Genomic DNA, 68,984 nt, shown 5'->3' on the forward strand with positions numbered 1-68,984 from the left:
CTCCCTCTCTCCCTCTCTCCGCTGCCGCTGCTGCCGTTGGCTCTTATTCTCCTCCTCCTCCTCCTCTCTCCTCCTCTCCGCTCCTCTCGGCTCCTCTCTCCTCCTCTCTCCTCCTCCTCCTCCTCCTCCTCCTCCACCTCCTCCTCCTTCTCCCCCTCTCTCTCCCCCTCTTTCTCTCTTCTCTTTCTCCCCCGTCCCCCGCCCCCTCCCCCAGGCCTGATGAGCAGGTCTCGCGCCTCCATCCATCGGGGGAGCATCCCCGCGATGTCCTATGCCCCCTTCAGAGGTACGGAGGTGGGGGAGGGGGAGGGCCTGGGGGGCAGGAGGGGGAGGGGCAGGGGGCGGAGGAGACGGGGCCAGGGCGGGAGAGGGGAGGACCGGGAAGGCCGGAGTGGGAGCCGTGGGGAAGGAGGGATTGGAGGCTGGAGGGATAGGGGTAGGTGAGGGGCGGAGGGGCCGGGGAAACAGGCCTTGCAGGGGGGGCCTGGGGAAATCGATGGAGGGGAAAGAGCGCCAGGAAGGGGTGGGAAGGCCCGAGGATAGGGCTGGCGAAGAGCTGCAGAAATATTTGTCGGTGGGAGCAGAGTGAGGAGGAAAATACCGAGGCCGTAGAGGCACAAGTCTCAGGAGAGAGGGGGATGAAAACACGGGTGAGGATAGAAGCCAGGAGACAGGGGAGAATGTGGTGGGGGGCTCCGAAGACGGCAGGGGTGAGGAAGAGAGGAGGATGGAGGGAGAGAGGGGCCAGATGGAGGGAGAGGGAGGCAGTGGGGGATGGAGGGTCCAGATGGAGGGGAGAGAGGAGAGAGGAAAGGGCTGGGGGAGGGGCGGCCAGGGCAGGGGGAGGACCAAATTACATGTGGGGGGGCAAGTACCAGGAAGAGGAAGCGTGTGAGGAGGGGCCAGGTCAGGGTGCTGCCCCCACCTGCCCTCATCGAGGGCCTCACTGGTGACACACTCCCTTGGGGTCTGTCTGCGCTCTCCACCTCAGCTCTGGACCCTGCCCCCACCCCATCCCGATCTCCATTGCACTCCCCTCCCTCCTCCTGCGTCCATCACCTGCGCCTTCCCCCTCAAATGGTGTCCGTTCCTCATATGAGTCCCCTCTGTCCTTCCCCTATATCAGTCCCCCCTCTCATAGGCATTTTCCCTCCGCCCCTCCCTGGTATCTGGTAGCCCCTTCTAACTACCTCCTCTCTACCACCACTTCTCGCCCCCACCCCCTTGTCTCCGTCTGAGGCCCCCCTCGCTCCCGCTGCCATGTCGGGTGAGCCCCCGCTGTATCCCTCCCACTGTAGCCCCGTGCCATCATCCCTGTGTCCTTTCCTTTGAGATGCATCCAGGTGTTCCTCGGGCCTAGCCTCGACTCCTGCCCCACTCCATCTTGTCACCACAGTCTGTGCCTACTCACTTTCCCTAAAATACCCCAGTCTGTACACTGTTCCTTTTCTCAGCTCCCCTACTTCTTGGGGTGCTGAAGATGCAGGTGCAAAGACACTCAGGTTTGGACCAGGGTCTAGAAGGGCCCCCATCTGAGCCCCTGTGGGGTTGCTCACTCACGTTAGTGAATTGCCCCTTCTCTGTCATGTCCCTCGGCCTCCCAGGACCATTACCGTTCTTCCCCGAGTCCAGACTGTGTGTGTGTGTGTGTGTGTGTGTGTGTGTGTGTGTGTGTGTCATTTCCAGAGTTGCTAAGTTCCAGTGTCCCTCCCTGCTCTCAGGAGGAAGGAGCCCCTTGAAGTCTTGCCCCGCCTCCCTCAGTGGCAGCCTGAATCAGGCCCTCCCGTTATGGTGATGTGTATCAACCAGTTCTCGGGGCGCGGGCGCGTCCGAGTGCAGTGGGCACGGTGCCCGCGGTGTCTGCGGCCTCGGTGATCTGTGTGTCTAGAGAGTGTTGAGTAGCGTTTCTGAGCTGGTGTTGGGACCGTTTCAGACTGGTTTCTCACTTTATGTCCTGGGGGTTTCATCTCTCGCTGCTCTGCAGTTTGGGTACAATTGAGGGACCTGTTTGGAGACAGGAGCTGGAGTTTTCAAAGGTGCTGGGGCTTCCTGTTGGAGTGAAGCTCAAAGGCCTGCCCTGCGATATCAGCATGCCCTTAACTATCCCATAAAGGTGACAGAATTTGATTTTTTTTCTTCTTCTAAAGATTCTCTTACTCTGATATATACCTTAAGCCTAATTTCTTTCCTTTTTTTCTTTTGTGGTACCCAGGGACTTTGTACTTTGGGGCTACCTTCCCGGCCGTATTTTATTTTAAAATAGGGTCTTGCTAAGTTACTCATGCTGACCTCGAACCTATGATCCTCCTGTCTCAGCCTCCCAAGTACAGGGATCCTAGGTGTGCGCCACTGCACCCAGCCTTTAAGCCCAGTGTCTATCACTTTGACGTCAGCAGCCTGACTTCTCTCTTCCCTGAGGGCCTGCCCCTGTGATGGCGTGTGGTGATGGGTGTGCAGGGTGGGTGGGATGGCACTGATGGGGGTGCAGGGGGTGGTGGGGCCTATCTGAGCACGGGCGCCCCCTCACCAGGTCTTGTCTTGGGAATGCTCCTGCGTGTCCCCGGATCTCACATTCTTCTCCCCACTCTCACCTTTCAGCTCCTCACGAGCCTTGGCGAGGCTTCTAACTTGTGGACTTGACCTCTGTCCGCAAGGGACAGACTGTGTGGGCAGGGCGGATGTTCTTGAATCAATGATTGCTGGGCATGAAGGGAGGAGAGGCCAGTTTGGTCTGGACTCATCCGAACAAGGGCCTACCTCCCACCTTCTCCCACCCTGGCCCGCCACAGTCAGATGCTGGCAAATGCCAGCTTCCAGCTTCTTCCTCCCACTGGGAGAAGCAGAACCTTCCCCAAAGTGGGACAGGGGAGGACTAGGGGAGGAGGGAGGAGAGGTGGGAGGGGAGGCCCTCTCTGGGCCCTGACTCTGTAAACAGGTAAGCCTCTACTGCCTCTTTTCCAGATGTTTAGCCCTCTGCATCTCCTGACCCAAATGTTCTCACCCGCCATTCTTCCGGCCCCCTGTAGCTTTCCCACACACACTCTCACAGATGGGTGGTCCTGCCTTCCACATTCACGCGAGGCCTCCTCTTCCCGGACACCTGCCACCAACCTCCCCTTTTGCTGCCCCTCCCCCTCATGCTCTTCCCAGCTGGACCTAGGGCTCCTTTCCCTTTCCCAGCCCCCAAGGTGTCCCTCTGTCAGGGTACACTTTCCCTCCCCTGTCACCCAAGTCTACAGAGCCTCCCATGCCTCCCGCCCCTTCCCCCAGGTGCGGGCTTGTCTTCTGTTCCTCTGGAGTGTCAGGGCGGCCCTCCACGGGCATCTCCTAAGGCGGGTGGGCCCCCTCTTCCACCTTGTGGACTTGCCTCTTCCCATTTTAGGCCTGTGTCCTCCGCTCCCTAGAGCCCCCCTCACGGTTTCTGTGTGTCTCTGTCCCCCAGATGTGCGGGGCCCCCCTATGCACCGAACCCAATACGTCCATTCCCCGTATGATCGTCCTGGCTGGAACCCCCGGTTCTGCATCATCTCGGGGAACCAGCTGCTCATGCTGGATGAGGACGAGGTGAGCAGGGTGGGGAGGCTGGGGAGAGACCACTGGCAGCGGGGACTGTGGAGAGCCAGGGGAGCCCCCCTTAGTGAGGGGAGAGAGGCAGAAAGAAGGCCACGGGGGGTGGTGCAGCCATCGAGGCTTGGGTGGGTGTGGTAGAGGGCATCCTCTCACCTTGGCCAGGGCATCTTCCAGGGCCATAGGCAGTGACGGAGAGGAAATGTGGTTCTGAAGATCTGGGGGTGCCTCTTATTTTTCCTCCCCATCCATACTGTGGGGTGAGTTAGAATGGGGAGGGGACGCTGCGGGGAGGGGTAAAGAAATGGGAAGGCCTTCCTTCCAAAGCCATCCAAGGACCCCTGTTCTCTCCCATCTCTGAGCAGGACCATCGCTCACCAGTCCTCCCATTCCTTTCCCCATTGTGGGGGCACAGTGCAGGGAGGGGAAACCGAGGCATCCCGAGAAAAGGCAGGGGCTCGTGGGGTTCGGGTAAGTGGGAGGACGCTGTAGGGTACCAGGAGAGATACGGAAGTCACTGGATCTGGGCGTGGAAGGGGCGAAGACTGCAGGCGCCGAGGTCAGGGCTTCTGCGGGGACTGCTGAGACACAAGGAAGGAGTGTAATGAGGAGCTGCCCGGGGCAGAGGGGACCAGGAGGGTGGGGAGCGGTCTAGAGGGTGCCGCGAGGCCTGGCAGAGTGAGGAGGATGCCATGGCAGAGGTGTCCTATGGGAGGCGGTGGCCCGTGAGGGAGCTGAGAGCCAGGGAGCACGGCTCCCAGTTTGGGAGCAGGGTCAGCTGCAGCAGGTCCCTCAGAAGCAGGAGTGGTGTCCCAGGGGTATGGCAAGCTTTAGGGTGGTAGGGTAGCCTGGAAGACGGGAGACACGCTGAGGTGTGCCCCACGCTACTGGGGAGTAGCGTGGGGGAGTAGGTGGGGGGTTCCGGGGGCAGGTGAGTGTAGAGAGGGCTGGCAGAGCGCCCCAGACCACTGAGTAGAGTAGAGGTGTCTGGGAGAAGCCTGGGCAGTCAGGAGAGGTGGCTCGAGGAGTCTGGGCGCGGGCCCTGAGTGATTTCCTAGTGGTCATCAGCCCTGACCAGGGACTTGGGAGTCCGTGGGATGAGTTGAGGATGTGGAACCAGTGGCGTGGGACTGTTAGGATGCGAGGGAGGACAGGGGGTGGGGCAATGGAGGAAGGAGAGATGGGACCGTGTGAGAGACCAGTGTCCAGCCAGCCGAGGGGCACGGAAATGGCCAGAGGCTGGGGTAGGGAGGCCGGGAAGGAGGGCAGCGCTGGGCTGATGAGCAGCCTGTGGGGCCCTGGAAGCTGGGGCTGGGGGCTGAGCGGGGTCTGGACCCTGTGGCTCCTGGCAGGGAGGAGGTTGGCACCGGGTGGCCCAGGCCACCTGGCGGTGAGGCTTAGGCAGAGGTGACGCGCTGGGGGCCAGGGCACGAGAGTGGGTGGGGGCGAGGCAGGCCCTTTGGGGGAGGGGAGGTTGGGTCCCAGTCTGGCCGCGAGCCTGGCCGTGGGAGGGAGACAAGCTGTGGCTCCTGATTATAAATGCAGTTTCTGCTACCCCCGTGCCAGGCTCGCGGGAGAGAGGGTACGGGAGGTGGGAGGCGAGCCGGGGGAATGGACGACGTGAAGGTCAAGGGGAGACTGGCTAGAGGAGGCAGCTAGCGCCGCACGGACTGCGGGAAGCGCAGAGTAGGGCCTGGGAGAATTCTCTGGAAGGTGATCCGAGAGAAATGGAGGGAAAGCTGAAAGAAAAGGGCGGGAGGGGCGGGGGCCGAGGTCAGGCAAGCCCCTCTCCCGGGACGCCCGCGTGGAGGGGCGGGAGAGGAGGCCGGGCCGGCCCGGAGGTCTGACACCCCCCCGCATCCCCCAGATACACCCCCTCCTGATCCGGGACCGGAGGAGCGAGTCCAGCCGCAGCAAACTGCTGAGACGCACGGTCTCCGTGCCGGTGGAGGGGCGGCCCCACGGCGAGCATGGTACGGCGGCCGCGCAGGCGCGCGAGCCCGGCCGGTGGCGGGCCGGGGCGGCCGGGGGCGGGCCGGGGGGGCGGGGGCGGCGGCGGCGGCGGCGGCCGGGCCGGGCCGCGGGGCGACGGCGCCCTCGTGCGGGCCGCGGAGCGGGGCCGGGGCGGGCCGAGCCCCAGCGCGCCCGCGCTCCGCTCCAGCAGCGAAGTTTCAGTGTTTTCCCGGTGCTTTAAAAATAGTCTCCTTAGATCTTTCGTTTCCCGTCCGAGCGTGCCCGCCCGCCCCCAGCCCTCGGTCTGGGATCTTGGGGAGGATGACCTAGTTCCTGCCCTCCCCGCAGACCGCGGGCCCGCCCCAGGCTCCCGGATCTTCTGGACCTTCGGGCCGTGGCCCATCCCCCTCTTCTTGCCCCCTTTCCCCCTCTTCGCGTTGACTGCTATTTTCTGCCACTGTGCCGCCCCCTTTCTTTCCCCTCCCCGACCGACTTCGCTTTTCTGTACCCTTCTCGACCCCCCTGTCCCTCTGCGCTGCTCCCGTGCAACTCCGCCAGACCCCCATCTCCGCGCTTTCTGTCTGTCTGTAGAGCTATCTGTTCAGTCTGTCTTCCAACTCTCTCCCTCTCTCCATCTGTCTCTTCCCCTCCCTCCCCCTTTCTGCCCCCCACCCCCCTCTTTAGTCATTTAAAAAAAGATTTTTGTCTTCCTGAGAAGTTCGCTTAAAAGGTTTCCATGGGAACAGAGAGGGGCGATGAAGGCAGGGAACAGAGTGAGTCTCAGCCAAGGTGCAGAGAGCCGCCCTCGGCCCCGGAAGCCCCCTCGCCACTGCCCCCTTCCTCCCGCTCCCCCAGCTCTGCGGTCCAGGCCCCCGGCCTCCACCCCAGGTGACCCCTTGCCCGTCAGCTCCCCTCCCAGGGATCCGCGCTGCCAGCTTCTCCCTTAGCCAGGGACCTGTCCGCATCCCTCGGGCTCCCCCCAGCCACCTGCCCAGAGGTCCAGGCCTCAGCGCCCCCAGGGGCCAGTTCTTGGGACCCCCGGTGTGTGTCGGGGTGTGTGTGGTTGTCTTGGAGACCCCTGGCGTGGGGTCTGTGGGCAGCATCTCTCTGTGCGGCAGACCCAGGTGGTGAGGGTGGAGTGTGTGCGGTGTGCGATGTCCGTCACATCTGTATCCGTATGCCGCGGCCGTTCCTGGTGCTCGTGTGTGTGCATGTGTGTGCACCTGTGTGCAGGCCGGCGCGCACATGCCCGCAGAGCGTGTTTCTCGTGTGTCCTGTGGTTAGCTGCTCTGCTACACAGTCTCCATCTTCCTCCTAGCCCGAGCCCTCCGCCCGGGGGTCTCTGCCAGGGTCCGGTGTGGCTCGAGTGGGGGCCCTGCGTGTTGGGATCAGGGCGGTGTGCGGTGGTTGCTGGGGTCTGGGAGGGGCTCCAGGGCCGTATGTTTTTGGGGAGAGGGCTGAGTGAAAGTTGGTAGCTGGTGGGCGCGTGGGGTCTTCAGACTCGGACTGTGCGGAGGGCCGAGGACGCGCAGGGCCCGCGGGGGTCCTTGGGGCCGCGGGGGCTCAGGGCCGCGGACGCCCGCCCGGGAGAGGTCGCCGGACCTCCGAGGGGCGTCGAATCGGGCTCCTCCTCTGCGGGGTGGAGTCGCGAGCCCGCGGGGCCTCCGCGGTTCTTCCTGGGGGGAGGTCCAGCTCGCGAGGGGACGCTGGGAGGCCCGCGGCTCGGGGGTCCGCGCCCCCTCCCCCGTCGCGCTCGCGCGGTCTCCGGGCGACGGGGCTCGTGACAGAGGCGGCCACGGCAGCAGCGGTCGCCTAGCAACGGCGGCGGGGCCCGGCAACGGCGGCGGCGGCGGAGGAGCCGTCCCCGCGGCCGTCCCCGCGCGGCCGTGCGGCCGTCCGGGCCCCGCCGCCGCCCCCGCGCCCCCCCGCGGCGCCCTCCCCCGCAGGGGCGGGCCCTCCCCCGGGACACCCCGGCCCGGGGCGGCGCGAGGTAAGGGCGGGGCGGCGGCAGGAGCGCGCGTGGGGCGGGGGCGCGCCGTGCGGGGGCGCGGGCGGGGGTGGGGCGGCGGCGGCGGCGGCGGCGGCGGCGGCAGCTGCTCCCTCCGCATGTTCTCGCTGCATCTTCCGAGTGGGGGGAGTTATGGTAACCGGAGGGGGGCGGTGGAGGTCGGGTGGTCGCGGCGGCCTCGCGGGCGGGGGCGCGGGGGCGGCCGGTGGGACGTGTGTATTCGTGTCCGTGCTTCCGTGCCGTGTGTGTGTCGGTGCCATGTGCACGCGGGGCCCAGTTGCTCGTGCACACATGTGCGGCCGGCCGTGCGCAAGGCTGCCCGGTCCCATCCTGCCCCTGCCCGTTTCCTGCCCGCGGGCCTGTGCGTGGGGCCGGGATGGGCCGCAGTCACCTCTGACCCCGAGCCCGCGCCTCGGCCGGTGTGGAGGAATGTGTGGCCGGCCGCAGGAGCGGGGCGGCTGCGTCCCTGGCGGCAGGTGTGTGTCTCTGCATGTGCTGTAGCTCTGGCCTGGTATCTGTGTCAGTCCCAGCACTGGGGTCCAGGGCGTGTCTGAAGGTGGGTGGTGTGCGTGGGGGGATGAGTGTGAGTGGGCGCCCTGCACCCCTACTGTGTGTGAAACACCTTTGGGCCAGGCAGGCGGAAGCCCCTGCCCCTCTGGAGTGGAAACCGAAAAGCCCAAGAGGGAGAGAGTGGGGTGAAGGGGACCCGCGGGGCGGGGGTGGGGGGGGGTCGGAGAGGCCTCCAAAGGAGAGCAGGGAGAGAGGAGCAGGCGAAAGAATGGCTGGAGGATGGGAGTGTGGGAGAGAGCTGAGCTAGACTTCAAAGAGAAGAGGAAGAGGGGAAGGCCTCAAGATGGGCCTGGGAGCTGGGAGGAGGTGACCGGCCTTTTGGGGAGGTGATCTCTGAGTGGAGGGAGTCCTGGAGGCCCCGGGCTGGCTGGAGCAGGGGAGGCCGCTCCAGCAGAGGGTGCTCTCGGGGTGAGGCCTGCCAGGGCAGCGACAGCTGTGAGAGGTTCTTGGAGGTTCCTGACCCTGGTCCAGCGCTGCCACCCCCCATTCCTCTGCTCCCTCTCCAGCCCCATTCCTCATCCCTCTCTGGCAGCCTTTCTCCCCTGACTCCTTTTGAGAACTGCCAGCGGGGTGCAGAGGGGAAGAAAGGCCCAAGGGAAGGCTTGGGGGCTGGGGTGGAGGGCAGGGGGCCATTCTGTGGGTGATGGCAAGATGAGGGGCCTTGGAGAGGCAGGAGTCTAAGCCCTGACTGTGTGTGTGAGTGCAATTGTGTGTGTACACAGGGTGTGTACATGTGTGGGTGTGTGCACAATGCCTATGTTACGGGTCTGTGTAGGTGGCTGTTATGTGTGTGCATGTATACGCCGTGCAGTGATGGGACACAGAGACCCAGCGCTGCGCCGGGCGCTCCCAGGTTTGCTCTGGATGTACAAGGCTGTGTGTGGTGCTCTGTGGGAATGTCACCCGGTCGCTGCACCAGCTCTAGTCACAGGGTGTCCTGCCTTCTGCCATCCCTCCCCTTACCCGCTTCTGCTGCTTTTCTTGCAGCAGTGAGAGAGTCTTTGTAAACTCTGTGTGTGTGTGTGTGTGTGTGTGTGTGTGTCCTCTGTGCACCTGTGACTTGGGTGTGAGTTCTTAGATCTTAGCTCCTGGTTAACATGTGTAAGGTTCTGTTACTTCCAAGAACCAAGCAAACCAATTAGCAATTTCTTTCTCCTTCTGTTACTGCTGTGGTCCCAAGGTGAAATGCTAGTGGAGCCAAAGTTAGTCTTTAGACTTTATGCCTTAATCGAGGAGCTGGTGTGTGGACAGTACTGGCTGGGCCAGGCTCCCTGGATGGGAACGAGGCAGCCAAGCCCGAGGAAGCAGAGGGTGGGTGGAGGGCCTCCTGGACGCAGGGTGCAGTGTTCGGCTGTGGCGGGGCGCCTGGTGCATTTGCTTTCTGGTAGCAGTCGCGGTGCTGCCGTTGGGTGCAGGGAAGGCGTTTCTCCTGAGAGCGGATGTGGCTGTAGTTTTCGGTGAATGAAGGATGTCTGTGCTTCGGAGTTTGGGAGACCTTGGTGTGGCTGGGATCATGGCGTGTACACGGTGCAGGGATGGAACATGGGGTCATGGTGTACTCCAGCATGGCCCCGGGTTAGCCTGGCATTCCCCTGCGTGGGGGACATGTGTGTCTTGCGGTGCACGTCCACGTATGTAGTGTGTTGCACGCGGTTGCCCGGAGACCCAGCAGGAACAGGGTTCCCAGCAGCAGCTCTTCTGTGGGTGTCTGTTTCAAGTTTAGTCCCTGTCGTAGTGCTCAGGGACGTCTAAGGAAGTGGGTGTTGGGGCCTCGAGGTCTGAGAACGTGGCTCCCGGTTGGTTCCCCATGTCCACAGTTGTCTGTATGTCTCATAAGCACACAGACCCCCATCTATTTTTTGTACTGTGCTTCTGACACACGTTCACCCCACAGCCCAGCATGTGCCCGTGCTCCACATGCGTTCCTGAGGGACTGGTGGTTCTTGTGTCATGGATTCCAGGCTTTGGAGTGCAGACTTTGTAATGCTTGGGTTTCACAGCCTAAGGGAGCCTGGGGACTCCCCTCAGACGGCCTGTGGTTCTCAGCAGACAGTGGCATGTAGAATGGCCCTCTTGCCTTTGGTTCTGGGTTCCAGAGGGTTAACAGGCAGCTCTTCCGGCCCACCCCCCCCCCAGCCTGTAGCTTCTGGTTGCCGTGGAGATGGTGGCCCCGCCCCTGATGCAGCACCTGCCCCCCCATTGGCTGCAGTGGTGACTGTGGGGCTGAGGGGGGAGCCCAGGCCTGGGCAGCCATTCTGGAGCCGGCGCCGGAGCTTGGCAGCCCCCCACTTTCATTCTCCCCCAGCCCCTCAGCCCCTCCAAATTCCCTGGCAGCAGAGCCTCAGCTTGCCTCTGCGGAGCTGCCATCGCTCCGGCTCAGGAGGGGCAGGCTGCGTTTCATCCGCATTCACCTGCCTCCTCTCCTCCCCGGCTAGGGGGGCCCCAAAGCCCACTGCCCCCCTCCCCGCTTCCTGCCCACTCCCCTGGATCCTTTTCTTCTCCTTGCCTTCCCTCCGGAGTCCGCGCCACTGCGGAGCACGTGGACCGGGCTCCTCCTCCCCTCCCCCACCGGCCCTTGCTTGGCTTTTCTGTCCCAGGCTTCTCCCTTCCCCTCCACACAGGCCCCTTCCAAGGCCTCCCCCTCCAGGACAGGGAGGGGGCCATGGGGGGCAGCCCTGGCCCTCCAGACAGACAGGGGTTTAGGGAGGCGCGGGCAGGTGGACGATGTCCCCAGCCGAGAGAAGAGGGAAGGCGGCCTCTGGACGATGACCTTTAACCCTCCTCTCCCCCCAGCTAGTCCCTTGGGGGGGGCACCAGGGACCTAGCTTCCCAGGCTCTTCTGTGGCCTCATTGCCCTCGGGCCAGGCCCCTGCTGCCAGCGCCGGGCATGGGGTTAAGGCCTCCTACCCCGTCCCCCTCGGGGGGCTCCGGCTCGGGTTCCTTGCCCCCTCCCTCCCGCCGCCAGCCTCTCCGCCGCCGCTGCTCTTCCTGCTGTTTTCCGGGGGGTAGGTGAGGCCGGAGTGGAGGGCCGGGGAGGTGGGGGAGTGCGCTGGGCCAGGGTGCACACCTGGGGCGACAGCCCCCGCCCCAACTTCCCCCGGGCCCTTTCCTCCCCTCCAGAATACCACTTGGGTCGCTCGAGGAGGAAGAGTGTCCCAGGGGGGAAGCAGTTCAGCATGGAGGCCGCCCCCGCCGCGCCCTTCCGGCCCTCGGTGAGTGAATGGGGGCTGGACGCTGCCAGAGCGCTCCGCTGGCCGTCCCCTGCAGCCCAGCTGGAGCCCAGGACGCCGAGCAGGGGGCGGGGGAGGGCGCGGCGCGGCGAGTGTGCCCCCACCTCTCCGCTCCCCCGTGGGTTCCCCCCCTCGGACCAGCCCTCCCACCTTCTCCTAGCTGGTGTGTGTGCTCGGGTATTGGCACCGCACCGTGGGAGCCGATGGGAGGACCAGTGGCATCCCCTTCCCTCACCTCCACAGACATCCTTTCCCAGTCCCAGGGGCCCTGGCCAGCCCAGGGTGAGTGGGCAGCTCTGACCCAGCCCCAAACCACCCCGTCCACCCCCAGCAAGGCTTCCTGAGCCGGCGGCTGAAGAGCTCGATCAAACGCACCAAGTCGCAGCCCAAACTTGACCGGACCAGCAGCTTCCGCCAGATCCTGCCTCGCTTCCGAAGTGCCGACCATGACCGGTACGACCGATGGGTGCCGCCGGCTCAGGCGGGACGGGGAGGGGGGTGATCTGAGGGCAAGTGTGGAAGGCCCCACTGGGCCGAGGGACGCCCTGGCGCAGGGAGAGGAGAGGCCGCGGGGAGGGTGGGCTGAGAGGGAGGCCGCAGAGGCTCCGGAGGGACCCTTTGGCCCTCGGCGGGTGGACAGCACAGCAGGCAGAGCCCGCCTGGAAGGAATCCTGGGGGTGGGGGGGGCAGGACCTCATCCCGGGGGCGGGAGGTGGCAGGGGAAGGAGGGACAGGTAGGCTGGACGGGCGTGAGCAGATGCTTCAGGAAGCCCAGAGGGCACTGGCCCTGGCGGCCCAAGGGAGACCTCTTACCTCCTCTCTCTGTTGTCTGCTTCCTGGGGGTCCCCTCCCCGGGGTCCCTCCACCCATTCATTCCCGGGGAGAACCTGTCCTCCCTTTCCCCCGTGTCTGGCCGCCCCCATCGATGGGGCAGGTAGGGAGGTCGGGATGAGGTGAGTCACCCCCGTCACCAGAGCTGGATTTGGGGCCGGCAGGGGTGAGGGCATGGTATTCCTGGCCGCGGGGGCGGGGGGCCGGGGGAGCGTGGCGCTGACGGCAGCCAGAGCCCTGATGACGAGGCTGCTATAAATAGCTCCCGGAGGCTCCCACACCGAGCTCCCTCTGCTCCCTCCCGCTCTCTACTCCTGGTCCCCTGCATCTCCACGCCCCGCCGGCACCCCAGCCCCTCGCCTGGCCCCTCTGTCCTGCCCTTGTCCTGGTCGGCTCCTCTCCGCCCACAGCTTTTTCTTATTTCTTGCTCGTTGCCCTCCCTGCTTTCCCCAGTTCGGCTACAGCGTGTTCTCTCTCTCATCCGTTCATTCACTCCACGTCCTGACGTATTGGGCACTAGCTAGCTCCCAGCCTGGTCAGCCCGGACCGGCACCTTCCCTATTGGGGACCTCCATTCTCAGCTCCCAGTCTCTCCTGTATTGAGGCTTCGGTTTCTGGGGTCCCAGGCCCAGTGGGTTGGCTGTGTGTGTGTGTGTGTGTGTGTGTGTGTGTGCGCGCGCACGCGTGCACGCTCGTGTCTGTGCATCTCCAGGCTGGGGTATGGGTGTGCCCCGTCCTCACAGTCTCTTAGGTGTGAACGGGGATGGGGGAGTTTCTTGGAGTCTCCGGTTTCTCTCACACACCCCAAGCCCTCCCGGGGAAGCTGGTGTCTCTGAGTCTGTGTGTCGAGGGGCTGTGGAGGTGGCCGCTCCCTCAGCCTCCATTCTAGGGCCCTGAGAGCCCTTGCCCCCCGCCCCCAGGGCCCGGCTGATGCAGAGCTTTAAGGAGTCGCACTCCCACGAGTCCTTGCTGAGTCCTAGCAGCGCGGCTGAGGCCCTGGAGCTCAACCTGGATGAAGACTCCATCATCAAGCCGGTGCACAGCTCCATCCTGGGCCAGGAGTTCTGCTTTGAGGTATCGGCCTAGTGGGCTGAAGACCGAGGGCAGGTGGGGGCATCCAGGGAGGAAGAGCACAGGAGCCCTGCCCTCAACCCACCACCCTCCCTAGGTAACGACGTCATCAGGAACGAAATGCTTTGCCTGCCGGTCTGCAGCCGAAAGGGACAAATGGATCGAGAACCTGCAGCGGGCGGTGAAACCCAACAAGGTATTGGGGAGTAGGGCAGAGGTGGCAGAGAGCCAGCCACAGGGGAGCGGGGCCTGGGGGCACGGCTGGGGAGCGGGGCCATAGGGAAGACCTCCTTCTGAATACCCATTTCTCTTTCCTTTTTTTCCACACTGCTACTGTAGCTCAAGATCTGTTTCTCTACCATAGAAATCATGGACTTAGCAAGGCGTGGTGGCCCATGCGTGTCCTCCCAGTACTTGAGGCCGAGGCAGGAGCATCACAGGTTCAAAACCAGCCTCAGCAACTTAGGCTCTTAGCAACTTAGCGAGACCTTGTTTTCAAATTAAAAATAAAATAGGTCTGGGGGTAAAGCCTGGAGGTAGAAGGCCCCTGGGTTCCATCCCCAGGATCACACACACACACACAAAAAAAAAAATTCGGGCCTGATGGTGCACCCTCGTAATCCCAGCATTCAGGAGGCTGAGACAGGGAGGATCGTGGTTCGAGGCCAGCCTCAGCTCCTTAGTGAGGCCCAGTGCAACTCAGTGAGACCCATTTCAAAATAAAGAATAAAAAATAGGGCTGGGTGTGTAGCTTGGAGGTAGAATGCCCCAGGGTTCCATCCCCAGTACCACAAAAAAAGAAAGAAAAAAAAAAAAAGGAGAGAAGGAAGGATGGACTTTGAGAGTTAGCAGGCTTCAGAATTGTCTCTTCCAGCTTCCTGGCAGGTGGAACCCCACGCTCACACCCCAGGGGCCCCTACTTACAGCATGTTTGCAGAACATTTAAAACTCATTTATTGAAGTCTCTGGTACTTTGGTTTCCTCTCTATAAAAACTGATGGGAGCTGTGCGTGGTGGCGCACACTTGTCATCCCAGCATTCAGGAGGCTGTGACCCGAGGATCACAGTTTGCAGACAGCCTCAGCTATTTAGTGCCCTCTGTAACTTAGTGAGACCCGGTTTCAAAATAAAGGATAAAAAATAGGGCAGGGGGTGTAGCTCGGAGGTCGAATGCCCCTGGGCTCCATCTCTAGAACTGCAAAAAAAAATTGATGTAAAGCTGGGCGTGGTGGCACACGCTTGTAATCCCAGGACTTGAGAGGCTGAGACAGGAGGATCGCAGGTTCACAGCCAGCCTCAGCTACTTAGGTCCTTCTCAACTTAGTGAGAACCTCTTTCAAAATAAAGATTAAAAAATTGGGCTGGGCGTGTAGCTCAGAGGTAGAATGCTGCTGGGTTCCTTTCCTAGTATCCTAAAAGTAAATAAATAAATAGTTAATAAAATATGGCTGGGGTATGGCAGCTCAGAGGTAGAAATGGCTCTGGGTTCAATCCCCAATAACACACACACACATATACACACACTCTCTTGATAGGAAGCTGGGCATAGTGGGGCTCACCTGTAATTCCAGTACTTGGGAGGCTGAGACAGGGGAATCCCAGATTTTAGACTAATCTCAGCAATTTAGCAAGATCCTGTTTCAAAAAATAAAAAATAAGCCAGGTGTGGTGGCGCATGCTTGTAATCCCCGCGCTTGGGAGGCTGAGACAAGAGGATAGCGCAGGTTCGAAGCCAGCCTCAGCTACTTAGTGAGGCTCTCAGCAACTTAGTGAGACCCTGTTTCCAAATAGTATAAAATAGGTCTGGGAGTGTAGCCCGGAGGTAGAAGGCTCCTGGGTTTCACCCTCACCACACACAAATATGTGTGTGTGTGTGTGTGTGTGTATGTATATATATGTATATATAGCTGGGCGTGGTGATGCATGCTTGTAATCCTAGCATTTGGGAGGTTTAGACATGAAGATCTGAGGTTCGAGGACAGCTTCAGCTACTTAGTGAGGCCCTCTGCAACTCAGTGAGACCCTGTTTCAAAATAAAGAATAAAAAATAGGGCTGGGGCATAGCTCAGAAGTAGAATATCCCTGGCTTCCATCCCCAGTACCGCAAATAAATAAATATTTTAATTAATTAATTAATCATTTATTTATTTATTTTGTGATACTGGGGATGGAACCCAGGGGCCTTCTACCTCTGGGCTACACTCACAGACCTATATTTTATATATTTTTATTTGGAAACAGGGTCTCTTAAGCCAGCTGAGGCTGGCTTTGAACCTGCACAATCCTCCTGTCTCAGCCTCCCAAGTGTGGGGATTACAAGCGTGCACCACCATGCTTGGCTAAAATATAAAAAATAAGCTGGGTGTGGTGCCGCATGCTTGTAATCCCTGCACTTGGGAGGCTGAAACAGGCAGATTGCAGGTTCGAAGCCAGCCTCAGCTACTTAGTGAGGCTCTCAGCAACTTAGTGAGACCCTGTTTCAAAATAAAATATAAATGCCGGGCGTGGTGGCGCATGCTTGTAATCCCTGCGCTTGATAGGCAGAGACAGGAGGATCGTGCAGGTTCGAAGCCAGCCATGTGCGCTGGCTTAGGAGACCCTGTTTCCAAATAAAAATGTAAAAATAGGTCTGGGAGTGTAGCCCGGAGGTAGAAGGGCTTCCAGGAACCCCAGTACCCCCCCACACACACACACACTATAGCTGGGTGTGGTGGTGCATGTTTATAATCCCAGTTTGTGAGGCTTAGACAGGAGGATTTCAGATTCGTGGCCAGTCTCAGCTACTTAGTGAGGCTCTCTCCACCTTAGTGAGACCCTATTTCAAAAATAAAGAATAAGTGGGGCATGGTGGTGCATGATTGTAATCCCAACATTTGGGAGGCTGAGACAGGAGGATCTCGGTTCTCTGATAGCCTCAGCTACTTAGTGAGGCCCTTTGCAAGTGAGGCCCTTTGAGACCCTGTCTTAAAAAAAAAAAAAAAAGATTGAAAAATAGGGCTAGGGGAGTAGTTCAGACGTAGAATGCCCCTGGGTCCATCCCCAGTACTGCAAAATAAATACATAAATAAATAAAATAAAAATAAGGCTGAGGGTGTATCTCTAAGGTAGAATGCCCCTGGGTTCAATCCCCAATACTGCAAAAACAAATAAATAAATGAAAAAGGCGGGGATGTATCCCAGAGGTAGAGTGTCCTTGAGTTCAATCCCCAGTGCCACCAAGAACAAAAAAAGAAAAAAAAACAAAACAAGAATCGGGTGTGGTGGCACACACTTGTAATCCCTGCAATCATCGCGGCCAGCCTCAGCTACTTAGTCCCTTTGCAACTCGGTGAGACCCTGTTTCAAAATAAAGACTAAAAAATAGGGCTGGGGGTGTAGCTCAGAGGTAGAATGCCCCGTTCCATCCCCAGACCCACAAAAACAAAACACGGACGGCGGTGCGGTGGAACTAGGGGTCCTCCGGCTCCCTACAAGTTTGCATTCTCTACTTCCCGGGAGAGACGCCCCGGTTCTGCCAGCGAGGCTGTATCCCAGTTTCTAACAAACTCAGAGGCTGGGCACAGTAGCTTCCACCTGCAGTCTCAGCATTCGGGAGGCTGACACAGCAAGGAGGATCACTGGTTCAAGGCCAGTGTGTGATAACTTAGACCAGATGTGGTGGCGCAGGCTTATAATCCCAGAACTTGGGAGGCTGAGACTGGAGGATCACAGGTTCCAGGACAGCCTCAGTAAATAGACTCTCATCAACCTAGTGAGACCCTGTTTCAAAAATAAAAACAAAATAGGGCTGGGGGCATAGCTCAGAGGTAGAATGCTCCTAGGTGCAATCTCCAGTGCCACAAAAATAAATAAATAAATAATAATAAATAAAACTAGTGTTCAATGTAGAGCGCCGGAGGATCGCAGTTCGCGGCCAGCCTCAGCTCCTTAGTGAGGCCCTCTGCAACTCGGTGAGACCCTGTTTCAAAATAAAGAATGAAGCCGGGCGTGGTGGCGCACGCTTGTCATCCCTGTGCTTGGGAGGCTGAGACAGGAGGATCGCACGGGTTCGAAGCCAGCCTCAGCTACTCAGTGAGGCTCTCAGCAACTTAGTGAGACCCTGTTTCCAAATAAAATATTAAAAAAAAGGTCTGGTAGCATAGCCCGGAAGTAGAAAGCCTCTGGGTTCCACCCCCAGTACCACCAAAAAAAAAAAAAAAAAGAATAAAAAGCAGGGCTGGGGGTGGAGCTCGGAGGTTGAATCCCCCTGGGCTCCATCCCCAGACACCCCCCCACACACAGAAAGTGGGTGGTAAACCAAGTAAGTGTGAGAATCTGGACTCTAGTGGATTAACTACCTTTCTTTTTTTTTTTTTTTTAAATACTACCTTTCTATATTACTTTTCTGGGGCTACTGTAAAAACCTACCACAAACTTTTGTCACCTAAAGCAACAGAAATTTCTTTTCTCACAGTTCTGGAAGCCAGAAGTCTAAAATAAAATTGTCCATGAGGCCATAACCCCGCTGAAGCTCTTGGAGGCCCTTCCCGGCCTCCGTGGCTCCGGACCTTGCCGGGAGCCCTTGGCATTGCTTGCTATGGCTACGTCGGTCTCTGGTTTGTCTTCACTGACTGGCTTCCTTCTGTGTATCTCCACATCCCCTCTTCATGTGATAGACACACCAGTCATTGGACTAAGGGTGTGCCCCTAGGCTGGCATGGTGGCACAGACTTGTAATCCTAGTCCTTGGGAGGCTGACACAGGAGGAGCGCAGGTTCGAGGACAGTCTCAGCAACTTAATGAGGCCCTGTTTCAAAATTTAAAAAATAGGGCTGGAGGTGTGGCTCAGAGTTGGGACACCCTTAAAACGCGAGCATTTGGGAGGCTGAGACAGGCGGATCACGGTTCGCAGATAGCTTTGGCCGCTTAGTGAGGCCCTTGGCAACTCAGTGAGACCCTGTCTCAAAATAAAGAAAAAATCTGACTGAGCTGACGTGGTGGGCACGCTTGTAATCCCTGCGCTTGTGAGGCTGAGACAGGAGGATCGCACAGGTTCGAAGCCAGCCTCAGCTACTTAGTGAGGCTCTCAGCAACTTAGTGAGACCCTGTTTCCAAATAAAATATAAAAAATAGGTCTAGGAGTATAGCCTGGAGGTAGAAAGCCTCTGGGTTCCACCCCCAGTACCGCAAAAAAAAAAAATTTATCTGGAGGTATAGCTCAGAGGTAGACTGCCCCTGGGTTCCACCCCCAGTACCGCAAAAAAAGAGTCCACCCTAATGCAGCATGCCCTCGTTGTAACTTGAATACATCTGCAAGGATCTGACTTCCAAATAAGGTCATCTACTAGTCACAGATAAACATGACTCTGGGGGACCCTGCTCAGTCCAGTACACTTTTTTTTTTTTTTTTTTTAGTACTGGGTATGGAACCCAGGGGCAGTCTACCTCCAAACTTACATCCCTAGCCCTATTTTTTATTCTTCTTTTTTTTGGGGTGGGGGTCTGGGGATGGAACCCAGGGGCATTTGACCTTCAAGCTACAACCCCTGCCCTATTTTTTCTCCTCCTCCTCCTCCTCCTCCTCCTCCTCCTTTCTTCTTCTTCTTCTTCTTCTTCTTCTTCTTCTTCTTCTTCCTCTTTCGGGTCTGGGGATGGAACCCAGGGGCATTTGACCTTTGAGCTATACCCCGTGCCCTGTTTTTTATTCTTTATTTTGAAGCCAGGTCTCACTGAGTTGCAGTGGGCCTCACTAAGTAGCTGAGGCTGTCCGCGAACCGTGATCCTCTGGTCTCAGTCTCCTGAATGCTGGGATTAAAAGCGTGCGCCACCGTGCACCACGCCCGGCTCTATTCTTTATTTTATTTTATTTTTTGCGGGTCTGGGGATGGAACCCAGGGCATTTTATCTCTCACTATACCCCCTGCCCTATTTTTTATTCCTTATTTTGAAACAGGGTCTCACCAAGTTGCGAAGGGCCAAAGTAGCCTAGGCTGGTCGCGAACCGTAATCGTCTGGTCTCAGCCTCCTGCATGCTGAGATTACACGTGTGCACCACCATACCCGACTTATGATTTATTTATATTTTGTGGTACTGGGGTAGAACCCAGGGGCTCTTCTACCTCCGGGCTACACTCCCAGACCTATTTTATACTTTATTTGGAAACAGGGTCTCACTAAGTTGCTGAGAGCCTCAGTAAGTAGCTGAGGCTGGCTCAGAACCTGCACGATCCCTGTCTTAGCCTCCCAAGTGCGGGGATTACAAGCGTGTGCAACCATGCCTGGCTAATTATTTATTTGTTTTTTTTTTGTGGTACTGGGGTTCCTGGAAACCCTTCTACCTCCGGGCTACACTTCCAGTACCTATTTTTATACTTTTTTATTTGGAAACAGGGTCTCCTTAGCCAGCAAGGCCGTCTTCGAACCCGTGCGATCCTCCTGTCTCCGCCCCCCCAAGTGCGGGGATTACAAGCGTCGCCACCCGCCCAGCCTAATTCTTTATTTTGAAACCGTGTCTCACTGAGTTGCAAGGGCCTCGCTAAGTAGCTGAGGCTGTCTGCGAACCGCGATCCTCCGGTCTCGGCCTCCCGAATGCTGGGTTTACAAGTGTGCCCACCAGCCCGGTTCCTCCTTAACCACCTGCTGGCGGTTCCCATCCCGTTTGCTCACTGCCTCTTCCCTTTTGGTGTCTGACTCTCTGTCTGCCCCCTCTGCCCATGCCAGGACAACAGCCGCCGGGTGGACAATGTGCTCAAACTGTGGATCATCGAGGCCCGGGAGCTGCCCCCCAAGAAGCGGTACTACTGCGAACTCTGCCTGGATGACATGCTGTACGCGCGCACCACCTCCAAGCCCCGCTCGGCCTCGGGGGACACCGTCTTCTGGGGCGAGCACTTCGAGTTTAACAACCTGCCGGCCGTCCGCGCCCTGCGGCTGCATCTGTACCGTGACTCAGACAAAAAACGCAAGAAGGACAAGGCCGGCTATGTCGGCCTGGTGACTGTGCCGGTGGCCACCCTGGCTGGGCGCCACTTCACGGAGCAGTGGTACCCCGTGACCCTGCCCACAGGCAGCGGGGGCTCCGGGGGCATGGGCTCAGGAGGGGGCGGGGGCTCCGGGGGCGGCTCCGGGGGCAAGGGCAAAGGAGGCTGCCCGGCCGTCCGGCTGAAGGCGCGCTACCAGACCATGAGCATCCTGCCCATGGAACTGTACAAGGAGTTCGCGGAGTACGTCACCAACCACTATCGGATGCTGTGCGCCGTGCTGGAGCCCGCCCTGAACGTCAAGGGCAAAGAGGAGGTTGCCAGCGCGCTGGTCCACATCCTGCAGAGCACTGGCAAGGCCAAGGTGAGGGCGTGCCCCCGGGCAAGTGCGGGCGGGCAGGCGGGCGGCGGGCCGTGCAGGGCTGACCCTCGGGTTCTCTTGGCCTCAGGACTTCCTTTCAGACATGGCCATGTCGGAGGTAGACCGGTTCATGGAACGGGAGCACCTCATATTCCGCGAGAATACGCTCGCCACTAAAGCCATAGAAGAGTATATGAGACTGATTGGTCAGAAATACCTCAAGGACGCCATCGGTAAGGCCGCCTCAGCCTCTCCCTGGCCGGGCGCCCGCCCCAGCCAGACCCCTCGCCCGCCCTCCTCAGAGCCCCTGGGCCCGGCTCCCAACACCTGACCGTGTGACTCCTCCAGCCACGCGGCCCCATCCCTGCCCTGGGAGACGTGACCACCCCCTCTTGTGCCACCCCAGGGGAGTTCATCCGCGCACTCTACGAGTCGGAGGAGAACTGCGAGGTGGACCCCATCAAGTGCACGGCGTCCAGCCTGGCGGAGCACCAGGCCAACCTGCGGATGTGCTGTGAGTTGGCCCTGTGCAAGGTGGTCAACTCCCACTGGTGAGACTGGGGACGCTGGGCGGGGCCAGGGTCGCCAGTGTGTGTCCATCTGTCCATCCATCCGTCCATCCTCAGAGAAGCCAGCACCAGTTATGGGCAAGGCTTGGTCCCGGGTGCTGTAGAGCAGAAGGAGGCCCATGTGTCTGGTCCCTGCCCTCCGAGGGCCTCCAGCAGCAGGAGTAGGGACAGCCGAGACGCACATGAAGCCGCAGGGCCAGGGGCACGTGTGCCGTGCTGAGCGCGGGTCCCTCCCGTGTGACACTGGGTCAGAGAAGTCAGAGCTCAGAGTGATGGCCAGGAGCCGTGCCCGGGGCTGACGGTTGGCGTAGTGCTGGAGTCTGTAGCGGTGGCAGAGAGAGACTTCAGGAGGCTGTGGGCAGGCGTGTGCAGGGTGAGAGTCTGGGAGCCATCAGAGGATGGCATCTGGAAAGCCTCGATGGTGCCCAGGACTCCTCTAGGAGAGGTGTGGGCAGGGATCAGAGCTGCAATCTGGAGGACCTCGGGGTGAGGAGTTGGAGTCATGAGGGGGCCGGTCGGGGTGGTCTGGAAGGCGCTGGCACCAGGCTGTGTCGCCAGTAGGCAGGCCGAGCCACACAGAGTCAGGCGGGGCCGGGCGAGTGCAGCCCACTGTTGGTCAGGCCGTGTAGAGCGCCCCGGGAGGGCCTTCTGAGGGAAGGGCCAGCAGGGCGTCAGCTGGCTGGAAGGAGGGGCTGTGTGGGAGTCCAGGGTGACTCCAGGGGCCGGAAGGCAGGGGGAGGAGCCAGCCAGTTGGAGGTGTGGGGCGTGGAGAGCGCTGAGTTTAAGGTGTCAGTGGGACACGCAGGTGGGGAGAGGGCTGGGCGCCATCCCAGGGACGGGATCATGCCTGGGCCATGTCCATCCCCATTTCCCTGGAATCCAGAAGAGTTGGGGGGTCCGAGCTCCCTGTACCTCAAGTGACCCTCCATCTCTCCCATCTCTGTCTCTCCCTGGTGTCTGTCTTCTTCTCCTCCTCTCCTTGTCTCTCTCCCCGCCCTCTCTCCCTCCATTTCTCTCTCCCAGATCTGTCTGTCCCCTCTAGCACGGCCCTCTCCCGGCAGCCTCCTGTCTCCCGTCCCGCCCGTCTCTCGCCTGTCCCTGCGCCCGCGCCCCTGCCACCCCTCAGCATGCCCCCTGGAAGCTGAGGGTCTGGGGCTCAGTCCCGGTCTTTCTCTCTCTCTCTCTCTCTCTGTCCCCCGGCCCCTTCCCCCCAGCGTGTTCCCGAGGGAGCTGAAGGAGGTGTTTGCTTCTTGGCGGCTGCGCTGTGCGGAGAGGGGCCGGGAGGACATCGCTGACCGGCTGATCAGCGCCTCCCTCTTCCTGCGCTTCCTCTGCCCGGCCATCATGTCGCCCAGTCTCTTTGGGCTCATGCAAGAATACCCGGACGAGCAGACCTCACGCACCCTCACCCTTATCGCCAAGGTCATCCAGAACCTGGCCAACTTCTCCAAGTGAGGGCAGCGCGGGCGGCGGGCGGCGGGCGGGCTCCGGAGCCCCGGGCAGGGCGTGAGCTCTTCTGTGAGTGACCTTTACCTCCCCAACCCCTTGGCCAGGTTTACCTCAAAAGAAGACTTCCTTGGTTTCATGAATGAGTTTCTGGAGCTGGAGTGGGGCTCCATGCAGCAGTTCTTGTACGAGATCTCCAACCTGGACACGCTGACCAACAGCAGCAGCTTCGAGGGATACATCGACCTGGGCCGGGAGCTCTCCACGCTGCACGCCCTGCTCTGGGAGGTGCTGCCTCAGCTCAGCAAGGTCAGCACGCGCCCCTCTGCCCTGCCGAGCTGGGCCTACACACTCCTCCTGCTGCAGACTTCTCCCCTCCCCTTCCCAAGCCGTGACCACCAGCACCCTAGCTCAGCCATCCTCCGCCCGAGCCCCCGTAACTGCCCTTCCCTTCCAGGAAGCCCTCCTGAAGCTGGGCCCTCTGCCCCGGCTCCTCAACGACATCAGCACCGCCCTGAGGAACCCCAACATCCAGAGGCAGCCGAGCCGCCAGAGCGAGCGGCCCCGGCCCCAGCCCGTGGTGCTGAGGGGCCCCTCGGCTGAGATGCAGGGCTACATGATGCGAGACCTCAACAGGTGAGCAGGCCGCGCTAGGGTTTGCGGGAAGGGGAGCAGCAGTTCTGGGGGACACGGCGGGGAGAGGAGCCTGGTGCAGGCAGCAGCGCCTGCAGAGCCGGAGCCGGTGGCGCAGAGGCCCGGGCTCTGAGTCTCTTTGTCCCTGTGCTCGCCCGCGCTTGTGTTCAGGCCGAGGTTCACCAGCACATGGTGGTTCAGCCACGGGGTGTCTCTGTAAATAAGCACTCCTCCCGCCCCTCCCAGAGCCCCGCAGGCCTCCGAGGCCGGCTCTTAGGGGAGCCACAGGGCAGGCCTCGTTATCTGATGGCCTCCCGCTGCTCCTGTGCCGCCCCTCCTCGTACCCACGCCTCGTACCCACGCCTGCCCCTCTCTCTGTGCCCTCTGCCCGTCTGTCTCCAGCTCCATCGACCTTCAGTCCTTCATGGCGCGAGGCCTCAACAGGTGAGGGCCGCGCTCCCAGCCCGTCCTGGCACCTCAGCTCCTCCGCCTCTGCCCCGCCCTCCAGGCCTCACCCTCCTGCCTGCTGCCTGCGATGCCCGCTTTCTGCCCCTCCCTGCGGGTCCCACTTTCCCCCAAGGTCTGTGGGCTCCTCGGGCAGGTGCCAGCCAGCGGCCTCACCCTCCGCGCCTGTGCCCTCCCTCCCGGCAGCTCTATGGACATGGCACGCCTCCCCTCGCCAACCAAGGAGAAGCCGCCCCCGCCCCCTCCCGGCGGGGGCAAAGACCTGTTCTACGTGAGCCGGCCGCCGCTGGCCCGCTCCTCCCCGGCCTACTGCACGAGCAGCTCGGACATCACGGAGCCGGAGCAGAAGATGCTGACTGTGAACAAGAGCGTGTCCATGCTGGACCTGCAGGGCGACGGGCCCGCCGGCCGCCTCAACAGCAGCAGCGTCTCCAACCTGGCCGCCGTCGGCGACCTGCTGCACTCCAGCCAGGCCTCGCTGACGGCCGCCCTGGGGCTGCGGCCCGCCCCCGCCGGCCGCCTGTCCCAGGGGAGCGGCTCGTCCATCACCGCGGCGGGCATGCGCCTCAGCCAGATGGGTGTCACCACGGACGGGGTCCCTGCTCAGCAACTGCGCATCCCCCTGTCCTTCCAGAACCCTCTCTTCCACATGGCTGCTGACGGGCCGGGGCCCCCAGCGGGCCACGGCGGGGGCGGCAGCCACGGCCCGCCCTCCTCCCATCACCACCACCACCACCATCACCACCACCGAGGTGGAGAGCCCCCAGGGGACACCTTTGCCCCTTTCCACGGCTATAGCAAGAGCGAAGACCTCTCCTCGGGGGTCCCCAAGCCCCCCGCAGCCTCCATCCTTCACAGCCACAGCTACAGCGACGAATTTGGACCCTCTGGCACAGACTTCACCCGCCGCCAGCTCTCACTACAGGACAACCTGCAGCACATGCTGTCCCCGCCGCAGATCACCATCGGCCCGCAGAGGCCTGCGCCCTCAGGGCCCGGAGGAGGCGGCGGCGGGGGTGGGGGCGGGGGTGGCGGGGGCCAGCCGCCCCCCTTGCAGAGGGGCAAGTCTCAGCAGTTGACAGTCAGCGCTGCCCAGAAACCCCGGCCGTCCAGCGGGAACCTATTGCAGTCCCCGGAGCCGAGCTACGGCCCCGCGCGCCCTCGGCAGCAGAGCCTCAGCAAGGAGGGCAGCATTGGGGGCAGCGGGGGCAGCGGTGGCGGAGGGGGTGGGGGGCTCAAGCCCTCCATCACCAAGCAGGTAGGTGAGGGTGGGAAGGAGGCAGGGTGGGGAGGGCGGGAAACGGGGTGGGGGAGCAACCTGAAGTTAGAATTTTCGCCTCTCATTCCTTCAATGACCGTGTAGCCGGCCCTGGTGGGCGCACTTGTAATCCCAGTACTTGGGAGGCTGAGACAGGAGGACTGCAAGTTCCCAGCCAGCTTCAACTACTTAGGCCCTCTGCAGTTTAGTGAGGCACTGCTTCAAAATAAAGAATAAAAGGCCAGGCGTGGCGGCCCATGCTTTGTAATCCCAGCATTTGGGAGGCTGAGACAGGAGGATCGAGGTTCACAGCCAGCCTCAGCTACTTAGTGAGGCCCTTCGCAACTCAGTGAGACTGTTTCAAAATAAAGAATTAAAAAATAGGGCAGGGGGTGTAGCTCGGAGGTCAAATGCCCCTGGGTTCCATCCCCAGACCCGCAAAAAAATAAAAAAATAAATAAATAAATACATAAATAAATAAGACTAGCCAGGCGTGGTGGCACACGCTTGTAATCCCAGCATTCGGGAGGCTGAGACAGGAGGATTACAGTTCATGGACAGCCTCAGCTACTTGGGCCCTTTGCAACTCAGTGAGAACCCTGTTTCAAAATAAAGAATGAAAAATAGGGCTGGGGGTGTAGTTTGGTGGTAGAATGCCCCTGGGTTAAATCCTCAGTACCACAAAAGTAAATAAATAAATAAAAATAAAAAGACTAAAAAATATGCAAGTTAGACCCTGTTTCAAAATAAAGAATAAAAAATAGGGCAAGGGGTATAGCTTGGGGGTCAAATGCCCCTGGGTTCCATCCCCAAACCTGCAAAAAAAAAAAAAAAGACTAAAAAATAGGGTGGGGGGTGTAGCTTGGAGGTAAAATATCCCTGGGTTCCATGCTCCATCCCCAGTACCACAAAAAAAAAAAAAAAAAAAAAAAAAATTAAAAAATAGGGCTAAGCCGGGTGTGGTGGCACACACTTGTAATCCCCGCACTTGGGAGGCTGAGACAGGAGGATCGTGCAGGTTCGAAGCCAGCCTCAGCTACTTAGTGAGGCTCTCAGCAACTTAGTGAGACCCTGTTTCTAAATAAAATATAAATTAGGTCTGGGAATATAGCCCAGAGGTAGAAAGCCTCTGGGTTCCACACCCAGTACCACCAAAAAAAAAAAAAAAAAAATAGGGCTGGGGGTATATCTTGGAGGTAGAATGCCCCTGGGTTCAACCGCCAGTTCCCAAAATAATTTTTTTGTGTGTGTGGGTCTGGGGATGGAACTCAGGGGCATTTGACCTCTGAGCTACACCCCCTGCCCTATTTTTTTTTTTTATTCTTTATTTTGAAACAGGGTCTCACTGAGTTGCGAAGGGCCTCACTAAGTAGCTGAGGCTGTCCACGAACCGCGATCCACCTGTCTCAGCCTCCTGAATGCTGGGATTACAAGCGTGCGCCACCACGCCCGGCTCCCAAAATAAAATTTAAAAAATGAATGTGTCAGGTTGGGCATGGTGGCACACGATTGTAATCCAGCGCTTGGGAGGCTGAGACAGGAGGATCACACAGGTTCGAAGCCAGCCTCAGCTACTTAGTGAGGCTCTCAGCAACTTAGTGAGGCCCTGTTTCCAAATAAAATATGAAATAGGTCTGAGAGTAGAAAAAGGCCCTGGGTTCAGTCCCCAGTACTACTAACACAAGACAAACGCATGTGTCTGGTGGCCCCACACCCCGCCATGTGCTCTTTAGGCACTGGCCAGGTGGTGAACCTCAGATGCCTAGCGGTCACCTCTTGCGCTCAGGCACGAGGGCTGGGTGCGCACGGCACTGCCTCCCTCGCCCGGGCCCACTCTGAATGTGCCTCACCTTCCCCCGCCTCTCTGCTGTTTGCCCAGCACTCTCAGACACCGTCCACGCTGAACCCCACGATGCCAGCCTCCGAGAGGACCGTGGCCTGGGTCTCCAACATGCCTCACCTGTCGGCTGACATCGAGAGCGCCCACATCGAGCGGGAGGAGTACAAGCTGAAGGAGTACTCCAAATCCATGGACGAGAGCCGGCTAGATAGGGTACGCCGGGCCCTGCCGCCCCAGCCCAGTCCTGCTCACGGGGGAGACCTGTAGTCGCTCCAGGGAGTGGTTATGGTAGAAAGAAAAGACAAAGTCCCGGCCCCTCCCCGGAGAGGATCTGAGTCCAGCAGGTGCCACACACAGGTCTGCCGAAGCCAGTTCAACTCTTTGTGGGTTCTGTACACTGTGGACCGTCTGGGGAGAAATGTGCTGTATTCTAGGCTTGCTGCCACGTTCTTCCCCGGGGAGGACCTCAGCCCCACTCCCCCGACTGCTCAGGAGAGGAAAAGTGCCTTCAGCAGCCAGCGGGCGCTCCGCAGCTGGGGACACGGGCGCCTGTGCGCGATGCCTGGGCCAGGCGGCCGCTGTCCTGGGCCTCCGTGGCGGAGGCTCAGTGGGCCAGGCTGCCTACAGGAGAGAATAGTAAAGTGTCTTGGTGGGCTGAGGGCACGCACAGATACTTAGAAAGTTCCCTGGGGAGTGCCCGGCATGGGGGTGCACGCTTGTAATCCCAGCATTAGGGAGGCTGAGACAGAAGGATTGTGGTTGGAGGACAGCCTCAGCCACCTAGTGAGGCCCTTTGCAACTTAGTGAGACCTTGTTTCGTGGCACACGCTTATAATCCCAGCATTCAGGAGGCTGAACCTGGAGGATTGTGGTTCACTGACAGCCTCAGGTACTTAGGCCCTCTGCAACACAGTGAGACCCTGTTTCAAAATAAATAATAAAAAATAGGGCAGGGGGGAAAAAAAATATATATATATATGTGGCAGAGGCTGTAGGTCAGAGGTTGAATGCCCCTGGGTTCCATTCCCAGACCCCCCCACACACACACAAAACAAAAAGACAAAGAATGGAAAGCAGGGTGGGGGTGAAGCTCAGGTCGAACGCCCTGGGTCCCATCCCCAGTACCTCAAAAACTAATCAAAGGGGCCCGAGGAAGAGGTGCCTGCAGGGTTAGGCCACTGTGAAGAACATGTGAGCCCAACCGGGGAAGGAGAGGCAGGTTTCTCGGGGGAAGTGGTCTTCAGCAAAGGAAATGTTGGGACTGATTTCGATGGGCTTGGCTCTGCAGGTTCCATGAAAGAATTAATGCCCCCAGGCAGCCATCATAGGTGACAAACACATCTCTTCTCTGTAACTAGGATGGGGTTGATTATGTGCAAACCCTGTTTAGAGGATAGTAAAAATCAAATTATTTTTTTTCCCCCTGGCACCCAGGGCATCCTACCTCTGAGCTACATCCCAGCCCTTTTTGTTTTATTATTTGTAAACAGGGTCTAAGTTACAGAGGGCCTCACTAAGTTGCTGCATTTGGCTTCGAACCTGCGATCCTCCTGTCTCAGCCTCCCAAGTACTAGGATTACAGGTGTGTGCCACCATGTCCAGCTCAATAGAACTTTCTTTTTTTTTTCTTTCTTTTTCTTTTTTCCTTTTTTCCTTTTTTTCTTTTTCTTTTGCGGGTCTGGGGATGGAACCCAGGGGCATTCAACCTCTGAGCTACACCCCCTGCTCTATTTTTTATTCTTATTTTGAAGCCGGGTCTCACTGAGTTGCAGAGGGCTTCACTAAGTAGCTGAGGCTGTCCCTGAACCGTGATCCTCCGGTCTCAGCCTCCCGAGTGCTGGGATTACAAGCGTGCCCACCACGCCCGGCTGCTTCAATAGAACTTTCTGCAGTGATGAAAATGTTCTGTAATCTGCTTTATTCAGTCTGGCAGCTACACATGACTAAGTGGCTGCTGTATTCGACGTGTGGCTTGCTGTGATTCAGGAATTAGATTTTTGTTGTTATTTAACTTTATTTACTTTTTTTTTTTTGCAGTACTAGGGATGGAACCCAGGAGCATTCTACCTCTGAGAGACACCCCCAACCCCATTTTTTATTCTTTATTTTGAAACAGGGTCTCACTGAGTTGCAAAGGGCCTCACTCACTAAGTAGCTGAGGCTGTCTTCGAACCGCGAAGCCTGAGTGAGGCCCTGGTGTGATAATAATAATAATAATATAAGCTGGGTGCAGCAGTGCATTCCTGTAAGCCCAGCACTTGAGAGGCTAAGACAGGAGTCGCAGGTTTGAGGCCAATCTCAGCAACTTAGTAAGACCATTTCAAAAATAAAAATGGTAGCTGGGCATGGTGGCGCATGTTTGTAATCCTCCTAATGCTTGTAAACGCTTAGGAGGCTGAGACAGGAGGATCACACAGTTTCGAAGCCAGCCTCAGCTACTTAGTGAGGCTCTCAGCAACTTAGTGAGACCCTGTTTCCAAATAAAGTATAAAATAGGTCTGGGAGTATAGCCCAGAGGTAGAAGGCCCTTGGGTTCCATCCCCAGTACAACAACAACAACAACAAAAAGTGGAAAAAAAATGGTACTTGTAATCCAGTAATTGGGAGGCTGAGACAGGAGGATCCAGGTTCTCTGGTAGCCACAGCTACTTAGTGAGGCCCTCCACAACTTAGTGAGATCCTGTTTCCAAAATAACGAATAAAAAATCGGGCTAGGGGTATAGCTTGGTGGTAGAATGTCCCTAGGTTCAATCCCCAGTGCTACAAAAAAAAAAAAAAAAAAAAAAAGGCTAGGGGTAGCTTGGAGGTAGAATGGCCTAAGAATAAGTTAAATAAATAGCTATCCGTGGTAGTGGCTATCGCTTTTGGCACAGCGCTCGACTCTAAAGCCAGCAGGGCAGGTGAAATGGCTCTTCATAGCATCCTTGGCCCCAGAGTCCCAGGTCCTGTTACAGAGGCATCTCTGCACCCTCCGCCCGGGACTCCCCAGGGCAGAGGCGTCTCTGCAGGAGCAGGGATGGCCCCAGCTTGGGACCGACACCCACTTGGTCTTGCATTTCGGGTGCAGGTCACTCAGGGCCCGGGTGTGGGTCTGTGACCTTGCGTCACCTTGGGGGAGCCCAGGCATCCCAGGGTGCCGGGCGGCGGGCAGGGGCAGGGCAGCTGCCCTCACGGTGCGGGGTCGTGTGCCCGGCGGGCAGGTGAAGGAGTACGAGGAGGAGATCCACTCGCTGAAGGAGCGGCTGCACATGTCCAACCGGAAGCTGGAGGAGTACGAGCGGCGGCTGCTGTCCCAGGAGGAGCAGACCAGCAAGATCCTGATGCAGTACCAGGCCCGGCTGGAGCAGAGCGAGAAGCGGCTGCGGCAGCAGCAGGTGGAGAAGGACTCGCAGATCAAGAGCATCATTGGCAGGTGAGGGGCGGCCCGGGGCGCCCGCCAGAGCCCGCCACTGTCCTCCCGGGCCCAGGCCCTGTGCGCAGGCCAGATGGCCCTCTGCTGTACCCTGCCAGCTCTTCTGGTGGAGGAACTCAGGCTCTGGGAAACGCATTGTCCCACCATCACGGTGTCTGGGCACAGCCTCGGCCACCTGGCCTGTGAGGCACACCCCAAAGCTGAGCAGGAATCCCTTGCAGAGAGGCCCCCGGGAACCCCATCCTGCGCAGAGCCTCCCTTTCCCGCCTTGGAGGGGCATTCCACCAGAGGGGCTCCTTTTAGCCTCTGCTCTGTTATCTCAGCAAGGGGGTGGGTCCTACCCCAGGTCCATGGCAGCCCCAGCCAGCTCCGTTCTGATCCATTATCAGTTTTTTGGGTTTTTTTTTTTTTTGGTGTTACTAGGGACCCAGAGGCTTTCTACCTCTGGGCTATACTCCCAGACCTTTTTTATACTTTATTTGGAAACAGGGTCTCACTAAGTTGCTGAGAGCCTCACTCAGTAGCTGAGGCTGGCTTCGAACCTGTGTGATCCTCCTGGCTCAGCCTCCCAAGCGCGGGGATTACAAGCGTGCGCCACCACGCCCGGCTCATTATCAATGTATTTCTGAGTAAGGTTTAACTAGAAGGAAAGGGCTTCTTGACCTGAAACATTTTCTTTTTTTTTTTTTTGGGGTGGTACTGGGGTTCCTGGAAGCCCTTCTACCTCCGGGCTACACTCCCACGGGCTACACTCCCAGACCTATATTTTAACATTTTTATGTGGAAACAGAGTCTCTTAAGCCAGCGAGGCTGGCTCCGAACCAGTGCGATCCTCCTGTCTCCGCCTCCCAAGCGCGGGGATGACAAGCGTGCGCCACCGCCCGGCTGACCTGAAACGTTTTCTAAAACTACTTCTCTAATGGATACAGTTCATGAGAAATGACCTTGAGAGCCTCCACCGGAGAGGCTCGCGTCCACGGCCCCTCCTGGGCCGGGCTGCCCCGAGGCTGTCGCTGGAGGTGGCATGGGCCTCAGAAGCCTGGCGGAGGCACAGGCTGTCACGTGATGGGGGCCTCAGGGCCCTGGAGTCAGGCAGAGAGCAGGCCCTGAGCAACCGGGAGGCTTCCGAGTGGTGGCCGGAGGAGGATGCCCGAGGCTTTTCCAGGGGGCTGAGGGTCGCCCGGGTCGGGGCCAGGAGCGGCGTGCTCGCCACTAACCCCACTGAAGCCCGTCCCTTCAGACTGATGCTGGTGGAGGAGGAGCTGCGCCGGGACCACCCCGCCATGGCTGAGCCGCTGCCGGAGCCCAAGAAGAGGCTGCTCGACGCTCAGGTGGAAATTACAATGTCATTTATCTTCTCCGTGTCCCATCCGCATCCATCCCACTGTCCTTCGTGCTCTCCGCGGCGCCCCAGCCCATGGCCATCCGTCGCCCACTGTCCTCCGTCGTCCCCGCCCCCGTCTCCATCCCATCGTCTGCCTGTGTCACTCGGGCCCTGTGCCTTCCTGCCCGGCCCCCCAGTCCTGTCTGCGTCCCAGGACTCAGGACTCTACCATCCCCAGCTCCAGGGACCCCCCCCACCCGCCATGGTCTTGAACTGGAGTTAAAGGCGCGGGAGTCAGCCTCCCCCAGGCGCTCCCTCCTTGGGCCAGGAGGGCAAGAAGTTGCTCTTAGCTAAAATGGAGCACAGCCGACTGAGCTGTATTCTCCGGAGGCCCTGGAGACTTGGGTCCTCCTCTCCTGTCTCCTGGCTCCCGCATAGCTTCTGGAGGTCTTGAGGGCCTCCCCCGGAGCCCCCTCCCCTCGGGGTTTAAGGCCAGCCTCCCCCTCAGGCCTCCCCGCACCCTCCGCTCACCTGCTTTGCCAGAACTCTGCTCTTTCCTGCCCGCACTCCTCCTTCCTCCTTCCTCGGCTCTGACACAGGCCTCCCCAGCCGCCCGCCGAGGCTCCTGACCCCGCCACCCCACTCTCTCCCCCTGCAGCTCCTCATCAGGTAATTCTCCTGGTTCCGCTTTGACCACGGGCGGAGGACACAGGGGGAGGTGACTCCGGACCACTGCAGGTTGGTCGTGAAGCCTACTCCTCACTCTCACTGCCACCCGCCCCCCCACGCCCAGAGCGCCTCAGGGACCCTCCCCACACCTGCACAGAGCCCTCCCAGGCACCGCCCAGAGGCCTCGGCTGACGCCCCCACTGCCCTGCCCTGCCCTGCCGCCCAGCAGAACTGAGCCTGACCTAGCCAGCCCGCACACCGCAGGCCACACCTCCCGCACCCTGCCTCTCCAGTGTTCGTCTGTCACCCCCCATTTCACCAGCGCGTCCTAGGGGCGGGGCGGGGTGGCTTTGTTCACGGGGGTGGAGGGTCGGCTTGGGGGCCCGGCTGTAGGGGCTGTGCCCCCCCAGCAGGTAGGTTGGGTTTCCTCCCTCCTTCCCTCTTCTCCCCTCTCCGCTGGGTGGGAATTGGGAGTGGGCAGTGACTGGGGACCTTGGGCCCTGGGGAGACGCCTTGAGGCTTCCCCACCGCAGGCCAACTGGCCGCCAGGGAGTCCCAGCAGGCTGAGCCTTTGAGTCCCAGGCAGAGCTGCCAGGGCAGCTTATTAAATAACCCCTGCTCCTGTCAGCGCACCCTGGGCTGCTCACCGGAGCTGCTCCACCACCCAGGGGCCTTGCCAGACAGCCCTACGTAAGAAGCCAGGAAACGGGGACCTGTCAGCCACGGGCGTTATTCTGAGCCGCTTTCTTTCCCCGGGACTGATCTGCAGTGGGCAGCGCTCCTCTGCCTGCCCAGCCTCCCTGTCACTGTGGCTAGCATCTGTAAACAGATGCCAAGAGGCACTGGGGGCCTCGCCATCAGAGGCCTCCTGCGGTGGATTCTTTTGTAAAGAATAATGGTGCCCTCATTTGTCTGCTCTCTAACTTTGGGTCCCCGGGGGTGTGGGCTTGCCCATGCCCTGTCACCAGCAGACAAGCAGAGGTGGGCCCTGAGGGTTCCTTCCCCGCTCTCCTTCCGCACTCGGGTGCCCCAGCGCACAGTGCGGAGCGCCCCACAAACTGGCAGGGCCACTGTGCCGGAAGCCGGGGTCCGGGTGACCCGAGAGGTGAGTCGTCCACTCCCATCTGTAGGCGACACCGGTCAGACCTGGCTCCGTTGCTAGGCCCAGACGCCCGTGGTTCCTTCTAAACCACTTGTAGTGATTGGTCCTAATGCAGCTCAGCCACGCACTGGAAAATTAGTTTTGAGCCCGAAATTTCAAAAGCCCAAGTGAGGGCGCAGAGCGCGGAGGGTTGGGGGGCCTTTCTCTTCTCTCCCTGGGGCAGGTGCCTCCGGAGGACAGGAGGTGTTAGATAAGACAGCAGGGGGAGCAGCCAGTTCCTGTCTGCAGAAGGCGGCCCTCCCCCAGGCCCCTCCCTCATAGCGCTCCCCTAATCTGGGATGTTATATTTGAGAAGATGGCCACCCTGAATAAGTGACCGGACTGAGTGACTATTTAGTGAAACGCATGTCTTCAAATCTCTCCAGCAAGTAGGACTCGGTGCCCCCAGGCCTTGACTCCCGCCCCAGGGAGCATGCGCAGAGCAGACAGGCCTGAAAGGCCGTGCTGGTGGACTTTAAGTACCCCTCCCACAGGCAGACTCCCACCACCACTTTGCTCAGCCCACCCTTTCTTCACAGATAAAGGAAAGCTCAAGCCCAGTTTTTGTTCAAATTATGAGAAAAACCCCAGCCCCACAGGGGTTTGGATTAATGAGGGTTGGCTGTACTGCGCCCCAGTTGCTCAATACCGAGCTCCCACCTGGGGGTGGGGTGCGCCGGAAGGGTCCACGAGGGGCCGGGCAGGGACGCCAGGTGAAGCCGTGGGGCGGGCCGGGCCGGGTGGGGGTGGCTTCCTGGTGCGCCCTGGGTTGAAGGCTCGCAGCCTCCCCCCACTAGGAGTTTGGGGTGAGACTCCCCATCCCAGAGGATCTTGCAGGTGAGAAGCCAAAGTGGAGGTGGGGGCTGCCCAGGACAGGGAGACGCCCGCTGGGGCCGGCGTCCAGGCCCCGCGAAGCGTCTCAATAAGTCCGCGCTCTCCTCTTTGGTGTTTTGCAGGAGAGGCAGCTTCCCCCCTTGGGTCCAACAAACCCGCGTGTGACGCTGGCCCCGCCCTGGAACGGCCTGGCCCCCCCCGCCCCGCCTCCCCCGCCCCGGCTGCAGATCACGGAGAACGGCGAGTTCCGAAACAGCGCAGACCACTAGCCCACCCAGCATCACGACCACCACCCTCCCCCCCGCGCTCCCCACCCGGCACGAGGGCCGCGGGGCGCCGCCGCCCCCGCGCACCATTCCCAGGAGACCAGGGCCCTCGGCTGCCCTGTCTCCCTGTCGGGTGCTGCCCCTCCTGCCCCCGGGACCCTTGCCCAGGACGCCTCCCGCCCCACACAGACCCCTCCACTCCGGGGTGCTATCCCCACCCTCTGCCTCACCGGCCCCGAGCACTGGGGACAGACCCCCCACCCTGGGGTGCAGCACCTCCAAACTTTCAACTTCAGGGTGTTTTTTTAGCAGTAACCAGAGCTGACAATCTAACCCCGCCTCTGCCCCCTTGTTATGGGGAGGGGCCCCGGCGAGGGCCCCTTACCCCTTGATTTCTCAGGAGCGTCTGGGGGCCTCAGCACAAACTCCTCCTCCTCCCACTCTTAGATGTACTCCCTCCCACCCAGGACCCAGATGGGGTGGAGGGGCCACCGGGGCAGGGAGGGGGCGGCAAGGGCGAAGGGGGGCTGTCTCCCCTTCTTCCCACACCTGATCTGCTCTCGGCTGGTCCCAGAGCGGGGTGAGGGGGCTTATGCCCCCCCCTCCCCCAGTGTGTTGGGTGGGTGGAACTGAGGTCAGGGTGAGGGGTCAGGGTCCGGGGTGTGTGTTGGGGAGGCCAGACTGGCTGATCAGCCCTACCTGGCACACGCCGGCCCCTGCCCTCCCCGCTCCCTTGGTCTCTGCTCCCAGGGGGAGGGGGGAACTTACTCTAGGAAAAGCCATGTCTCCCTCCCCCAGGGTGGGGGACCTGTGTTGGAGGAGGGGTGTTGGGGCCCCTTCCGCGACTCTGTCCCCGCCCGGGAGGTAGGACAGGGCTGGGCTCCCTCACCCCTCCCGCCCGCCAGCTCCGCAGTCTTTCGGTGTTTCTCTGTACATAGTTCTCTGGCGGGACAGGGAGGTCGGATGGATGGGGCTTGGGGGGTGGGCCGAGGGGGCCCCGCCCTCGCCGGCGCCCTCTTCCCTGACTGCTGTCCCTGCCCAGCCTCGCCTCCTCACCCCTTCTTGCGTTTGGTATTGAGACTTCCCGACTCCAGCCTTCTTTCTTTTGTATGGACAGCCCTTCAGTCCCGTCCCTAACACATACACCCAGCCGGGGCCAAATTTATACTTCTATAAAAGTTGTAAATATGTGAAATTTTATCCCCGTGCCCTTTCCTCTGCTTTCCCTTTCACCCTACCCCGGTACCCCCTTCCTCCTCTCTTTGGCTGTTGTAATTATCTGGGGTTTGTACTGTACATATGGGGGTGTGTGTGTGTGGGCTGGGGGCGACCCCTCTGTACAGAGCTTCCCGGCCCCTCCCCCACCTAAAGGGCAGGAAGATGTTCTTCCTACCTGTTTTATTTTGTTTTCTCGTTCTCCCTGCCCCCCTCCCAGCCTTCTCTGACCCCCACCGCTGCCCCCCTTTTCTCCACTCCCAGCCCCATTTCCTTTTTTTCTGGAGTGTGTGGTGAAACAGAAAAATCATGTTTAATAAACGGAGATTGTTCTTTTATCGCTGCGTTGACTTTATTAGCCCGACCAGATGGATCTCCAGAATGACCAGCAGGGTGACAGGACGGCCGTGTGTGTGTGTGTGTGTGTGTGTGTGTGTGTGTGTGTGTGTGTGTGTGTGTCCCAGCCAGGGCCCCACCACAGCTTTCTGAGAGGAAGCCAACAGCCTGCGAGCAAAGCCACTGGTCCGTCTCCGGTCCACTGTCACTCCCCCGCCAGCCAAAAGGGGTCAAAGCCACTGGTCCGTCTCCGGTCCACTGTCACCCCCCCGCCAGCCAGAAGGGGTCTTGTGTTTTAAGCAGGGGCCTTGCCCTAGCCAAGGTCCCCCAAGTCCGCGCTCTCCCTCGCCCACTGCTTCACTCAGCGGAAAGCAGCAGAGTCGGGGCCGGTGGCATTATCTAATAGAAGAATCCAAGTATATACTTACCGACAGCTTTTTTAATTGCCTAGAAATAAGATTTAACTTGTTGGTTAAAATGCTTCTGTGCGAAATGGAAGAAAGAACCTGGCTCCTTAGCAAGTCTTGGTCCCGGGCTCTCCACTGGCCAGCCGAGGGGCTCTCCCGGCCTCGACTTCCCCAGCAGGGAAGATGGCAACACCGACCTCAGGGCCGGTGGGAGGACCCGAGGTGATGTGGGCAGGTGCACACAGCAGGTGCCCAATTAACCTCGCCCCTCTCGGCACCTGCGAGGAAGGGCGAGGAGGGCGCTTCGCTCAGTCCCCGGGCCACGCCGCTTCCCGAGCCCGGGCGCCCGGCAGCCGCGCCGCGCCGCCCTCCACCTGCCAGGGCAGCGAGGCCCGGCCAGCCCCGCCCCCGGGCCTGCAGCCAATCACCACGAGGCTTGTAGGCCTCCGCGCGCCGATTGGCTGCGGCTTGGCCCCGCCCCGCGCGGCGGCGGCGTCCGGCGGCGAGAACGCGGCTTCCGGCCCGGGACGGCGAGAGGCTGCGGAGGTGCGCGGCGCGCCGCGTGGGTGCCGCGGGCCGCGATCGGTGTGCAGACGGCGGGCGCCTCCGGGGCCCGCGGGGCCGAGCCGAGCGGCGGGCGGCGGCCGTCCCGGGCCGGCGAGTCCGGGCCGTGGCTGAGGAACTCGGTCGTCCTCTCCCGGGCCTGCACGGTTAAAAGCCGGTGGGTGTTCTGCTTTTGTTTCCTGGGTGGGCGGGACTGCCACCAACCGAAAAGTTTCCAAGTGTTGCTTCGGACGACTGTTTGAAGAGACCTGGTTGGCGCCTGGTGCAGGACTTCCCTGACCCCCATTTCTTCCTTCCGCAGCCTTCGTCGCCCCGAGCCCACCCACCCCCTCCCCGCCCGCTGGGATCTCTTTCGGAGGCGGCCATGGATGCCCCGACGTCTTTGCCCCCCGCAGCCCCGTCCCTGATCTGCAGTCCAGCTCCACGGACTATCCAGATCGAGTTCCCGCAGCACAGCTCCACGCTGCTGGAGTCCCTGAACCGCCACAGGCTCGAGGGAAAGTTCTGCGATGTGTCCCTCATGGTGCAGGGCCGGGAGCTCCGGGCGCACAAAGCAGTGCTGGCGGCCGCCTCTCCTTACTTCCACGACAAACTGCTCCTGGGGGACGCGCCCCGCCTCACCCTGCCCAGTGTCATCGAAGCCGATGCCTTCGAGGGGCTGCTGCAGCTCATTTACTCGGGGCGCCTCCTCCTGCCCCTGGATGCGCTCCCTGCCCATCTCCTCGTGGCCAGTGGCCTTCAGATGTGGCAGGTGGTCGATCAGTGCTCCGAGGTTCTTCGGGAACTAGAAACTTCAGGCGCCGCGATTTCAGCCCGCGGAGCAGCCTCTTACCACACGCTGCTCTCCGCCACGTCCTCCCCGGGTGGCTGGTGCATTCGCTCCGCACCTTTCCAGACCCAGGTGCAGCCCTCCGCCGCTACCGAGAGCCCCACTTCCACTGAGAGCCCGGCTGGAGGAGAGGGGAGCGAACTGGGGGAGGTGCTACAAATTCAGGTAGAGGAAGAAGAGGAGGAGGAGGACGACGAGGAGGAGGAGGAGGACGACCAGGGGTCAGCAGCCACCCTGTCGCAGACCCCTCAGCCTCAGAGAGTACCAGGGGCTTTCACCCGGGCTCGGGCCTCCCAACCTTTGCCGGTACCTGCGACCCCCCGCAGACTTCCAGAGGGTGAGAGTGCATCCCGCGAGCCTCCCGCCCCGCCGACCCCCAAAATCATCTACATTAAGCAGGAACCCTTTGAGCCTAAGGAGGAGCTCCCGGGAGGCGGAACTCAGTCTGGGGGAGCAAAGGAGGAGGTCAGAGCAGTTCCTGGGGGAGGAGACGCGGAAGGAAGCGGGGAGCTGCGGTTCCTGCTGCCCTCAGGAGCGGGGGCAACACCCGAGGGAGGGGGCCCCTCCTGGAAGCCAGTGGACCTTCATGGGAATGAAATCCTGTCCGGGGGTGGAGGGCCTGGGGGGGCCGGGCAGGCGGTGCACGGGCCCGTGAAGCTGGGGGGGGCGCCCCCCGCCGACGGGAAGCGCTTCGGCTGCTTGTGTGGGAAGCGGTTTGCCGTGAAGCCCAAGCGCGACCGCCACATCATGCTGACCTTCAGCCTGCGGCCTTTTGGCTGCGGCGTGTGCAACAAGCGCTTCAAGCTCAAGCACCACCTGACCGAGCACATGAAGACCCACGCCGGGGCGCTGCACGCCTGCCCCCACTGCGGCCGGCGCTTCCGGGTGCACGCCTGCTACCTTCGCCACCGGGACCTGTGCAAGGGCCAGGGCTGGGCCACCGCCCACTGGACTTACAAGTGACTCCGGAGGCCCTGCTGACTTCTAGGACGGGGGCGCCACTGCTGCGGATGGGCGCTCTCCCTCCACGTCGCCCAGTCCGGAGCTTGCAGGCACGATGGACCTCTTGTGCCCGGGTATGCGCCTCAACCTGGCAGATTTGGAAGTTCAGATTTTTGTTAGCCACCTTGCAGAAAAGAGATTGATTAGCCAGGAATGGGGCACCACACTGTAATGCCAGTCCCTGAGAGGCTGAAACAGGAGGATCGCAAATTTGAGGCCAGCCTCAGCAGATTAGTGAGACTTTGAGCAACCTAGCAGATGAGACTCTGTTTTAAAACAAAACATAAGCCGGGTGTCACGGCCCATGCTTGTCATCCCAGCATTTGGGAGGCTGAGACAGAATCGTGGTTCACAGACAGCCTCAGCTGCTTAGTGAGGCCCTTTGCAACTCAGCGAAACCCTGTTTCAAAATAAAAAATTAGGTCTCAGGTGTGGCTCAGAAGTAGGATGCCCCTGGGTTCCACCCCTAGTACGGCAGGTTTTTTTGTTTGTTGTTTTTGCAGGTCTGGAGATGGAACCCAGGGGCATTTGACCTCTGAGCCGCATCCCCTGCTGAATTTTTATTCTTTTTTTTTTTTTTTTTTGGTGGTACTAGGGATGGAACCCAGGGGCCTTATACCTCCAGGCTATACTCCCAGACCTACTTTTTATATATTTGGAAACAGGGTCTCTTAAACCAGCTGAGACTGGCTTCGAACCTGCGCAATCCTCCTGTCTCAGCCTCCCAAGGGCTGGGATTACAAGCGTGCGCCGCCACGCCCGGCTTTTATTCTTTATTTGGAAACAGGGTCTCGCTAAGTTGCGGAGGGCCTCACTAAGTAGCTGAGGCTGTCCATAAACCACAATCCTCCAGTTTCAGCCTCCCAAATGCTGGGATTACAAGCATGCACCACCATGCCCAGCTTAAAAAAATTTTTTTTCTTTTAAATACAAAAACATAAGCCAGGTGTGGTGGTGCACACTTGTAATCCTAATACTTGGGAGGCTGAGACAGGAGGAGCACAGATTTGCAGCCAGCCTCAGCTACTTAGTGAGGCCCTCTGCAACTTAGTGAGACCGTTTCAAAATAAAGGACCAAAAAAAAAAAAAAATAGGTCTGGGAGAATAACTCAGAGGTAGAATGCCCATGGATTCCATCCCCTGTACCGCAAAAAAGAAAAAAGAGATGGGCCCACTAAGTTGGAGAGGGCCTCAGGTTGCTGAGGCTGGTTGAGAACCTGTGTGATCCTCCTGCTTTGGCCTCCCAAGTACTGGGATTATAAACATGCGCCGCCTGGCTTATTTTTTAATTTTGTAACGGTCTCACCAAGTTGCAGAGGGCCTTTTAAGTTACTAACGCTGGCCGAGGGCGTTTGATCCTCTTTTAGCCTCCCAAATACTGGGATTACACACATGCACCGCCACACCTGGCTTCTAAGTGTGTGTGAGATTGGGGATTAAACCCGGGGCGGTCCACCTCTGAGCCGCATCCCCAGCCTTATTATATTTTTGACTTTGAAACAGGGCCTTGCCAAGTAATAGCGGCTGGTCTCCCACCTGCGAGCCTCCTGCCTCGGCCTCCCAAGTGCTGGGATCCCCGGCATGCGCCACCCCGCCTGGCTCCCCTTTCAGCAGAGTCGAGCACTTTAACAAGTCGGGCATTCAGCGTGCCACTTCTAGAACCCGCTGGAGGAGCGCGTGTCCGCTCCCAGCCTGTGCCTCTTCACCTTGGACCCCTCCGGTGACTCGCGTGTCGATGATGGCAAGATGTCTGAGCTCAGGGGACAGCGACTGACTGGCAGGGCGCCGGGGCGAGCTGCAGGAGCTGAAGGCAGAGCGGAGCGCAGGGCGGTGGGAGCCCGCCTCCCGGTCCTCCGTGCCCTCGCAGGCAGGGGTGAGGGGTGGGGACGGGTGGAGAAGCCTTAGCGGTCTCTTGCTCCCAATAAACTGCCCTGGATCTAAAGCGACACTGCACTGGATTGAGTGGTTTGTGTGGAGAAGTGAGAACGGCTTCAGGGAGGACTGGGTTCCTTTTGCAGCTTGGTTATATTGATATTTAAAACAAAACTAAAGGATAGCTACAGTACTTCACAGAGCTTGCTGTCCTGGACTCGGGCCTGATCTGCGCAGAATAACCTTACTAAGGTGAGTTGCCTTGCTTCCGGAGTCTGAACGATGACCATTACTTGGTACGTGTGTGTGTGTTGCTGGGGATTGAACCCAGGGGCAATCTACCTTTGAGCAACACCTCCAGCCCTATATTATTTTTTGTTTCAAAACGGTCTCATTAGGTTGCTGAGTCTGTCCTCAAACTGCAATCCTCCTGTCTCAGCCTCCCAAGTACTGGGTTACAGGTGTTTGCCGCCTCTCTCTTTTTTTTCCCTTTGATGCTGATGGTCCAGCCCGTGACCTTCTGCATGCTAAACATGGGCTCTACCACTGACTTAGACCCGGAGCCCTAGATTTCCTGAGAGTGGGGTGTGTTGACACATGCCTGTAATCCTAGTATTTGGAAGGCTGAGACAGGATCACAGGTTTGAGGAGGCTCAGCAAGCAGTGAGACCCTGTTTCTAAATAAAAATAAAAGAGGGCTGGGGAGTAGCTTGGAGCTAGAATGCCCCTGGGTTTAATTCCCCATGCCACACACACACACACACACACCAAATTTCCCAGGAGAAGTCAGGCACAGTGGTGTATGCCTGTAATCTCAATACTTGGGAGGCTCAGATGGGAGGATTATAAATTCATGGCCAGCACTAACAATTTAGTGAGACCCTGTTTGGAAATAAAATGGGCTGGGGGTGGGCGTGGTGGTGCACGCGTGTAATCCCAGTACTTGGGAGACAGACAGGAGGATCTGGGCTTGAGGTCAGCCTCAGCTACTTAGACCCTGTTTCAAAATAAAGAATAAAAATAGGGCTGGTTGTGGCCGGGCACACTTATAATCCCAGCATTCGGGAGGCTGAGACCAGAGGATCACGGTTCGTAGACCACCTCAGCTACTTAGTGAGGCCCTCTGCAACTTTGTGAGACCCTGTTTCAAAATAATCAAAAATAGGGCAGGGGGTGTAGCTCGGAGGTCGAATGCCCCTGGTTCCATCTCGTGACCTGCGGGGGCGGGCTGGGATGTAGCTCAGGGTTAGGATGCTCAGGTTCCATCCCCAGCACAGAAAGAAAAAAGGCTAGGCATGGTTGGCACACCTGTCATCCTCGTACCTGGGAGGCTGAGACAGGAGGATCACAGGTTTGAGGATGACCTCAGCAATTAGTGAGAAGCTATCTAAAAAATAATAATAATAGCCGGGCGTGGTAGCGCACGCTTGTAATCCCCACGCTTGGGAGGCTGAGACAGGAGGATCGCACGGGCTCGAAGCCAGCCTCAACTACTCAGTGAGGCTTCCAGCAACTTAGTGAGACCCTGTTTCCAATTAAAGTATAAAAAAGGTCTGGGAGTATAGCCTGGAGGTAGAAAGCCTCTGGGTTCCACCCTCAGTACCACAAATAAAATAAAATAAAATAAAATAAAATAAAATAAAAAATAGGATTCAGGATGTAGGTTGGAGGTAAAGGGCCCCAGGGTCTTGGATCCAAAAAAAAAAAAAAAAAAAATTGCTGGGCTTGGTGACATGCCTGTGCCTGTAGTCCTTATACTTGGGAGACTGAGGCTGGAGGTTTGCAGGTTCAAGGACGGCTTCATCAATGTAGCAAGACTCATTAACCTAGTGAAAACACGCTTCAAGACCAAAAAAAAAAAAAAAAAAAAAAAAATAGAGCTGGGGGTAGAGTTCAGAGGTAGAATAACCCTGGTTTCAATCCCTGGTACCACACACACACACACGAAGTTAAAATGGAAGCTGGGCATGGTGGTGCAATTTGTCATCCCAGCATCCCAGAGGCTGAGACAGGAGGATTGAGGTTTGAGGACAACCTCAGCTACTTAGTGAGGCTCTTTGCAACTCAGGGAGACCCTCTTTCAAAATGAATAAAAATACAGGGCTGGGGCCGGGCATGGTGGCCCAGCCAGCCTCAGTTACTTAGTGAGGCTCTCAGCAACTTAATGAAACCATGTTTCCAAATAAAGTATAAAATACATCTGGGAGTATAGCCCCAAGGTAGAAAAGTACCTGGGTCCCACCCCCAGTACCACACACACAAAAAAAAGTTAAAATGGTAAATTTTATATATATTTAACCACAATTTTTAAAAAATCTCTCAATGAAAGAATAGGCCTAGACATTGAACATCAGTAGCTACTTACACCACAAAACAGATAACCAGACATTCTGTTCCAGTTATGGAAAACACCACTATCGCCTATAGATTAGTTTTGCCAGAAATCCCATGCTTGTACCTAATGAAGCCTCAAGATGTACCAGTTTATGGAGGGCAGGGAAGCAGGTTTACCGTACAGTGGTGCTATAGTAAGCCTCACTGGGGCTGCAAAGAACTCTAAAGGACAAATAACCCATATTCCCCAGAAAAAATGCAAGGTGCTCTGGTTAGATACACAGTATCCCTCGAAGATCTCCTGTATTCACACTCAGAGCTCATGTGATGAGTCAGGAGGGTTGCAATCCATTGTGGATTCACTGGGTGGTAGTCTAGGCAGGAGGCCATGGCTGGAGGAGCCAGGCCCTGGGGTGTCTCCTCTCTCTCTCTCTCTCTGTGGTACTGGGGGTGGAACCCAGGGGCCTTGTACCTCCGGGCTATCCTCCCTGACCTATTTTAGACTTTATTTGGAAACAGATTCTCACTAAGTTGCAGAGGGCCTCACTAAGTGGCTGAGGCTGGCTTAGAACCTGCGTGATCCTCCTGTCTCAGCTTCCTAAGTTTATAAATGTGCACCAATATACCTGGCTCAAACTGTGTGTGTTTGTGTGTCTGTGTCTGTGTGACACTGGGGATTTAACCCAGGATGATTCTACCTCTAAGCGACCTCCCCCCAGTTCTATCTTATTTTTTATTTTAAAACAGGGTCTCGGTTGCTGAGTCTCGAGTTGCAGAGCCTGCCCCTGAGCCTCCGAGCCTTGAAGCTGGCTCGCTTGGTCTCTGTGATGAGAGCGGGGCCTTCCTCTCTCCCTGTCTCTCCTTCCTACCACGTGCCCTGAGTTCCACAGACCTGACCTAGCATGGACTGAACCCCAAATCTCCAAAAAGCTGTGAGTAAATAATTCTTTCTTGAAGTTGTGAGGTCAGTTGCTTAGGATTACAGCAGTGAGAAAGTTGACAGACGCACAGGAAGAGAAAGAAAAATGTGGAGTTTAGAGTTTAAAAGATATAAGCTGGGCGTGGAGGCACACACTTGTAATCCCAGCATCTGGGAGGCTAACACAGGAGTATCGTGATTGGAGGCCAGCCTCAGTTACCGAGTGAGGCTCTCCACAACTTAGTGAGATCCTGTTTCAAAGTAAAGAAGAAAAAACAAAGCTTGGAGCCAGGCGTGGTAGCGCAGGCTTGTAATCCCAATATTTGGGAGGCTGAGACCAGAGGATTGTGGTTCGCAGACAGCCTCAGCTACTTAGGCCCTCTGCAACTCAGTGAGACCCTGTTTCAAAATTTAATAAAAAAAAAAAAATAGGGCAGGGGCTGTAGCTCGGAGGTCGAATGCCCCTGGGTTCCATCCCCAGACTGCAAAAAAAAAAAAAAAAAAAAGAAAAAAGAAAGGAAAGAAAGAAAGAAAGAAACCCCTATGCTGGGCATGGTGGCGCACGCTTGTAATCCCTGCGCTTGGGAGGCGGAGACAGGAGGATCACACAGGTTCTAAGCCAGCCTCGCTGGCTTAAGAGACCCTATTTCCAAATAAAAATATAAAAAATAGGTGTGGGAGTGTAGCCTGGAGGTAGAAGGGTTTTCAGGAACCCCAGGACCACCAAAAAAAAAAAAGTGACCCCTTTGCTGGACATGAAGGTTCACACTTGCAATCCCAGTACGCAGAAGGCTAAGACAAGAAGATTGAAGATTTGAAACCAGCCTCAGCAATTTAGTGAGACCCTGTTTCAAAATAAAAAGTATAAATCAAGCTGAGGTGTAACCTGGAGGTAGATCATCCCTGAGTTCAATCCCCAGTCCCACAAAAATAAATAAGGAAAGAAGGAAGCCAGCCTAGCATGGGGGCGCACACCTGTAATCCCAGGAGATTCCAAGGCTCACGGCCAGCCTCAGCAACTTAGCGTGGCCCCGGAGACTTAGTGAGACCCTGTTTCAAAATATAAAATATAAGCCGGGCGTGGTGGGCACACTTGTAATCCCAGCATTCAGGAGGCTGAGATTGGAGGATCGCGGTTCCTGGACAGCCTCAGCTACTTAGTGAGGCCCTCTGCAACTCAGTGAGACCCTGTTTCCAAATAAAATATAAAATGGGTCTGGGAGTATAGCCCGGAGGTAGAAAGCCCCTGGGTTCTACCCCCAGTACCACCAAAAAAAAAGAAAGAAAGAAAAAAAGTAAGCGTGCGAGCTGGGAGGAGAGCACAAAGGTAGAATCTCCCTGGGTTCCCTGAACTTAAAAAAAAAGGTTAAAATGGTCAATTTTAAGTACATTTAACTATAATAAAATAAAGTTAAGATAAAAAATAAACATGAGTAAGCATTTACTTTGCTCTTTGAGGAAAAAGCTATTTTTATTTTGTTTATTTCTTTATTTTTTTTGCGGGTCTGGGGGTGGAACCCAGGGGCATCTGACCTCCAAGCTACACCCCCTGCTCTATTTTTTATTGTTTATTTTGAAACAGGGTCTCACAAAGTTGTGGAGGCCTCACTAAGCAGCTGAGGCTGTCCTTGAACCGCGTATCCTCCGGTCTCAGCCTCCTAATGCTGGGATCACAAGCGTGCGCCACCACGCCCAGCTGAAAAAGCTATTTTTAGATAACCAGTCGACCTAGGCGATGAGCAACATCCTCACAGAATTCTAGTTAATAAATGTGAAGGAAATAGAATTAGAAAAACAATTTCACAAATGCCAAAGAAATTACCGCCTTAAGCCGGGCATGGTGGCGCACGCTTGTAATCCCTGGCTTGGGAGGCAGAGACAGGAGGATCGCGCAGGTTCGAAGCCAGCTGCGTGTCCTGGCTTAAGAGACCCTGTTTCCAAATTAAAAGTATAAAATAGGTCTGGGAGGGTAGCCCGGAAGGTAGAAGGGCTTCCAGGAACCCCAGTACCACCACCAAAAAAAAAGAAGTTACCGACTTAGGAAAGGATTCTCGTTTGATGCTAACCAATCGGGGATTGTCTTGGGGTGCAGCTCGGTGACACGCCATATGCTTGGCATTTGGGTGTCCCTGGACACAGGCGCTGGGCACCTAAATAAGCCCCCATGTAGGCAGCAGTCTTCGCATTCCTGATAGCTGGCCCGAGAGTCTGAGAGTGTTCTAGCAGAAGGGAACGTTGATTACACTCGGTATGCCGACCCCACAACTCCCTCCCTCCTGGTCCATGGTACCCTAGTTCAGGCATCCCTCAGAGAATTCAATTTATTCCTAAAAACCTGTTGGATAGTGAGATTTTAGATAGTGGGAGTCTGTGTGTCATTATCTTAAATGGAAAAAATAATGATATATTCCAAACACATCTAAAAACTCCAACCAATTTCCTTTGTTACTTATAACACTCAACATAAATATATGACAATCAACTAGGTTTTTATACTTAAAACCTTTTTTTAATTTTTTCTTGCAGTACTACTGATTGAACTCAGGGGTGGCCCACTTTTGAGCTACACCCCAACCCTTTTTTTTTTTTTTTTGCAGTACCAGGGATGGAACCCAGGGGTATTGTACCTCTGAGCTACACCCCCAGCCCAATTTTTTAGTCTTTTTTATATTTGAAACAGGGTCTCACTGACTTGGTCAGGGCCTCACTAAGTAGCTGAGGCTGGCCTAGAACCAGGATATCCTCCTGTCTCAGCCTCCTGAATGTTGGGATTACAAGCGTATGCCTCCATGCCTGGCTGCCCAGTTTATTCTTTAAAAATCCAAAGTGAGCCGGGCGTGGTGGCGCACGCTTGTAATCCCAGCATTCGGGAGGCTGAGACCAGAGGATCGCGGTTCGCGGACGGCCTCAACCACTTAGTGAGGCCCTCTGCAACTCAGCAAGACCTGGTTCCAAAATAAAGGAAAATAGGGCAGGGGGTATAGCTCAGAGGTCGAATGCCCCTGGGTTTCATCCCCAGACCTACAAAAAAACAAACAAAATAAAGAATACAAAAATAGGGCAGGGGGTATAGGTCGGAGGTTGAATGCCCCCAAGTTTGATCCCCAGACCCGCAAACAAACAAAAAAAAAATCCAAAGTGTGGGCCGGGCGTGGTGGGCACGCTTGTCATCCCCGTGCTTGGGAGGCAGAGACGGGAGGACCGCGCAGGTTCAAAGCCAGCCTTAAGAGACCCTGTTTCCAAATAAAAAGTATAAAATAGGTCTGGGAGTGTAGCCCAGAGGTAGAAGGGTTTCCAGGAACCCCAGTACCACAAAAAAAAAAAAAAAAAAAAAAAAAAATCCAAAGTGTGTGTGTGTGTGTGTACACATGCCTTACTAGAAATTTAACCTGGGGTCTTGTTTGTCCTAGGCCAGCACTATGACTGAAATACACCCCCAGATCTGTTTGTTTGTTTGTTTGCAGAACTAGGATTAAGTCCCAGAACACTTTACCCTGAGTTACAACCCAGCCCTTTTTTTTTTTTGCGGTACTAGGGATGGAACCTAGAGGCATTCTACCTCCGAGCTACACCACCAGCCCTATTTTTTATTCTTTATTTTGAAACAGGGTCTCACTGAGTTGCAAAGAGCCTCATTAAGTAGCTGAGGCTGTCCGCGAACCCGGATCCTCCTGTCTCAGCCTCCTGAATGCTGGAATTACAAGCGTGGCCACCACGCCCGGCTCCCCAGCCCATTTTGTAAATTTTTTTGTGAGGGGGTGGTATCAGTTATTAAACCCAGAGGCATCTTATCTCTAAGTTAAACCCCCAGCCCTTTTTTATTTTTTATTTTGAAATAGGGTCTCACTAAATTGCTGAGGCTAGCTAGCCAGGAACCTGGAATCCTCCTGTTTTAGCCTCCCAAGTACTGGGATTACAAGCATACGCCATCACGCCTAGCCCCCCCCCAAAAAAATATATATGTATGTGTATGTATATGCATGTATATGTATATGTATGTGTATGCATATATGTATATGTATGTATGTGTATGTGTGTATGTATATGTGTATGTATATGTGTGTATATGTATATTATATGCATGCATGTGCATGTATATGTATGTGTATGCATGTGTGTATGTGTATATGTATGTGTATGCACATGCATGTATATGTATACATTTGTATGTGTGTGTATATGTGTATGTGTGTGTATATGTATGTGTATGTGTATATGTATATGTATATGTATATATGGTCTTCCTAAATTGCTGACACTGGTCTTGAACCTGTGATCCTCCTGACCCAGCCTCCCAAATACTGAGATAATAGGCCTGGGCCATCACTATAGAAGCCTGCCTGCCTTTCTTTCTTTCTTTTTCTTTTTCTTTTTCTTTTTCTTTTTCTTTTTCCTTTTCTTTTTCTGGTAATGGTGAATGAACCCAGGGGCATTCTACCCCTGAGCTCTGAGCTACACTCCCAGCCCTTTTAATGTTTGGAAACAGGTCTCACTAGGTTGCTAATAGTCTCAGTACTTGCTGAGGATGTCCTCAAACCTGCAATCCTCCTGTCTTAGCCTCCCCAGTACTGAGATTACAGGCCAGCGCCGCCATGCCTGGATTATATAAACATTCTCATACAAAGTCCTATTCTAAGACTGTGTCCTTCGTTAGTGGTCTGTTGCAGGTTTCCTCTGTCATACGAGTGTATAATGAGCATATGGGGGGGGGGGGGGCGCTGGCCAGGGGCACGTTTCTACCCTCTAATGAGCATGCTTTGGGGCCTGTTAGGACCTGTCTGCACAGGCAGGAGAATTTTCTTTTCTTTCTTTTTTTTTTTTTTTTTTTTTTTTTTTTGGTGGTACTGGGGTTCCTGGAAGCCCTTCTACCTTCAGGCTACACTCCCAGACCTATTTTTACATTTTTATTTTGGAAACAGGGTCTCCTAAGCCAGGACACGCAGCTGGCTTGGAACCTGCGCGATCCTCCTGTCTCTGCCTCCCCAGCGCGGGGATGACAAGCGTGCGCACCGCGCCCGGCCCAGGCAGGAGAATTTTCTAGGCCATAAACTTGAAGAGTAGAAGTGTGGGTAGGATGATGCTGCGTCTTTACCTCTGCCACTTACAACCAAATTACTCTCCAGTTACCCAATTCCCACCTCCGACAGCAGAATTAAAGTATTTCTTTGCCCCAACACTGGGTATTTTCAGACTTTTGTTGCTTTAGCCAATGATTATATGAAATTATATATGTGTGTGTGTTTGCATGTATACATATTTTTTTCTGTACTATAAATTCAACCCCGGGCTTCAGGTGTGCTAGGCAGACACTGAGCTACATCCCCAGCCCTCTCTCTCTCTCTCTCTCTCTCTCTCTCTCTCTCTCTCTCTCTCTCTCTCACTCTCTCTCTGTCTCTGTCTCTGTCTCTCTGTCTCTGTCTTTCTCTTTTATGGTACCGAGGATGGAACCCAGGGGCCTTCTACCTCTGGGCTACACCTCTGACCTATTTTTTTTTTTTTTGGTGGTACTGGGGTTCCTGGAAGCCCTTCTACCTCCAGGCTACACTCCCAGACCTATTTTATATATTTTTTTATTTGGAAACAGGGTCTCTTAAGCCAGCAAGACTGGCTCCGAACCAGTGCGATCCTCCTGTCTCCGCCTCCCAAGCGCGGGGATTACAAGGGTGCACCACCACGCCCAGCTGACCTATTTTTTCTGTATCTTATTTGGAAAAAGGGTCTCATTAAGTTGCTGAGGGCCTCACTAACCAGCTGAGGCTGGCTTTGAACCTGTGAGACCCTCCTGTCTCCGCCTCCCAAGGACTGGGATTGTGCCACCTTGGCTGGCTGGTCAGCTCCAGTCTTGCCTGGTGACTAGTTGGTTTTCATGGGCTGAGTTGCCAGATATTTCGTCTAAGAACTAGGAAGGGCTGGGGGCAGAGGTCAGTGGTAGAGCACCCGGGTTCAATTCCCAGCACGGCTATCACAACACAAACCTATGCCGACAGGGATCCCGCAGCCTCCTGTTTCTATGGTGACTGTTGAGAATTTTGCCATCTGTCCAGACGCTGTTGCTCCGTCGGCAACACGTGTTTTCTTTCTGGTTTCTTCTCCGAGTTCCGCTTCTCTCTGATGTGTCGGGGTGAGGATTTAGTCTATCTTGGGACTCGTTTCCTGAGGCTGAGAATTCTTGTCCCCAGTCGGTGGTTCTGGAAGACGATCAGCCGTAGTTTCTCCTCATTATCTCATGATGGGTCTTAGGAGGCTCGACTAGTGCCTGGCACACATTAGGTGCTTATAAATAGCCGGTGAATGAATTTGTAAGTGAGCGCTTTCCCGCTCCCGGTTCTCGCTATAAGCCCCAGTTCGAACTTTATCCAGCCTTTCACTGGAACATCTCACGCCGCCGCCCCCCACCTCTGCATCTTCTCTGCCCGTTTCCCATCATCTCTGTATCTTTTAGGGCTGTATTTCAGATAATTTTTTCAGCTTTATCTGCCTGCGTTCAATTCCATTCTAAGATACTTTTAATCCCTTGAGCCCATCCACTGAGTTTAGAATTATCTTTTTTTGTGTGTGTATGTGGTACTGAGGATGGAACCCAGGGGCTTTCTACCTCTGGGCTATCCTCCCAGACCTATTTTATATTTTATTTGGAAACAGGGTCTCTCTAAGTTGCTGAGAGCCTAAGTAGCTGAGGCTGGCTTCGAACCTGTGCGATCCTCCTGTCTCAGCCTCCCAAGCGCGGGGATGACAAGCGAGCGCCACCACGTCTGGCTTTATTATTTTTTATTTTGAAGCAGGGTCTCACTGAGTTGCCGAGGGCCTCACTAAGTAGCTGAGGCTGTCCGCGAACCGCGGTCCTCCTGTCTCAGCCTCCCGAGTGCTGGGATGACAAGCGTGCCCACCACGCCTGGCTTCAGCCCTATTTTATTTGGAAACAGGGTCTCGCTAGGTTGCTGAGAGTCTTGCTAAATTGCTGAGGCTGTCCTCAAACCTGCAATCCTCCTGCTTTGGCCTCCCACGTTCTGGGATTTTAACCTTCTCAACAACCACCAGGGAAGTGATCTCTTTGTTTTACAAAGTTGAAACTGTGAGAAGGCCATTAATTTATAGCTAGTTGGGAAACCCCAGATAAATTTAGGTCTGAATGATTATAAAATTCATGCTTTTTTTTTTTTTTTTTTTTTTTGCCAGGGGCATTCTACCTCCGAGGTACACCCCCAGCCCTAGTTTCTATTCTTTATTTTGAAACGGGGTCTCCCTTAGCTGTGGAGGGCCTCACTAAGTAGCTGAGGCTGGCCACGAACCACAATCGTCCTGTCTCAGCCTCCCAAGGGCTGGGTTACAAGCGTGCGCCACCACAGCCGCTGTTCATGCTCTTTTAAATAAATCCCACTAAGCCGGGTGTGGCGGCGCACGCTTGTAATCCCAGCCCTTGGGAGGCTGAGACAGGAGGATCGCACGGGTTCGAAGCCAGCCTCAGCTACTGAGTGAGGCTCTCAGCAACTCAGTGAGACCCTGTTTCTTTTTGTTTTGTTTTGTTTTGTTTTGTTGGGGTTTTTTTTGGTGGTACTGGGGTTCCTGGAAGCCCTTCTACCTCCGGGCTACACTCCCAGACCTATTTTTACATTTTTATTTGGAAACAGGGTCTCCTAAGCCAGCGCTCGCGGCTGGCTTCGAACCTGCGCGATCCTCCTGTCTCTGCCTCCCAAGCGCGGGGATTACAAGTGTGCGCCACCACGCCCGGCGAGAGACCCTGTTTCTAATAAAATATAAAATAGGTCTGGGAGTATAGCCCGGAGGTAGAAAGCCTCTGGGTTCCACCCCCAGTACCACCAAAAAAATAAAATAAAATAAAAAATAAATCCCACTGTCCCTTGGAACTACTAAAGTGTGTGTGTGTGTGTGTGTGTGTGTGTGTGTGTGCGCGCGCACGTGCGCGCATGTGTATCATTTGGACCATGTATGTATTTTTTTTATAGTTTTAATTTAAATCAGGCCTGTCACCACCATGTATCATAAAAATGTATTATGTAATTAATGGAAAGGGAAAAAGAACACATAAAACTACAGAAAAATTGCATTTTTAAGTAGAGAAATTTTAGTTCTCAATTTTCTTTTATTTTTCCAATTTGGGATTTTGTTTATGTAAAAAAAAAAAAAAAGGGCAATTAACCAGCAGCTTACTTATGAGAAACCCCTAGAGCTTCCAGAATCTAATAAAAATGTATCCGAGCTGAGCCTTCAAAACACAACCAAGCGAACCAGTGTCATTTTAATCCTTAATAAGGAGTTTGCAAACAGAGTCTCAATATAAACATTTTTACATTAATGAACCAGAAAACAAAGTGCTGAGCGGGGCATGGTGGCGCACAGTTGTAATCCCCGCGCTCGGGAGGCTGAGACAGAAGAATGCAGGTTCGAAGCCAGCCTCAGCTACCTAGTGAGGCCCCAAGCAACTTAGTGAGATCCTGTTTCCAAATAAAAAAGTTAAATAGGCGCCGGGCGTGATGGCGCCAAAACAAAAAACAATAGGGCTGGAGATGTAGCCCAGAGGTAGAATGCTCCAGTACCATAAAAAAAAAATAAAAATAAAGCCAGGTGCTGGGTGCAATATTCTTCAACGGGAAGTACAGGGCTCCTTCTCTAAGCTTCTGCAGGTGCCACGCGGCCGGCAGATCTGGGCCGACCCTGCTCAGCTTCCAGGGACAAGACACGCTCAGGAATGAACAGCTCTTCCAGATACTCAGTACAAAGGCATCTGGTATTTGGAGTTAAGATTAAGATCCATTTGTTTTTCTTTTTTTGTGCTGGAGTTTGAACCCAGGGACATTCAACCTCTGGGCTACACTCCCAGCTTATGTATCTGCCTGCTTGTTTGTTTATTTGAGGTACTGGGGCTGGAACCCAGGGGCGTTCTACCTCACAGCTACACCCCCAGCTCTACTATTTATTTATTATTATTATTATTATTATTATTATTATTATTATTATTATTTGGTGGTACTGGGGTTCCTGGAAGCCCTTCTACGTCCGGTCTACACTCCCAGACCTATTTTATATTTTTATTTGGAAACAGGGTCTCTTAAGCCAGCGCGGCTGGCTTCAAACCTGCGTGATCCTCCTGTCTCTGCCTCCCAAGCGCGGGGATGACAAGCGTGCGCCCGGCCCCAGCTCTATTTTTTATTCTTTTATTTTGAAACAGGGTCTCACTGAGTTGCAGAGGGCCTCGCTAAGTATCTGAGGCCGTCTGCGAACCGCGATCCTCCTGTCTCAGCCTCCCAAATGCTGGGATTACAAGTGTGTGCCGCCAGGTCCGGCTGCTTGTTTATTTATTTTTGCAAATAATAAGTTTACAAATTATTGAGCCCAGGGGCATTCTACCTCTGAGCTACACTCCCAGGTTATTTGTTTCTTTATATAAATAATAAGTTTGCAAAATTTATTTAACCCAGAGGCATTCTACCTTTGAGCTACAGGACCCCAGCTAGGTTGATGAGAGTCTCCTGCTGAGGCTGTCCTCAAACCTGGGATCCTTCTGTCTCAGCCTCCCCAGTACTGGGATTACAGGTGTGTACCGCCATGCCTGGCTAACTCAAACATAGAATATTCTGTCAATGTATTATCAAAAATAGATGATACAAGCTGGTGGGTGTGGTGGGGCATGCCTCCAGTACCTTGGAGGCTGAGTTGGGGGGCTGCAGTTTCGAGGCTAGCCTCAGCAGCTTAGAAGGGCTCTTGGCCGACTAGGGAGACACTGTTTAAAATAAAAACAATAAGCTGGGTGTGGTGGCGCACACTTGTAATTCCCAGCATTTGGGAGGCGGAGACCAGAGGATCAAGGTTCATGGACAGCCTCAGCTACTTAGTGAGGCCCTTTGCAACTCAGTGAGACCCCTGCTTCAAAAAGTAAAAAATAAAGAATAGGGCTGGGGGCAGAGCTTGGAGGTAGAATGCCCCTGTGTTCAAGCCCCAGCACCACAAAAAAATAAAATTAAAATGTGTGTGTGTGTGTGTGTGTGTGTGTGTGTGTGTGTGTGTGGTACTGGGGTTCCTGGAAACCCTTCTACCTCCGGGCTACACTCCCAGACCCATTTTATATTTTCATTTGGAAACAGGGTCTCTTAAACCAGCGCAGCTGGCTTCAAACCGTGCGATCCTCCTGTCTCCGCCTCCCAAGCCCGGGGATTACAAGCTGTGCGCCACCACGCCCGGTTTTATTTATTTTTAAATTATTTTGCCGGGCGTGGTGGCGCACGCTTGTCATCCCAGCATTTAGGAGGCTGCGACTAGAGGATCGCTGTTCGTGGACAGCCTCAGCTACTTAGTGAGGCCCTCTGCAACTCAGTGAGACCTGGTTTCAAAATAAAGAAGAAAAATTAGGGCAGGGGTGTAGTTCGGAGGTTGAATGCCCCTGGGTTTTATCCCCAGACCCGCAAATAAATACATAGATAAATAAATAAAATAATTAAAAAGGGCTAGAGGTGTAGCTCACAGGTAGAATGTCTGTGGGTTGGCTCCCTAGCACCAATTAAAAAAAAAAAAAAAGATGGTACAAGTAATTAAGAATTACTGGAAAGTTAGCTTCCTCCAAGAAGTAATTGGTCAAGTGGGGACGGAACCCTGGACCCAGGGACATCATACCTCCAAGCTACACCCCTAGCCCTATTTTTTATTCTTCATTTTGAGACAGGGTCTTACTAAGCTCCTGAAGGCCTCAATAAGTATCTGAGGCTGGCCACGAACTGCGATCCTCCTGTGTCAGCCTCCCCAGCCTGTGCTGGGCTCTATTGTTTTTTATTTTGGATTTGGGGTCTCTCTAAATAGCTTAGGCTAGCTGGGCATGGTGGCACACACCTATAATCCTAATACTTTGGAAGGGGGCTAAAACTGGAGGATCGCAGGTTTGAGGACACCCTAAGCAAGTAGTGAGACTCTCATCAATCTAGCAAGACCCTGTTTCAAAATAAAAATAAAATAGGGCTGGGCGTGTAGCTCAGAGGTCTAATGCCTCTGGGTTCCAGCCCCAGCACCACAAAAAAGTAGAATAAATTGCTGCAGCCAGTCTGGAGCTCAGGTCTCCACGCCTGGCGACCTTGACAGCTGTGCCTGGCGACCTTGACAGCTGTAACTGAGGATGTTCTGCTCAGCTCCATTGGTTGTTTTCACCTGGAGGATTGCTAGAGACAGTGACCCTGCTGTTACCAGAAAGAGGAAGTCCTGGCCTGGGGGGTGCCATTTGCATTTCTCAGGTGAGCACCCACCTCTGCCCTTCTGCTTCCTGTTTTTTCTCTTGCTAATTTTTCCAGGCCTCCTAAAACACAACAGATATTAATTCTGCCTTGATTTTTTATACCACACTATCTTTTTGTGTGACTAGATAGTTAATTGTCTAGTCCAGCACCTTTGCGGTGAGATGGAACCCCAGCTCGATTTTGTGTGTGTGTGTGGTACTGGCATTCTACCTCCGAGCTACCCTTCCAGCCCTATTTTTTATTCTTTATTTTGAAATAGGGTCTCAGTAAGTTGCAGTGGGCCTCACTAAGTAGCTGAGGCTGGCCGCGAACCTGCCATCCTCCTGTCTCAGCCTCCCAAGTACTAGGACTATAAGCATGCACCACCCCGCCTGGCTTAGAAATCCTTAATTTCCAGAAGGTTTGTAATGTGTTGATGTCCTCTTGCTTGTGTGTGGTACTAGGCATCGAGCCCAGGGGCTTCTACCTCCAAGCTACACTCCCAGCCCTGCTTGCTTGTGCGCGCTCTCTCTCTCCCTCTCCCTCTCTCTCTTCCTCCCTCCCTCTTCTTTCTTTCTTCTTTCTTTCTTTCTTTCTTTCTTTCTTTCTTTCTTTCTTTCTTTCTTTCTTTCTTTCTTTCTTCTTTCTTTCTTTGCAGTACTGGGGATTAAACCCTGGGGCATTTTACCTCTGATATCTACTTCCCCTACTTTATTTTTATTTTGAAACAGGGTCTTATTAGGTTAATGAGACTCACTGCTTGGTGAGGTGTCCTTGTATCTGTGATCCTCCTGTCTCAGCCTCCCAAGACCTGGGAGAGGAAGGGTACACCACCACACCCGCCTAATGTTGGCCTTAATAAGGAGGATTCAGACCAAAGACAGTCAGTTCTTCCAGGCATTTTCCTTGCACAAAAGTTGAGGGGTCCCGCCCCCCTCTGTGGTCGCTGGGTCTGAGTCTGCAGCGTTAATGAGCAGGCCTCTTCATTGGCTGGCTCCGGGGAGAAGCCACAGTCCCCCGTGTGTGACCTTGAACCAGGTCCCGCCCTGTGCCTGCCCTGGGGGTGGACTGGCCCAGGGAGGATCGCTAGTATTTTCCGTCTAGTTTCCACCAGCCTGGCAGGAAGGAGGCTTGGTTATTCTTGGACCCTGCTCCTGTTACCCAGTGTGTTTCGACTGTCCCAGTTCCTTTTTTACCACCTGAAACTTTGATAAATATGTTATCTCCACTGTCTCCAGGTCCAAGTGGCTAGCAGGAACAGTGAACGCGAAAGGACCAGGCCGGGAGGATAGCGCAGGGGTGGAATGCCCCGGGGTCAATCCCAGCTACCCCAGCTACACACACACACACACACACACACAGAGGCTCAGGGCGGGCTTGGTTCAGCTAGGCGACTTTAGACCAGCAGTGACTTCCCGTGATGGCAGTCCCTATCTCTGTGGGTGGCAGGGGATAAGGAAATCAGTGCAGATCGCTTAGTTCAGCGTGGGAATGGGAGGTGCTGGATGCTGTTATTAGTTTCCAGTTTTAAGACGCGCGCGTGCGCGCGCACACAGACACACACACACACACACACACACACACACACACACACACACACACACACACACACGTGGCCCTCTTTCTCTCTCGCAGCCCCAAAGCCATTAATCTCACTTCCTGCTTTCTATTTTCAGCAGTCTGGAGGAGCAAGTCTGTGGCTTTCTAGCAATTCTGGATTTTATTGTTATTAGCCTCATATCTCAGAAGGCTTCAGGCCCAGCCCGCTCCTCCCTCCCCGGCTCCCAGGTTGACTTTGCACAAGGCTGCGCAAGCCCCCTCTTGGCGGGACAGGGTGAGGGTGTTTTTGTTTTTTGTTTTGGTGGTACTGGTCAGTTGGAACCCAGGGGCTTTCTACCTCCGGGCTATACTCCCAGAGCTATTTTATATTTTATTTTGAAACAGGGTCACTAAGTTGCTGAGAGCCTCACTCAGTAGCTGAGGCTGGCTTTGAACCTGTGTGATCCTCCTGTCTCAGCCTCCCAAGCGTGGGGATTACAAGTGTGCGCCACCACGCCCAGCTAGGGTAAAGGTTTTATTCTTAAAAATCAGGTTTCTGGAGCAAGGCGTGGTGGCTCACACTTGTAATCTCAGGATTCCGGAGACTGAGACAGGAGGATGGTGGTTTGTGGCATTCTACCTTTGAGCTACACCCTCAGCCCTATTTTATTCTTTTTTTTTTTTTTTGGTGGTACTGGGGGTGGAACCCAGAGGCTTTCTACCTCCAGGCTAGGCTATACTCCCAGACCTATTTTATATTTTATTTGGAAACAGGGTCTCACTAAGTTGCTGAGAGCCTCACTAAGTAGCTGAGACTGGCTTCAAACCTGTGTGATCCTCCTGTCTCAGCCTCCCAAGCACGGGGATTACAAGCGCACGCCACCATGCCCAGTTTATTCTTTATTTTGAGACAGGGTCTCACTGAATTGTGGAGGGCCTCACTAAGTAGCTGAGGCTGGCCTTGAACCTATGATCCTCTTGTCCCAGCCCCTCCCAAGTACTGGGATTACAGGAGTGCACATTTATTTATCTATCTATCTATTTATTTATTTAATTTATTTTTTATTTATTTATACTGGGGATGGAACCCAGGGGCATTCTTCCTAGGAGCTACATCCCCAGCCCTATTTTTTTCTTCTTTCTTTTGAAACAGGGCCTCACTGAGCTGCAAAGGGCTCACTGAGTAGCTGAGGCTGGCGTGCGCCACCATGCCAGGCTTTTGGTACTTTTTTAAAATTTTGAAACAGTCTTGTTAAATTGCTGAGCCTGGTCTCAAACCTATGAGCCTCCTGTCTCAGCCTCTCAAGTACTAGGATTACAGGCATGTACCCCCATGTCCAGTTATTTATTTACATTTATTTATTTATTTATTTATTTATTTGGTGGTACTAGAGGTGGAACCCAGAGGCTTTCTACCTCTGGGCCATACTCCCAGACCTATTTTATATTTCTTTTTTTTTTTTTGAAGATTTAAAGAAGTTTATTAAAAAGATGGAAATACAGAAAATAGAAATACACAAAATAGTTATAGCCCCATGCCAAAATGGCATGAGGGGTGAGGATGGCCCGGTCCAACTCACCACTCCCTTTTTTTTTTATTATTTTAACAGGGTCTCACTAAGTTGCTGAGAGCCTTACTCCGTAGCTGAGGCTGGCTTTGACCCTGTGTGATCCTCCTGTCTCAGCCTCCCAAGCACTGAATTACAAGTGTGTGCCACCACGCTCGGCTTTATTTACTTATTTTTGATACTAGGGATTGAACACAGGGGCATTCTACTTCTGAGCTACACCCTGGCTCTATTTTTTAATCTTTATTTAAATTTATTTTTTTTAAGCCAGGCGTGGTGGCGTATGCTTGTAATCCCCTCGTGGGAGGCGAAGCCAGCCAGGTTCGAAGCCAGCCTCAGCTGGTTTAAGAGACCCTGTTTCCAAATAAAATATAAAATAGGTCTGGGAGTGTAGCTCGGAGGTAGAAGGCCCCTGTGTTCCATCCCCAGTACCAATAAATAAATAAATAAATAAATAAATAAATAAATAAATAAATAAATAAATAAATACTTACTTTATTTTTTGTGGTTCTGGGGATAAAGCCCAGGGGCATTCAAACTCTGAGCTATACCCCCTGCCCTATTTTTTATTCTTTATTTTGAAACAAGGTCTCACTAAGTTGCAGAGGGCCTAAGTAGCTGAGGCTGTCCGTGAACCGTGATCCTCTGGTCTCAATATCCCAAATGCTGGGATTACAAGCGTGCGCCACCATGCCCAGTTTATTCTTTATTTTTTAATTTCTTCATTAATTAATTAATTAATTTTGCAGTACTGGGGATGGAACCCGGGGCATTTTACCTACAAACTATACCTCCAGCCCTATTTTTTATTTTGTAGGTCTCATTGTGTTGCAAGGGGCCTCACTAATAGCTGAGGCTGTCCTCGAACCTCCCTCCCGAATGCTGGGATTAGGAGCATGCGCCACCACACCGGGTTTATTCTTTATTTTTGAAACAAGGCCTCAGTAAGTTGCAGAGAGCCTCACTAAGTTGTTGAAGCGGACCCTGAACCTGCAATCCTGTCTCATCCTTCCAAGTACTGGGATTACAAGTATGCGCCACCACGCTTGCCCTTGTTTAACCTGTGAGCTTGCCATCGATGATGCCGATTTATTACAAAGAAGGAACTGTTCCCCATATCCAGGCTCAGCTGAGCAGGCCTTGGCTCTGGACGGGAGGCCCTGCCTGCTGGGGTCGGGGCCACTGCAGCCTGCCCAGCCCTCCTGTCTCAGCCCCGCAAGTACCTGGGGAAGGAGAATTCAGACTCTTAAGATGCTCGGCGTGTTTCCTCATATGAGAGTTGACAAGTCAATGTATTATTTTTATACTATTAAATATTCCCATTTTATGTAACATATTATTTTTTCTAATTTTAGGTAAACCTGGACATATTTTTCATCCATACAGAATGTCAGCTATTTAAGATGTCCTAATGAGTCACACACACTTATATAAAGTTTTCCAAAGACATTATGCTTTTAAAATTTGTTTATTTCTAACAGTACCTTATGTCACACATTATAAGCCATTCTTGCTGGGCGTGGTGGCGCACGCTTGTAATCCCAGTACTTGAAAAGCTGAGACAGGACGATCACGCGTTGAAGGCCAGTTTCAGCAATTTAGTGAGACCATTTCAAACTAAAAAATAAAATAGGGTCAGGCATGGTGGCGCATGCTTGTAATCCCCACGCTTGGGAGGCTGAAACAGGAGGATCGTGCAGGTTCGAGGCCAGCCTCAACTGGCTTAAGAGACCCTGTTTCCAAATAAAATATAAAATAGGTCTGGGAGTGTAGCCTGGATATAGAAGGCCCCTGGATTCCATCCCCAGTACCACCAAAAAAAATAAAAAATAAAAATAAAAAATAAATTAAAATAGGAACTGGGTGTGGTGGCTCACATGTGTAACCCACTACTTGGGAGGCTGAGACAGGAGGCTAGTGCAGGTTCAAAGCCAGCCTCAGAGCCGGCATGGTGGTGCACGCTTGTAATCCCAGCATTCAGGAGGCGGAGACTGGAGGATCGCAGGTCGCAGACAGCTTCAGCTACTTAGTGAGGCCCTTTGCAAGTCAGTGAGACTCTGTCTCAAAATAAAGAATAAAAAATAGGGCAGGGGTGTAGCTTGGAGGTCGAATGCCCCTGGGTTCCATCCCCAGACCCGCAAAAAAAAAAAAAAAAAAAAAAAAAAAAAAGCCGGGTTTCAGCTATTAGTGAGACCCTGTTTCCAAGTAAAATATAAAAATAGGTCTGGGAATGTAGCCTGGAGGTAGAAAGCCCCTGGGTTCCATCCCCTGTACACACACACACACACACACACACACACACACACACACAGACACACACACACAGACACACACCATAAATTAATAATAGTAATAAATAATAATAAAAATAGGGCTGGGCGTAGCAGTGCACGCCTGTAATCCCAGCATCCCAGCATCCAGGAGGCTGAGACCGAGGATTGCCTTTCATGGACAGCCTCAGCTACTTAGTGAGGCCCTCTGCAACTTTGTGAGACCCTGTTTCAAAATAAAGAATAAAAAAGAGGGCAGGGGGTGTAGCTCGGAGGGTCAAGTGTCCCTGTCTTCCAGCCCCAGACCTGCAACATAATACAATAAAAAAATAATAAAAATAGGAATGATGGTGTAGCGCAGAAGTAAAATGTCCCTGGCTTCTATCCCCAGTGTCCAACACACACACACACACACACACACACAGAAAATCAGATTCAACCAAAAAGTTATTATTATGAAAATCTCTATTGTTAATAAGAGAATCTGACAAGCCAGGTGTGGTGGTGTGTGCTTGTAATCCCAGTACTTGGAAGGCTGAGACAAGAGGATCTCAGATTTGAGGGCAGTCTCAGGAATATGTGAGATTCTACTCAACCTAGTGAGACCCTGTTTCCAAATAAAAATAAAATAGTGCTAGAGGTATAACTCAGAGGTAGAATGCCCCGGAGTTCAATTCCCAGTCCCACACACACAAAAAGAGAATATAAAAACCAACTCTCCATTCGCCAGGTCTGCGGCACACGGTATAATCCCAGTACTTAGGAGGCTGAGACCAGAGCATCACAGGTATGAGGTCAGCAAGACCCTTAGCCAACTGATGAGACTGTTCCAAAATAAAAATAAAATAGCGCTGGGGATGTGGCTCAGAGGTAGAATGCTTCTGCAGCCGTCCTCAGTACCCCCAAATTTATTAATATTAACAAAACCAGAAATGAGCTGAACCGCAAATACGCAACACTTTTGTGCGGGAAACCCTAACTCTAATAAGGGAGAGGGTGTGGATAAAGATGAAGGCATCACTTACTTTTTTTTGCGATGCCGGGGGGGTGGAATCTAGAGGAATTTTACTTCTGAGCTACACCGCTAGCCCAATTTTTTATTCTTTATTTTGAAACAGGGTCTCACTAAGTGCGGAGGGCCTCGCTAAGCAGCTGAGGCTGGCCACGGACCTGGCTACTTCTGTCCCAGCTCCCAATTATGGGATCACAAGCGTGCGCCACCTCGCCGGGCTAAGATTGGATCACTTAAAAGATGTCAGTTTCCTCAAAATAACCTGCAGATTGAGCTGAGCGTGGTGGCGTGTGTGTGTGTGTGTGTGTGTGTGTGTGTGTTTTGTGGTACTGGAGGCTGGACCCAGAGACATTGTAATTCTTTTTTTTTTTTTTTGCGTCTAGGGATGAAACCCATAGGGATTCGACCTCTGAGCTCCACCCCCAGCCTATTTTTTATTCGTTATTTTGAAACAGTCTCACTGAGTTGCAGAGGGCCTCACTAAGTCGCTGAGGCTGGCCGCGAACGTGATCCTCCTGCCTCAGCCTCCCAAAGGCTGGAATGACAAGCGCGCGCCACCACGCCCGGCTTCAATTTTAGTTATTATTTGGAAGCGGTATTCCTAGGATGATGAGAGTCCCACCGTCTCACTACTTCCTGAAGCTGGCCTCAAACCTGTGACCCTCCTGTCTCAGCCTCCCAAGTACCGGGATTACAACCATGCGCCGCCATGCCAGGCGGCCTCACTAAACTCGCTGAGGCTGACTTCCAACTTGCAGTCCTCCTGTCTCAGCCTCCCAAATGCTGACCAGGCATGCACCACCAGGCCCAGCTTACTTTTTATTTATTTTTTTCTTTTTGGTACTGGGGATTGAACTCAGAGGTTTTCTAGACCTCCAAGCTCCATCCCCAGCCCGATTTTCTTCCTTTACTTGGAAACAGGATCTCACCAGGTTGCCGAGAGCCTCGCTCCTTTGCCGAGGCCGGCTTCGAACCTACGATCCTCCTGTCTCACCCTCCAAGTGCTGAGATTAAAAGCGTGGGCCACCGTACCTGGCCTCGCTAAATTTTTGATACTGACCTGGAATTGTGGTCCTCTCTATCTCAAGTACTGGGATTCTAGGCATCAGCAGCACACTTAGCCAAAGTTGTACACATAAAAGCTGCTTCTCCTCAGTTCCTGAACCCAACTTGCATACCCTGACGTTCTGTTTAGAAATCTGATGAATTCTGTGTAAAAATAAGAGCATTAACTTGTTCTCTGATTAATTTCAATTAGCCCGTGGGCTTGACATATTAAACTTGCTTGAACGTTACTCGTATCATTTACAAACTTCGTTAATTAAATTCCCTTAAATATTTAAACTCCATTTACAAATTTAATGGACTTGACTTCTTTTCCAAGCACTTCAAATTCCTCATAGAGCAGATTTACAATTCAAATGAGAAAAAAAGTGTTAGGAACGTAAATAATTCTCATAAACCCAATAACTCAAACTTTTAAACGCGGCAAATCCAGTTACTGTGCAGATCTCAATGTCACTTACAAACGTAATCCAAATAGCCCTTTCCACTTTCAGTCATAAGTCTAAAAGAAATTACAGAGCCGGGCGTGGCGGCGCACGCTTGTCATCCCCGCGCTTGGGAGGCTGAGACAGGAGGATCGCGCGGGTTCGAAGCCAGCCTCAGCTACTTAGTGAGGCTCTCAGCAACTTAGTGAGACCCTGTTTCCAAATAAAGTATAAAATAGGGATGGGGGTGTAGCCCAGAGGTAGAAAAGCCCCTGGGTTCCACTCCCCTGTACCATACACACACTCACACGCCGGGCGTGGTGGCGCACGCTTGTAATCCCCGCACTTCAGAGGCTGAGATAGGAGGATCGCACAGGTTCAAAGCCAGCCTCAGCTACTTAGGCTTTCAGCAACTTAGTGAGACCCTGTCTCCAAATAAAATAGAAAATAGGTCTGGGAGTATAGCCTGGAGGTCGGAAGCCTCTGGGTTCCAACCCCAGTACCACCAAAATAAATAAATAAAATAAGGACTAGGGATATAGCTGGGCGTGGTGGTACATGCCTGTAATCCCAGTACTTGGGAGGCTGAAACAGAAGGATCTTGGGTTTGAGGACAGCCTTTGCTATTTAATGAGGCCCTTGGCAATTTAGTGAGACCTGTTTCAAAGTAAAGAATGAAATAGGGCTGGGGGTGTAGCTCAGAGGTAGAATGTCCTTGGGTTCCATCCCCAGACCCGCAAACAAAACAAAACAAAACTAGATTGGTTAACATCAGAATACTTCTTTGCAAAGATTAGAGGATTAAAGGATGTAAGGATTAAGGCACTGGAAATTTATTACTTTGCCAACTGAAAGTAGCCTGATTTGGAAATGTGGGTGTTCTCTGCCTCTCTGGGAAGTCTGCAGAACACCTGGTATCGATGTGGTGATGTGGAATTTAGCATGAATTTATTTTATTTTGAGCTCATTTTATTTTGAGTTTGCTTTATTCATTTTTATTTATGGGTCTGGGGATGGAACCCAGAGGCATTTGATTCGAGCTACACCCCTTGCCCTATTTTTTTTTTTTCTTTATTTTGAAACAGGGTCTCACTGAGTTGCGGAGGGCCTCACTAAGTAGCTGAGGCTGTCTGCGAACTGCGGTCTTCCAGTCTCAGCCTCCCGAATGCTGGGATGACAATCATGCGCCACCACGCCCGGCTTGGATTTTATTTCTTATGTAGAAACGGGGTCTCAGTGGGTTGTTGAGAGCCTTGCTAAATTGCCAACGCTGGCTTTGAACCTGCAATTCTTCTGTCTCAGCCTTTCAAGCACTGGGATTGCAAGTGTGCGCCACCACAACCAGCCCCCAGCCTTTATTAGTTTTTTTTTTTTTTTTTTTTTTTTGTACTATGGATGGAACCCAGGGGCATTCTACCTCCGAGCTACACCCCAGCCCTATTTTTATTCTTTATTTTGAAACAGGGTCTCACTGAGTTGCAGAAGGCCTCCCTAAGTAGCTGAGGCTGTCCGGGAACCGTGATCCTCCTGTCTCAGCCTCCGGAATGCTGGGATGACAAGCGTGCACCTCCACGCCCGGCTTATTTTTTTTATTTTGAAACGGTCTCGCTAGGTTGCTGAGTCTCAATACTGGCTGAGGTTACCCTGGAATTTTTGATCCTCCTGTCTCTGCCTCCCAAATGCTGGGATTACAGGCCTTTTCTAGAGCAGGAGAGAAGGACCGGCCACCGCTCCCTACTGTTTCTGCCAATGGCCTGCTCGCCCCCTCAGGCCCCGCCCACAAAAGGGCACGCCTGCGTGTGGAAGCAGAGGCGGCCATCTTGGGCGTGGGCAGCACGCCCCCCTCTAGGCTTCGGCTGTGATTTGGCGGCGGCGGGGGCTGCCCAGCGCGGGAGGGAGGTGACCGAGCATCCCCGCCTCGGACGCCCGCAGCGGACACGCGCTCCTGAGTGTTCTGATGGGAACGTCGCGCTCCCCGCCCTCCTTTCCTTGGGTGATTCTAGAAAGGCACCTGTTTCTTCTCTGCAAAGTGGGAGCCTGAGGGCGCACGCGCCACCCACCCGGTCACCGTCCTTATTCTCGGGGCACCGGTAATAAGCTCTCAGCGCACTGCCCGGCACACGGGAGCGTGGCCGCTGTCGAGCTCTCCCCGCACGTGGCGGCGCTCGGAGCATCCCCCTGCCTGCGGCTGCGGCGGGCCCTGCCTTTCGTCCTCCGCCATGGCGCCTGCGCGCCGGGGCCGGGGCTCGGCAGCCAGCCCGGGGAGGGGAGGCAAGCCCTCGGACTTCATGTGACGGTTTTGGAAGGGCGTCAGAAACAGACCAGGGTGCCCGGGACTGGAAAGACTTCGTGGATTTTGGAACATTTCAACGCCCCCATGCTAGTTATTTTTATCACCCCTGGCTGCCTCCCCACAGGGACTCCCATGCGGCCGCAGACTCTGAGAATGAAGAAAGCCCTGTGCGCGCGTGGCTGCGGGGACGTCAGGAAGGGGGAGCTGGGACATTGTGTCCCGGGCAGAGCTACGCGTGGGGACCAGTCCAAAAGGCTCGGCGTGGGTTGTGGCGCCAGGGAGGGAGAATTCAGGCCAGGCCCGAGGTGGCCTGCGGGGTCCTCCATGTAAGATTTTATTTAGTAATAATCCAGCTCCCTGCCAGTGTGCCCGTTCCCCCACCAGCCCGAATACCAGGTAGTCAGGCGTGGTGGTGCACACTTGTAAACCCAGCGCCTGGGAGGCTGAGACAGGAGGAGCTCAGGTTTGAGGTCAAGCTCGGCAATTTAGTAAGACCTTAATTCAAACTGAAAAATTAAATAGGACCTGGCATGGTGGCGCATGCTTATAATCCCCACGCTTGGGAGGCTGAGACAGGAGGATCGCACAGGTTCAAAGCCAGCCTCGCCTACTTAGCGAGACTCCACAACTTAGTGACTCTGTTTCCAAATAAAATATAAAATAGGTCTGGGAGTATAGTCTGGAGGTAGAAAGCCTCAGGGTTTCACCCCCAGTGCCATCCCCCAAAAATAAACAAATAGGGCATGGTGGCTCATGCTCGGAATCCCAGTACTTGGGAGGCTGAGACAGGAGGATGGCAGGTTCTCAGCCAGCCTCAGCTACTTCGTGAGGCCCTGTTTCAAAATAAAGAATAAGCCAGGTGTGGTGCCGCGCGCTTTTATTCCTAGCATTTGGGAGGCTGAGACAGGAGGATCGTGGTTCGGGCCAGCCGCAGTTACTTAGGCCCTTTGCAACTCAGTGTGACCCTGTTTCAAAATAATCAAAAATAGGGCTGGGGGTGTAGCTCAGGGGTCGAATGCCCCTAGGCTCCATCCCTGGTACCACACACACAAAGCCAGACAGGCGTGAGGGATTGCAGTTTTATTTCCAAACAGCCAGAGGACGGGAGTACAGGGCGCCTAGCAGGCTTCAGCTGCACACCCACCCGCCTTTTTTGGCTTAATCAAGAACTCCCCCTTTACCCAAGTCCCCAAGGTTGTGCAAGATAGAAAAGGTACGGTGAGTTCAAGTATTCACAGTTCCACCAGTGAAACCCCGGATTACTCAGTGCCCAAGGATCCCAGCTCCCACACGGTTCCTGGTGTGCGCCCTCCTGCTCAGACCCCCCCCTGAACTCCCCAGCCCTTGCCCGGGATGACAGGGCTCTCGGCTGCGGTGTGGGCCAGAGATGACCCACAGCAGTGATCCGGTGGGCAGCAGGTGGCTATCAGGGCAAGAACTGAGAAGTCCTGGGGGCGGGGCAGGCTTGGAGGGTCCTGATGGATATACCCAGGGAGCGCTGGTGTGCACTGCTACCCCAACCCCAGCTCTGCCCCACACCCCGGCCCAGAATCCCTGAGAGTGCAACTGCAAAGGCTGCCTGGGCGCTGGGGAGAGGCGAGCAAAGCCTCAACCTTCCTTCCAGAAGAGCTGGGTCCTGGGGACTCGGGGCTGCCCACTGCCCCCACGCTCTAGATATCCTGTTCCTGGGCAGCGTGGCAGAGTGGTATGGGGTGTGTGTGTACGTGTGTGTGAGGTCCTTCCAGGGGTATTAAAAAAAAGCTAAAACCATTAAAACACTTCTCGGGAAGAAGTGGTTTCTAGCCTCTTGCCTTCACAAGGGATCTACCTCCCCAGTGCCCGGCAGACAAGAGTGAGGGGGCCCCCGAGAGCTGAGGGGGGAGCCACAGCCCCTCTCCCACGGGATGGAGCCTGGAGAGGCAGCTCGTTAGCACCATGCAATGTCAGGGCACCTGCGTAGCCGAATGAGCCCTGGGCTGGACCCTCAGTCCTGGAGTGCCTCCTGGAGGGGCCCCTGCGGGAGTGGGGAGGCTTTGGCTGGAATCCAGCAGGGGCTAAGCTGGGACCCCGAGGGCCCCCCAGAAGTCATGATGTGAAGAATCTTCGAACCACAAACTGTCCCAACAGGACCACGGCCAGGACCACCAGCACGTTCCGGATGGGGCCGTTGCCCAAGTCCAGGGCTGCCACCTGCGGGGAGGCAGGGCGGTGATACAGGGCGGCCAGCTGGCTCCCGGGCTGCCCCAGCGGCAGGGAGGGCGGCCCACCCCCGCGTGCTTACCCAGCCGCCCCTCTGTGCGATCCACCGGGCAATGTAGTGATGTAGCATGAATTCAGCCACAAAGCGGGTCACCTGGCCCAAGAAGCCCGTCAGGCCACGCTGGTAGACGTGGAGAGCCAGGCGATAGCCGAAGCCCAGGAGGGCCACCACGCGGCCCCAGTTGATGCCAGTCTCAAACAGGCTGTAAGCAAGCGTCCCAGGTCAGTGCAGAGCCCGGGGCCCCTCCAGTCTGCCGCACCTCCCAGCCCCCCGAACCCCCCCTAGCTGGGAGGCTACAGTGGTGCACCCTGCCATTCCAGTACTTAGGAGGCTGAGACAGGAGGATCGAAGGTTGAAGGCCAGCCTCAGCAACTTGGCATGATCCTGTCTCAAAATCCGCTTGTAATCCCAGCATCTCGGAGGCTGAGACAGGAGGATCGTGGCTCACGGACAGCCTTAGCTACTTAGCGAGGCCCTGTTTCAAAATAAAGAATAGAGCCAGGCGTGGTGGCGCACGTTTGTAATCCCAGCATTTGGGAAGCTGAGACCAGAGGACAACGGTTCACATAACAGCCTCGGCTACTTAGGCCCTCCACAACTCAGTGAGACCCTGGGTTCCATCCCCAGTACCTTGAGGTAGGATGCCCCTGGGCTTCATCCCCAATACCAAAAAGAAAGAGAAAATAGTGGCTGGAGGTATAGCTCAGAGGTAGACTGTCCCTAGGGTCAAGCTCCATAACACACACACACACACACACAACACACCCTCTGCCGGAGTGTGGCCCCCAAGATGGCGGCCTGAGGCGGCAGGGAGATTACCTGTAGGCCTTGCTGCTGGCCTGGTAGCCCCCGGGGACAGCAGAGAAAAGAGGACAGAAGAAGAGTTAGGACAGGTCCCGGATCACGGCGCTCGGGGCAGCGGGTTGGTCCCTGTCAACGTGGACTGGACATTTCAGGTCTGACCACGAAGCCTAGCATTCCTGCGGGCCTTTATCTCCCCCTTGGAACCTACCCTCAGGCCGAGTCCCTCACAGGAGAGGAAATGGCCGCTGCGACAAGGAGGACGCGTTCTAAGCGCGCGTTTCCCCAACTCACAGTCCAGGAGACTAGAAGTGCCACGGCCGCAGTTAGCAAAGCCAGGTCAGGAGTCGGGTATGGCGCGTCTGTGCGCCGTGCCAGGATGCCGCTTTATTTTTGTTCTTTGGTGCTGGGGATTGAACCCAGGGGCACGCTACCTCCGAGCTACATCCCCAGCTCTAGTCTATTTAAATAAAAAATAAACTTTTTTAAGTTAAAAAATAAAAACAGCCTCGCCAGGCGTGGTGGCGCACACTCGTAATTCCAGCATTTGGGAGGCTGAGACCTGAGGACCGCGGTTTGTGGACAGCCTCAGCTACTCCGTGAGACCCTGTTTCAAAATAAAAAGTAAAAAATAGGGCCGGGCGTGGTGG

The 68,984-nt window shown here is 55.2% G+C and overlaps 3 protein-coding genes across 7 annotated transcripts in view; 2 read left to right on the forward strand and 1 right to left on the reverse strand.

Annotated features, from left to right (window-relative positions):
• Window positions 1-219: 219 nt before the first annotated feature.
• Window positions 220-34,410, forward strand: SYNGAP1 (synaptic Ras GTPase activating protein 1; the record flags this gene model as incomplete). Of its 5 annotated transcripts, none has more annotated exons than XM_080710159.1 (19): window positions 220-286; window positions 3,443-3,564; window positions 5,435-5,540; window positions 11,219-11,310; window positions 11,660-11,781; window positions 13,080-13,233; window positions 13,328-13,426; window positions 19,930-20,553; window positions 20,639-20,783; window positions 20,957-21,101; window positions 22,334-22,570; window positions 22,673-22,874; window positions 23,023-23,201; window positions 23,601-23,642; window positions 23,850-24,921; window positions 26,801-26,974; window positions 29,962-30,173; window positions 31,414-31,504; window positions 34,264-34,410. In XM_080710159.1, 19 exons carry the CDS (start codon window positions 220-222, stop codon window positions 34,408-34,410), a joined length of 4,032 nt encoding a protein of 1,343 aa, XP_080566285.1. The 5 variants fall into 5 exon arrangements, with proteins under 5 accessions (XP_080566285.1, XP_080566286.1, XP_080566287.1 ...); XM_080710160.1 differs by having other exon boundaries at window positions 29,968-30,173; XM_080710161.1 differs by lacking the exon at window positions 23,601-23,642 and having other exon boundaries at window positions 29,968-30,173; window positions 34,265-34,306.
• A 2,871-nt stretch (window positions 34,411-37,281) lies between these two features.
• On the forward strand, window positions 37,282-38,721 carry ZBTB9 (zinc finger and BTB domain containing 9; the record flags this gene model as incomplete). The annotated part of the gene is made up of 1 exon (XM_080710103.1): window positions 37,282-38,721. Exon 1 carries the CDS (start codon window positions 37,294-37,296, stop codon window positions 38,719-38,721), a length of 1,428 nt encoding a protein of 475 aa, XP_080566229.1. The 5' UTR covers window positions 37,282-37,293.
• A 28,637-nt stretch (window positions 38,722-67,358) lies between these two features.
• Window positions 67,359-68,984, reverse strand: part of BAK1 (BCL2 antagonist/killer 1) — a gene marked incomplete at both ends in the record, with an annotated part of 3,577 nt that continues 1,951 nt past the window's right edge. The window contains 2 exons of the mRNA XM_080710942.1: window positions 67,359-67,463; window positions 67,555-67,735. Coding sequence (XP_080567068.1) covers window positions 67,359-67,463; window positions 67,555-67,735 — 286 coding nt within the window. The remainder of the gene's footprint in view (window positions 67,464-67,554; window positions 67,736-68,984) is intronic.

This window comes from Muscardinus avellanarius (assembly GCF_963383645.1).
Source record: "Muscardinus avellanarius genome assembly, chromosome: 14".
Lineage (NCBI taxonomy): Eukaryota > Metazoa > Chordata > Mammalia > Rodentia > Gliridae > Muscardinus > Muscardinus avellanarius.